Source organism: Erithacus rubecula (assembly GCF_903797595.1).
Source record: "Erithacus rubecula genome assembly, chromosome: 13".
Lineage (NCBI taxonomy): Eukaryota > Metazoa > Chordata > Aves > Passeriformes > Muscicapidae > Erithacus > Erithacus rubecula.
The window spans coordinates 11,085,515-11,157,603 of NC_136665.1; the positions used below are offsets into that span (position 1 = coordinate 11,085,515).

General features: G+C 42.4%; 3 long non-coding RNA genes across 3 annotated transcripts; 2 read left to right on the top strand and 1 right to left on the bottom strand.

Moving 5' to 3' along the window:
* Nucleotides 1-6,021: 6,021 nt before the first annotated feature.
* On the top strand, nt 6,022-8,759 carry LOC306807508. Its single transcript, XR_013775736.1, has 3 exons — nt 6,022-7,133; nt 7,884-7,957; nt 8,204-8,759. It is a non-coding gene; the product is annotated as an uncharacterized lncRNA (long non-coding RNA).
* A 7,389-nt stretch (nt 8,760-16,148) lies between these two features.
* LOC306807504 lies at nt 16,149-50,167 on the top strand. The gene is made up of 2 exons (XR_013775732.1): nt 16,149-17,632; nt 49,796-50,167. It is a non-coding gene; the product is annotated as an uncharacterized lncRNA (long non-coding RNA).
* Nucleotides 50,168-50,742: 575 nt separating this feature from the next.
* LOC306807502 lies at nt 50,743-58,855 on the bottom strand. The gene is made up of 2 exons (XR_013775731.1): nt 57,505-58,855; nt 50,743-57,282 (listed from the first exon to the last, which is right to left on the bottom strand). It is a non-coding gene; the product is annotated as an uncharacterized lncRNA (long non-coding RNA).
* Nucleotides 58,856-72,089: the final 13,234 nt, after the last annotated feature.

A 72,089-nucleotide genomic window follows, 5' to 3' on the forward strand; every position in this document is an offset into this window, starting at 1 on the left:
TCAGTCCCCTTGCTAAAACTACATCATCTTTCCCACACTTTCACTCTCACTAAACACTGAGCTTTTCTGTGCCTAGGACTTAATTTCTACTTGGCCTTTTGTAGTAAGTGTGGCCAAAAATAATTGAAGGTTATTCATTATCTCACAGGGCTTTAGAAGGAATCCTTGCTTGAGGACCAGATCCTATTTTCAGAGACCAGCCCAAGCTGTCTGTGGGGTGTTGGACAGTGGGGAGATGCTTGGCTCCAGAACAGAACCTGGTACCACTGCTGGATGCAGAAGTGCCTGTCTGCAGGGAAGGGAGGGATGACACCCATGCCCTATGGAGGGTGGCTCTGCCCACCTGGGTGATGCAGGATACTGAGGTGTAGGACAGTAATACTGGCTGAGTTCAGATCCCTGGAAGAGCACCTGTCCTGCCCCACAAGAGCACCAGCTTTGGTGCTGCATCTCCATTTCCCTTTGGAAAAATTCACCCCTTCATGCTATTTTCTTGGCTTGGGTCTGAATTATTTTTCTGTTTATACCTGACTTTTGGGGGATGAGAAGGGGGAAAAGGCAGAGCTAATCACCAAACCAGCTCCTACCCCTATCCAAATACTTTTTGCTTTTAAGGAAATGAAGTCATATTTATGTGCAGAGGTAATCCAGAAATGTGAGCTCCTGCCAAGGCATTTATTTACACAAAGCTTAAGAGAGGTGATATTTGTCTGTGCCCAAAGTTTGGGCAGCTACCTTACATTAGAAGAAAGGTGGAAAACCTTTCACTGCTGATACCATCAAGACAAAACTCATCACCAGCAGAACTAATATTCCTTGTCACCCTGCTGTGCCTGGGAGCACACAGGGCAGTCTGTACTCACCCAGAATGTTGCTGCAAGTAATGCTGTGAATTGTTGTCCAGCTGAGATGGAAAAGTATTTTAAAACACCTTTTGAACTGTTTCCCTTCCATTCTGGCTAGTTTTTTCAGTACAACTGTTTGTGTTTAAAAGGGAAAGAAAAAAAAAGAGAGAAATCAAAACAAAGAGAAAGTTCTGTTGCACCGGAAGCATGAGCAGGGCTGTTGACTTTCTGCCTGAGTCCTGTATTTTCTAACTATGAAAAATTGTTCCTTTTAACCATTGCTTGCCTTGATATATATGGGAGCAATTAAATAGGAAAAGTGTTGCAGTGCCAAAACAGACAGTTGACATATTTCAGAGACTTTTGGTAACTTGATGGAAATGCTTTGCTTTCTTTGGGTTATATATATATATATATATATATATATACATATTTAAAAATTTGTAAATAGCAGAAAAATGGGATCTATACAATTATGGTCGTTCTTACAGCTTTTTTAGTATTTTATCACTGCTGTAATCAGGGGCCTTGAAAACTGATGGGTTTTAACAGCATCTTTCTTGATCTTTATTAGCTGTTTTATTTGCCAGGTACTTTATTTGTTCAAGTACTTTACAACTGAACTCAAGAAATTATTGATGTTCTCCTCGTGTTACCACTGGGAGAAACAGTTGTAATGTAGCATCAAAGACCTAGGGGTAAAGATTTATGGGGTGCTACTGGCTAGTGAAAATCACTAACCAAGAGTTTTGTTTCACCAGTCCCATCAATTTTAGTGGAATCCAGCATATCCTTTAGAGAAGCTGCTGGAATTAAGGAATTCTTCAAAATAAGAAGAAATTTGAGGTGAGTCTTACCTACTGCCTTTGTTCTTAGACAGCACTCTATGAGCTCAAGCAGTGAGTAAAGACTCAAGGAAAAAAAACAAAACAAAACAAGATTTAGCTATGAAGTGAGGAAAAACTGTGACTGAAATTTCCTCTGGACACTAAGACTTGAAAGACAAATTACACAGTAACTCTGAAGCCAAATAATAAACTATATTCCCTTGCTGACCTCAGCTTCTCAAATTCATCTCTCAGCATAAACAACTTCAGGAAAAGCCACTTGTCCAATAGGAGTCTATGCTTACTAAATCAGCATCTGCCCTTGTGCCCATTGCTTCCTTTTTGGTAAATTGAGGAACAAAACACTTTGGAAAAGGCACTTTGCTGGAAGATGAAGTTGCCTGGAAAAGGCAATGGAAGTTTGTTCTCCACACTTGAGATGTGCAAACTGCTCTGCAGTTCATAAATGTAGCACATTAATTTCCTGCCCTTCCTGGTGTCAGGCTCTTTCCTAGCTCATCTACATGACCCCATGGCTGCAGACTCTGTAAAGGCAAAAACTATCATTTAGGAAGTGGGGTTTGCCCTCTAAAGGAAGAAAGGGTTGATTTCATAACTTTAGTGTCTCCCACTATTTGGTTTGTTGGGCATATGAAGACAGCTGGAAAACACTGATGTAGCTGTGCAAAAGATGGCATGAGAATGCTAAAAATTGCCAAAATATATGGTTAACTCTTCAGAGAATTTTCTTTATTCTTCCTCTCCATTCTCCCTAAAGGCTAAAAAAAAATATTTTCAATTTTTTTTTTCAAAATGTGCAATATTTAATTAACTGTTATTCTGAAAAAAAAGAAAAAAAAGTCAGCTATGTACTTCATGACAAAAAAGGGGCACTGAAATCAGGGAATGTTCAGCAGACTTTTTCAGCCCAGAAGAAAACTTTAATAAGCAGGAAAAATTGTTTTTCATCAGAATAGGAAGCAAACATTGAAATTCTGAGCTATATGGTTTAAAAATATTCTGAAGATGTTTTCAAATAAGAAAACAAAAAATATCAACATTGCCTACCAAAATAAAGGTGTCCAATATGTCAAAGTAACACTTTTCATTTTGAATTAACATTTCAATATAAAAAACACTTCCTATTGAGATGCTGCCTTTTTACTCCAAAGAGCTCTCAATTGAAAAATCTAATAAAAATTCATAATATTCCTTTAGAAAAAATTTAGTTCAGCCTGACCTTTGGTCTCTGAGGAAACTTGTTTTATTCTGAAACCCTCAGCTAATGTTAGGTAGGATACAGCAAACCACATATTCAGCTTGCTTTAGTGTTTGTGTAAATGGGGTTTTCTTCCTTCCTTACAGCATTCTGATTTCCTTAGTATTTGGAAATCAGCATGTGAAAAAGGAGTTTTATTCAGGTGTTCTGTGAAACTTCTGCTATTTTTATTTCATTTGTCACAAACTAAATCAAGCTTTATTATAAGCAAAATATCTATGGTTTGCTGTTCTTAACACAAGCTGTTATAAAGTTTCTAAAAAGGAAAAAGGGAACAGAATCTCCAGATGATAAATACAAGTAGTGCCTAGTGGAAAAAGTCCGGGGGGGGGGGTGGAGGGAAGAGGAAATAGCTGTGAAAACACTTTTTGAACAAATAGCTGTGCTTTAACTTTGTATTGCAAGGTTGCCTGGATACACTGGAAGAACAGGCATCCTTCTATATATATATTAGATGGTTTAATGTTTACTGCTGAAACTTGGAATGTAACTCCAAGTACTATTTACAAATGTTTGGGATGAAGTAGTTCCAGAAAACCAAACAAAGAGAGGAGGGAGGGAAATTAACCCAAACTTGCTGTTTCTGTTTTCATCATCATGTTGCTATGTATAATCTGAAATTGCAGGTAGTAGTTTATGTAACAGACCTGGAGGAAAGGGGAAGGCTGCAGGAGCTGTTGTGGAGCTGGACCAGTGCAAGGAAAGATCCATGGCAGGAGAACCTGAGGGAGGAGAGTGACAGAGAGCATTCAGGTGATGCAAGGGAGAGAGGGGCTTGTGTAGGAAGGCTCCTGGTCTGGGTTTGTGGTGTTTGTGAAGCACACACTGCCCTCCCTGGGACTGAGCCTCCTGTCTGCTCCTGCCTGGCCACTCCCTCTATCCCCAGCACCAGCAGTGTGATGAGTCCTGTTTGTCACATGTCACCTGCCCTCCCTTTGTGCTCCTTTGGGGATGGACTGTGTGGGCCATGCAAGAGTTATGTGCATATAATGTGTATCTGTATAATCCTCAGGGCTTAGGGCTGTGCAAGTTCCTGAAAGAGTTATGTTTTGCATCAGCAAGTGGGAGATTTGTCAGCCTTTAGTTCCTGGGAGGTTTTATCTCCATTTCTGGTTCCAGAGAGTGCTCATGCTCTGCAGTGTGAAAAGGATACATACCCCATTGATCCAGAAAGTAGATTATACAATTTTTGAAGGCAGAAGGGAATAGTACTGAAATTTAGATCTAGGGCACTGTTCTTCTTTTTTTTTCTTTTAATGGATGCATTGAATCTCTTTAGTTATGTTCTGCTGTGATTGTATCTAACCATAGAGTAGGGAGGCATTTCTGAGAGGAGAAACTCTTTGATCTTGGCATCACTTAATGTTTCATTTAATCTGATTTTATTGAGTGATCTTCCTTGATCTGAAAAGAAACATGTTCTTCCTTCTTGCTCCAAATTTGCATTTGAATTGAGATTCTGTTAAATACACTTTAAAAATCCCCAAAAACTCCAGGGTGATGTGGGAGTGTTACAAAGGTTTGTGCTGTATGTCACAGCCATGTGTGATTTCCCAGTGGACAGAACTGTGAAGAGTAATTCCTCATGCTCTGAAACCACAGATCCCTACCACCTCACCCATGATGAGTCACCATGTGCTTTCTTCCTTTAGTGGTTGATGGCATGTGATAAAATATTCTAATTCTGCCCAGGATGGGGCAATGATGCATCTTCACTGACTATTTCATTGTAGTTTTTTGTAAACCTTTGGGAAATGCTATTTCAGGAGCCCCTAAGAGCCAGACTTTACAGTCTCTTTGCAAGACTCAGTCAACACATTTCATGATCATATTTTGATTCTGCCAGTCATTTCTGTGATGCTGGGACATATCTTTGTACCTCTCTGCCTTGAAGAGTTAGCAAGTGCTGTCAAACACATTCAGTGCAGAGACAGCTCATTTCACCTGTCCCCACTTGGTTGTGATACACATTGGGATCTGAACATTATCCTCATAGTGAGGCATCCTTGGTGCCAGGAGAAATTCAGAGTGAATTTGTGCATGGGCCATGAGTTTTATTTGGATTCAGCCCCCTTGTGTTTTCTGGGGAGGAGTTTGCTTTTGGCCTAGTTATGAGGACTGCTCATGGATTAAGGGGTTGCTCGATACCAGCCTGTGAAATAAAACCCATTAAAGGTCTGACACAGACCCTCAAACTGATCTCTGGATCATGCAGTTTCCATTGCTGCCTCCAACTCCCTGCCTGTTTTGTGTGTAAAATGAAAGGCTTCATTTTTCAAATGCTCAAAAATGTTTTTCGTCCCTCCTTAGTCTAGAGAAATTGGTGAAAGCCAGTGAAAGCCAAGTATGTGAGCTGTTAACCTCTGATGGGAAAGCACATGCTGTAAAAAGTGGCTCTTATCAGTGCTTTTTCTGGGAGAGCAGAACATCTCTTCTTGGGTTTTATGTCTCGCCTACTTCCCCCCAGCCTATCTGAGCCTGCCCACGCTGCAGGCTGAGCCTCGTGGGGAGGTGCTCAGGATGTCTGCTCACAGTGGCAGGGAGTTTGCTGTGCCCTCATTTACCCTGCACAGCTTTCTGCAGATGGCTGTGCCCAAGGACCCTGGAGGGCTCAGAGCTCCCAAGCCAGGCAGCTCAGCACAGAGCATCCCTCAGAGCTGTGGTGTGGTAACCTCTCAGCTGGGCACAGCTCTGTTGGCAGACACCTACAAGGCAGGTGAAATTACCCTGACAGAATCTGCCTTTAATGGTTGCCCTTACAATGGAAAATGTGGGGAGAGAAAGGGATGGTTTTAGCAGATCAATACTGAGTGTGGCTTTGCTGTCATCAGAGGGATGTTAGCAGCTGCCATGGAATAATGTCCTTCTGATGGGTATGTGTTTTACATCTGGTATCTTCACTGATATGCCTCTGGTAATGAACTGTTTCTTTTTATTTTCATTTCTATGTGGATGTTTGTGGCATGTGCTGTCCCAGCACTAAAAAAGACTATCAAATTAAAAAATACATCACAGAAAGCATTGAAGGGTGTTTATTCATTCACAGAGGCATTGGAACACTGTGGTTGGATTTATTGTGCCATAACTCAGTCTTTGGATGAAGGAATTTTGGACACTGGCAGCACAGGTTTAAAAGGCTGCAAGCAAGAAAAGAGTGAGCAGTAGGAGGTAGAGTAAGGCTCCTGTTCAATGCTTGGGGAATTACTTCAGTTATATTTTGCTCTTCAGATGAATTGTTTGCTCTGATCTGAACAGCTTTTTACCCTTCACTGTATCAGCTGAAATGTTTGACTGCCTCAAAGTTTGTATCACCTTATGAGCAAGTTCACCTAAAGAAAACATCAGCCTTAGCCAAGTCAGTGCAAAAGGGAAAAGAGGGGGGAAGAAATGAAGAGAACAGAACAGGAATGTGTTTGGGGGAGCTCAGGAAAGTGTTCTGTGTGTAAGCCAGTGAATCTTAAACAATATTAACTTCTTAGCAACAATGGTTCTGTTTTGTTTAACTAACAAAGGATATTGTAAGCAGATATGTGCATCTCAGGCAGATAAGGTTTGTGTTGGACAGTTCTTTTATTGGTCCAACATTTGGTAATTCACTCAAATTTAGCTATGGAACAAGAATTATGCATATTTGCTTCTGAGGCAGAGGTTAGACATAAGGCTCCCAGTAATTTTCCAGTTCCTTGCTAAATTTAAATCTTAATAGAATGGGGCCCAGCCTGTCATCTTTATGTTTTCATGCCAATCCCAATAGAGTAGGGAAGCAAAAGGGCAGAATTTAACTGTCTCTTCCTCTCAATAGAAGAGTAGCACTTTTGTGTTTGCATTTCTTTTCCGTCCAAGATCTCAAAGCACGTGAATATTCTCTTTATGTCAGTGGAAAGCCAAGGCATGGAGCAATTCAGGCACTATTCAGCCCATGATGTCAAAGCACAAGCTGGTGCATTGCAGTCCACATAATGAATTATAGGAACACATCCTCTGTGGAGTCCTGCATTTAAGTCCTATAACATCCTATAAAGAAGAATAAACTGAAGGAAAAGCTGTTGAGTGATTGTCTCCTTGTTTCACAGAAGGCCAGTGGCAAGGCTGGGAACAGACCATGGGAATCCTGCATTCCATCCCCATGTCAAATTGCTGCATGTGCCTCTCCTCCTTTGAGCAATCATTTCTCTTGCTAAGGTAACTTCTTTCAAAGTAGTTGAATTTTCAGCTGTCAAGTGTAGGCCAAATTTATTTCATCTTGATGGATGAGGACTCAGTTCTACCTCACTAAACTGTGTCACAGCTGCCCCACTTCACTCCAAGCCACTGGGTTTTGTAGGATTAGAGGCCAAACATCTTCTCTTGCTGTTTTCTCTGTCTCATAATTCAGGCAGGAAAGTTGGATAAAACAGGCCAGGTTCTTGTTGCCAATGAAAACTTCTTCTATCAAAAAGAAAGAAAAAAGCCATTTCTCTGTGCTCACCAGCTCAAATAAGGAATGGAATTAATTCCTTAGTAATCAGGGAAATTAAATAAAGCGAGGAGACAGAACATAAGGGTGTAAATTTAGTTATTGAAGCACTGCATTAAATTCCTGGATTAGGCACACAAGGAGAGTATGCCTTTCTTGGGAAAACGCCTTTTAGCTTGTCAGTCTTAGTGCTGAGAATTCTCTAAATGAAGAATTTCTTTGATGTCTGTGTGGATGTAAATGCCATGTATGCAGATTTTCCTGAGTCACACCTGGAACAAGCCCAAAATTTCCAAAGCTGAGCTGAAATGGCCAGCCTTTCTCTTAGTTTCTTCTCCCAACCCTTTAAAATTGCTGTCATCCCATAATCCCAGCACAGATTTCCATGAAATGTTATGTCCCAGCTTGTCTGAGAGGGCTGGGCCGTGCTTGGACCTTTAACATGATGCTGGTTTTATTTTCTGATGACACTGAAGCCAATGGACTGGAGAAAGTTGGAAGATGTTTGACTGACCTACTCCAGTTCCCGAGCTGCTGACAAAGCCCCCAGGTGGGTTCTGGACATTTTTTCTGTTTGTTTGCCTACATATAAATGGTTTATATTAACTTGTCTCAGGGGTTTAATGAGGATTAGTTAATATTTGCAAGGTATTCATGGATATGCAGCATGTGAGGCATTGAGAGCCAGTTCCTTCCTCTTCAGCTTGTGTGACCTGATAAAGGATGATGGGTTTCCTCTCTAATCTACATCTTGTAACACAGAAACCTTCTTCTGTTTGCCTTCCTCTGTCTGCAGCTCTTGGACAGGAACAACAAAGCTTGAACTCTATTCTTCACAATGATTTGCTCTTTCAGAAGGCAGGGGAAAGGGGAAGTCTGTGCAGAAGAAAGTGTGTGATTCTGCATAGGACTTGAGCAGAAAGTTGCCCTACAAAAGAAAACAGAACTTACAAAAATGTGGACTTCTAAGCATAATTATAAGCTCAGGCCTCCATAGCCTCTGCTTAGTGTTAAGTTAGAGACTTCTACCTTGGAGCTGAAGGATTTGTTTGAAAGCTTGGTTGCTTTTCCACACGTATCAAATTATCTGTTATTACCACTGCCTGTAAATCTGTTTGCTTTCTAGTACCTTTATTTTGATAATCTCATTGAAGATACCTGCCAGGGAAAATAGATTTCAATAGGCTTTTTTATTTCCTCATCCACTGTGAGTTCAGCATTGAAGAGTGAATTTGCTCCCCAGTCAACTTCTGGCCTGGTATTGTAAAGGTTCTTGCTGGTCTGTGCAATTCTTTGTATGTAAAATACATTTCTTTTAATTAAATTTCTACTACCTTTTATAAGCCAGGGCCTGATTTAATGCCCTTTTTCTGGGACAACTGTGGTCAGGCCAGTCTCATGAGGCTTCCACCTCCCCTTGGCATGACCTCAGTTTTACATTGCTCTCTGTGCTAATGCTTTTCAGAGCTTCCCAAAATCATTAACCTCGTTAAAAACCTATTGGTGATGACCTAGGGCAAGTTAGGCACCACTGAATGTGGAGGATGGTACTCTAGCCTGGTGAAAGGTCATTTAATTTTGCCTTCTGAAAGTATATGGGAAGGCTGGAATGGGGAGAGAGATTTTTGCTGATGTGAACTCAGAATGGGGGAGGAATTTTGGTGCAGAGGAGCAATGGCAGATGTCACAAGTGTCTGAGGTGTGCAGATGCAAGAGAATCATCACCAGTGGCAGAACTGATGCTGACTTTGTTGGACCAGGGTTTGTTTCAGTCTGCTGTCTCCAGCCACTCAATGCTGTTGACTTTCCAAAAAAAGTAAACAAAATATTAATATGACTGGTCCTGGCAATTATGGCCCTTCTGGGGCCAGGTGAGTGTGGTCCATTTCAAAGCATCACCTATGCAAATGATCCCAAAGAAGCCATACAGTAACATCTTTAGTTCTTCAGCAAAAGTCACCATTCCTCAAATTTATCAGCTGTAATTAAAAGGGGCATTTACCCCTCTTTCATTATGAAGAGTTAAACATCAGAGTTAAGAGAAGAACATTGTTAATAAAGAAAGAGAGAGGGTTTTTCAATAGATTTTGTTATTTTAGTTAAGTTAGATACTCTGACAAGTTATACTGGGGGCTTTTTTTGTCAAAGAGCAGTGGGAGCAAGCAACCACAGTCATTTTACAGTTTGTCAGCTGCAGTGGTTATGGCTCAGTGTAACAGGATCAGACAATCCAAAAGGTCCTTTCAGCCCTGTTTTCCTAAAGCATGTATTGACTAACAAACGTAAAGGGCAAGGGAACTCTGCAGGGTGGAGGCAGGGTTAATTACAGTTCATAACCCAGCATGTGAATTATGATAGGTATGCCAGATCTTGGCTGGTGTAAACTGACAGACTTTGGTGCAGCTGCAGTGGTCTAGTCCAGCTGAGGATTTATCCTTTGGTGCTTAAAAATTTAGCTATTTTATGGACAAAAGAATACAAAAATGTTTTATTTCTATTGCCCTTTACCCCATTCCTGATTTACATCAGCCATCACACTTCCCTGGAGAACTTATTTTAGGTGAGCAGATCTCTCAACTTCACCATTTCTGCACAGTCACCCTGGATTCTCCTTTATTTCAGTTTGACTCATTCTTTTTCCTAGCTGAGCCCCCCAAAGCTTTTGCAAATTCCTCCCTTCCATGGTAGTTTTCCTAGCAGGTTCTTGCCAATCTTTTTATTCTTCTCCATCCATTTGACTGTGCCATTCATATTTATTCACCTTTGGTTTCCCTCTTACACTCTGGCTTTTATGGATGCAGCTGTAGCCTGTAGCAACCTGGGAGTGAATTGAATATAGAAATGTGTTCTGCCTCTGATGGAGGAAACTTCCCTAATCATAAGTTGTTTTCCTAAATCCATATTTTACTTCAAGCTTTGATCTGATTTACTTTCTACAATCCATTTAACATCAAAATTTTGCAGTGATTCTGTTGTGAAAGTGTTTTTCATGTTATTTCTCTTTACCCATTTCTGTTTGCATTCTGACAGATTTTTCCGTTTATGAATTCCTTTTGAACTGCATTTTCCCTGCCTTCCCTGGCATTTGCAGCACCTCCTGATTTAGATGCAATATCTGAATTTAATTAGTATGCTCTCTGCCCTCACTCAGATCACTAAATCTGTCCACCAGGGGCAAAGGAAAAAGATGAGCCTGGAGCAATGTTTGCCATTGCAGAGGATCAGTGAATGGCAATAAGCATGAACAGAGGAATTGTTAATATCAATACACCACTTTCCTGGGGAGAGAGTTGATGGGTTCTAAAGTCAGGCAAAATGATACATGAATGTTTAGTCTCAGGTGGCATCTTTTGCAGATAAATTTGAATTAAACTGCAATAAATTCATGGCCCTGCTTGTTAAAGCTGTCAGCAAAGAGTGTGAGGAGCTCAGCCAAGATGTAACATGAGAATGGATTAGCATCTCACAATCTTCCTGGGATAAGGCAAATTCTAATCTAGCTGCATTCCTGGGATGGAAGTAGGACATCTGAATGACAGAATGCAGTTTGTCATCAACACACAAGTCTTGATTAAAGATAACTCAGAGGTTCTGGAGAAGCACAAATGAATGCACCAAAAACCCCCTGAGTGAGAATGACAGAAGCAATGGAACCTAAAAGATTCTTAGCTGGAATTTGTCATATATTTTGGTCTTTTAGGCTCTGGCTAGAGCAGTGCCAATGCTAGGAGATCAGTGCTTTGATCCAATTCCATGACAATCAATAGATTGCAAGGGCATATTTTATATGTTCAACAAATCATCAGGTGCCATTTGGAGATGGATTGCTTTGTCCCTTCTATCTATCCATATGTGCTTGCATATGTTCCATTATTTGTGTTCTCCCCAGATAGATCAATAGATCTATTGATCCACAGAATAGACTAATTTTTCCTTCCCATCATTGTCATAATCTGAAAGCTGACTGATGACTGTATTACTTTGTTTTGCTTGCAACTTCTTTGACTTCACCCCAGTATTAAAACAAAGGTTAATCCAAACTCACCCATTTTTCACCTGGAAGTTTGTGCATGTATGTTGTGAGTGAAGACACACTGACAGATAACCTCACACCTCCTGATGTGTTACCTCAGCTGCAGCAGAAAGGCTCAGATGTCCATAGAATGTACAAGTCCAAGGCACAGGGAAATACTGACAGTATGCACATTGTGGTCTTGTCTTTTTGATACAGATCAGATAGTGAGTGAAAACATGAAGTCATATGAGAAAAACACCAGTGTTCCAGTTTTTGCAGCCACCAGGCTCCTTCACAGCAGCATCTATACACCAAAGTTTTGTATACCAAAATTACTCTTGGTTTGGGAGCTTCAAATCTCTGTGGGTTCTTTGCATCTGTTCTGGCCAAATGCAGATGGTGAGGCAGCAATCCCATGGTCCTGGGTCAGCAGAGGGGAAGAATGGCTTGCTGTCTTGGGTGGGGGAGAGGAATGGTGGCACCTTGGAAGACCCAGGGGCTGGCTGAGGGAGCAGTTAGAGGCATTATTCAAGGTATAGCAGAAAAGATGCAATCAGGCTCCCTTGTTCAGTGGGCATGACTGAGGACTGCTTTCTGTGCTTCTAGAAGGCAGTAGTTAAGAAAGCCACTGTGGCCTATTGGATGTTCAAATGGGGGAAGCAAAGGATTTTTTATTCTGTGGTTGTGTCAAGGGAAGGATTTGGCAGCAGACAGGCATGCTGGAAAATTGTAAAGTGCTGGAGACAAAGCTATACTGACAACATAGAGTGAGTTGAAGGAAACTTTCCTTTAGGCTCACTGAAAAAAAAATAGAAAATAAGTTTGACAGTTATGTCTCTATTTGTTTCTTTCTAAAATGGACTGATTTTTCCTCCAGAAATTCTGCAAAAGATGTAGGCACAAGTAACAGACATTTCAATTGCAAATTTGGAGGGCAATATGTCTACCTTGTGATTCTTATTCTAGAACCAGTGCCACAAAATTCCCACTTGCAGAAACATTTTATGTTTTTAGCACATCTTCTTTCAAAACTTACCATTGGAGAAAACTTCCCAGGCTGGAAGTTCAGTTTTCAGCACAACAGAGGAGTGGAGTAATAGCTTAAAGCATGATGTGTGTAGACAAGAAGGAACAAGTTGGAGGCTCTCCACCTGCCTGTTGTTAACTGACACTTGAACAAAACCAAACCACAAACAACATCTAGAGACTTGCATCCTGCTACATTACTTTTTTATGTCCTCCCTAGAGTTTGGAGAAGCTGCACCTGACCTTTGTATGCACTGACTCTAGTTGTGCCAAGCAAGCAGTTCAGCAGCAAACTAAGTGGAAATAATTATTTTAATTAGTGTAATTGGATTACACTGAAGTGTTTTTGGGGACTGCTGTTCTGCTTCAGATGTTGTTCAAACTGTCCTGGCTGTACATAATTTCTAAATCAACACATTACATAGGGGTTTAGGCAGAGAAAAGGGAATTGGCCAGAAAAAGGCCTGATTTATTTCAGATTTGATATTTGATAACACAAGGAACGTAGGGTGGATTGCATTAGGTTTTAACTAGGACAGCAGATTTTTTTGTAAGCTGTCATCATGTGCACCTTATTTTCACAGGAAGTCATGAGGTTATAGGTATTTTTTTAACCTTTGTTTCGTGCTTGTCATCAACAGCTGAAATCCCATTACCATCCACTGTGAACAGAAAAAACAAGAAAAAAAACTCTGTGTTCCACAGGCCTTACTTCTAATGGGAGCAGGTCATCACTCAGCTACCCAAAGCACTGAAGGCCCTCAGTCAGTATAAATTAGAGAGAAATAGTGGAGATCAGACTGAGAAATGCCCAAAACTTGGGTATCATTGGCTATATAGTTGCATCTCAAAAGGTATTTGACTGCAGCTGATTACATCTTTCAATTAGTTGAGGAAATGATGAGCAAATCATCTGCATTATTTCCCTCACAGCAGCTTTTTTTGAGGCCTTCCATAACCTTATGTACTTGACAGCATATTTTAGCACTAGCACATGGTATGGCTGTTTCTTCTCCTGAGAGAAGCTGTGATTCTCACTAAGGAAACCCCTTGAATGCAATAAATCATTTACTGGAACAAGGTCCATTACATTTCAACAGATCACGATTTGGTACTTGGAGTTGGTGGCTGAGATCAGACAAGGGAAGGAAATTCAAGTTCCAAATTTCAGCCTTGGTTTCATTACTGGGCCTCTGCCTGTGTGTGTTGTGCAGGCTAAGACTGAATTGGACTTTCATGTAGACTGTTCTTTCATTCCTGTAGATCCTCTAAATGAGATTAAAAGGGATGACAGAGCAAATACCTCCTGCCCTCAGTGAGATCATAGCAGGTTTCTTGAACACCACCTGAAAGTCAGATTATGATGGTCAGAGTAAATGTTTGGTGAAGATAAGTAACTGGATGATAAAAACTAAATGCCTGTGGGTTATCCAAGGAAACTGAAAGGGAAAACAGGCTGGGAGAAATTGTAAAAATAGTTTATTCACATGAACATCCAGTATTATATTAAACATGCTAAGTTTGGGATATACTAGAGCTTCTCTTTTTATTACATCCTTAACAGTCAAGTGAACATGGTTTTAGAAGAGCGGAATGTTTTAAGCAAACATTGCTGACCTAGATTTTCAAAATGGGTGAGCTTGAGGACACTGTCTTCATTTTATGCCTCATTAACTTTGCCTGTTCTTCAGAGTTTCCATGGAAACTACCTTTTTGGTGACAGATAGAAACTTTTGATGGGTCAAGTAAGTAAAAGGTAACAAGAGGTATTAGGGCAGAGAATGTGTTACAGAGTCCTAATGGCAGAAGGCAGTGAATGAACTTTGAACATAAACAAAGGGATGATAGTGGAAGACCATAAATGTCAGTGCATTGACAGTGAGGATGATTCAAAGTTACTATGGGATGTGAAAGTACAAACTTAACAGAGCATGACCTTGTTCTGATAGTTAATGAAGTTAAGCTGGGCTCAGGATAGAATAACAGAGATCAGTCCGACTTTGTCATTATGGATGAATAAGCACGGCTCCAACCCAAAATTTCAAACATGATGGTGCTGAGAGAGTCTTCAAAGAGCACCAAGCCTGATGCAGCTTTGTGCTGAAGGCTCTGTGGTAAGAACACCTGTGGTAAAAACACACTTCTGCCCTACAGATGTATTGCACCCAACCCATTTCTGTACATCCTGCACTGTCCCTGTCATTCTGGGAAGGTGCCATTAATGCAACTACAGGAGTGTAGGACAGATTGAACTATTCTTCTTGGCTGGTATTTTAATTATAGGTTGGTGTTTTCTAGGGACTTCAGAAAATGTAGTCAGCAGCTTAGCTATGGACTTATCTGCACAAGTGTGCTTTGTGACTGCAATTCAGCTATTAGTAATCTCTGGTGCCTGTAAGGAAGAGGCACAATAAAAATAAATGTTTATCCTGGGTATGGGGTGAGGATCAACAGTCAAAAGATTCATTGTCAAGTTGAATGTGTCTTTATCTTGATTAAGAAATACTTTCCTACAGTAAGCCCACCCATCCTTACCATTTCAGATAAAATGTTTCCATTCTGCTTTGAGAAAACTTCAAATTTGCATGCATTACTTCTAGTTTCACATCTGACAAATGTGATATCATAGTTTGTAAGTCAAAAGTGATAAAAAGTGTTTAGATTCTTGTCACAACATAAGCTTTCAGCAGAACCTGACTAAAAAATATGCAGACAATTGGACATTAGAAAATGGAGCGCTGTAGGTGTGATTCTGGCTCTAGTTTTGTGGGATTCTGGATGATTTATCTGATACTTTTCTCAAGCCTGTGTTTTCCATTCTCTAAAGTAAAATGATGATATCTATTTTTTTGTAAGTATCTCTTCTAAGGTCTAGGAGTTGGAAGGTCTGCATATGTACTGGGGAGATATATGTCTGTTATTGTCCAAACAATAGTATCAGCTACAAGTGCTTTTATTGCCTGAGTACAAAATTCCTCATAGACAGAGCTGAATTGGACTCCTGAATTGGAGAGTGGGACAGGGTGATGGAGCTTCTCTTTCTCTTCCTTTTTGCTTGCAGGTTTAAGTTGTGATCATGTAGTTGGTACATTGGAGATACAGAGTGGAAGTGAGTCTGGCACGGCAGCCAGTCTTGAACACAAGCATCTATTCCATTAGGCACAGTTGGTATGAAGACTCAGTGCTTATCAAGTTGAATTAAAAATCTGGATTGCAAATTTGACAAGCTTCAGAACAGAATCCTAGAGTTTAAAATAATGCTAGCCCCTTGCCCTGTCATTGCACTCTGTTGGGAGCCAGCAAAAAAATGAGATGAATTGTGATGAGATGAGGCTTTAATGGGATGATGGTGAGGCTCTGACTGGAACCCTTGGCTGGAATTATGGACCATCTCCAGTTCCAGGCAGCTCTTCCAAAACAAAGACCCCAAACATGGAGACTAATGTGCAGCAAGTCAGCTTGTTCCTTGGGCTTCATTTGTGAGATGATGTTAATTGCTGGGAGCATCTCTGTGAGTTCACCCAGTGCCTTTTCACAGGTGTTGATGGTGAACTGAGCTAGAGCTGAGGAATCCTGCCTGGTTTGCCTGGCTTGTGTGTGTGTTTGTGTATATATATCTATATATCTATATCTATATCTATATCTATATCTATATCTATATCTATATATATATATATATATAGATATATATATATGAGTCCACCTTACATGTGAAGTGACATGTGGAGAGGGTGAACCTGCTTTAGGGAGAGGTTTCTTGCAGCCATGGACAATTTGACTGGCATAACACTTCAAGGGTTTTCCCCTTGCCTGTTCTTGGACTAGTGTGGACAGGTCATTTCAGGAGACTCCTATTTGTCTTTGAAGTTCCAAAAGATCATGAAAGCACTGAGCAAAACAGACATAAAGTAAAATAGCATGCATTTGTTTAACATGGTGAATGAAATATGTAGAACTGCAGTTACCTGGACAGCAAGGCTTCTTTCAGTTCTTATTTTCATAACTATATGGGCATGGTAATTTGTAAAACCTCAGTTGCCGTATGCAGCCTCAAGCATCAAATTCTGCTCTCAATCCCATCTCTAATTAAAATAAAGTTACGTGCTGATATGTTAAAAACGTTGCTGAAGCTGCTCAAGGGGTGCAGCAATGTGCCTGGATGCAAACCAAGATCTGGACACACGAAGGCATGACAAAGGGGATTGCTGGGTCAGGAGTGCTACAGATGGCTCAGTGTAGCAGTAATCTCTCAGTGGCTGGGTTGCCACATGTTTCTCTAATGTTTTGAATCCAAAGAAATCTCTGAACTTTTCTCTTGCATGAGCACAGTCTCAGCTTGACCACAAGCCCCTTGGCCTCCCCTGGCTGCTGGTCCTTCACCTTCAGCATTCTGCCCATTGTGGCATAAGACACATATTTCCAAGGAATATTCCTCCTTCACAGGGGTGGGGAACTGCTTGTTGCTCTGATTTCTTGGTAACTGGGCTTTTATGTACCCAAGGATTGTGAAACAGAGGCTGGAACATGCCTTTTTCTCAGAGCTCCTCTGGTTTCAGTTGTCACAGCTATAAGCAGAAGGGATCCTGCAACACATGCCCTCTCAAATCCTAGGGAATAGTGGGATCTTTCAAGAGCAGGAATTGGTTAGTCCCAACTTTGCCACTTCACCAGCAATGCAAATATCTGTTACCCAATGGCTATTTAGGAAGAAACCTGTCATGATAATGACTGAATATCCAAAACAACATCTTATGACCAGATATTATGAAATCATCAGATTAAACACAGAAAAAATAGCAGAAGTTGCTGGGGAAGATTCCTCCTTTGCTTTCATGTGACTATCTAATCTATCCTGAGTTGCCAAGTTTGAAAGGATGTTAGTGTCTGAGCTCAGGATATCAGTATTATAGCACCTCTCTGTATTTGCTAGCATGAGAACAGTAAGGAAAGCATGTACCAGAAGGAGATTGATGCTGGTAAAGTAATTCATTGTTATGGCTCTTTAGAGACAGAATTCATTCTAATGATCTTGTCTAAATTTTCAGAAGATTAAATCTAGGAAACCTTTAGGATCTAGATATGGGTTTTTATTGTTACTTGTTCTGAGAAACAAATACCTTTTCTTCGTGAGAGCTGCCTGACTTCATCACATCTGACAAGGAAAGAGGGTACCTGACCTTCTTGGTAAGGCACCTAAAGCAGAGATTATCCTTCCTTATCCTCAATATTTGCCCTATAAATCGTCCTGTGGCAGTCAGACACATGCCCTGGCTTTGGAAGCAGAGTGCCCTGGAGGCACACTTCCCTGGGGTGGCCCTGGGAGGCACTGTGTGCCTGTGCCAGCTGACTGACAGGCACCACGGGGTTAAAATCCTTCCTCTGCTTCCCCTTCTTTCCAGAGATTAGTAAGCAACTTGCTGAGCTTTACCACAAATAACCTGCTACCGTCACTAGGTCTGGCTGCAGGTGCTGCTGCCAGGTCAGGAGCAGGGCAGAAGCCTGCCCTTTGCTCCTGTGCCATGGGGAAGAGGGAAGGGTTCTGTGCCCTCAGCCAAGATCCAGGTGCCACGGGTGGGGAGGGAGGCAGTGCCAGATTTCTCCAATCATCCCTTGCCTGGGTGGAGAGTCCAAGCTGCAACTGAGCAGTCGCAGCCACCCCAGACAATATCCTCCTTCCTGAAGCTCTCACAAAGAGTGATTAGTTCCATGATAAGGACAGAGAACGGGTTGCAAGTGAGCAGTAGCTTTGTGGAGGGGTTAACTGTGTGCCTGTGACCTTTGCATGGCCCAGTGCAGCTCATGGTCTCCAGCTGCCACAGACACATGAGCCCCAAGACCCCACTGATATTGGGGTAAGACAGGGGCTCCTGAGATCTGCAAACCTTTGCACTTGGTGTTACAATTCCCTGGAAGTGCACTGTAACTTGCTTTGCTTTCTGAGGCTGTGGTGGGTTTAGAGTAGAATTGTTTTCTTCTGCCACCATCACCAACCACCCTTGGTGTCCAGCATGGATGGGAGGTGGGGAACAGGCAACAGGAAGCAAATGTGTGACCACAGTCTAATGAGTAATCATCAGGGTGATATCATCATATTGATATTGATAATTAAGATTATGAAAATAGGCAAATTTGTTTTCTTAAAAGGTATTTCAATCACTAGAGAGTTTAGCTTGACACATTTAGTTTCTTTTGAGTTAGTGTTTTTCCTTATTGTAGAAATGTCCTGACAAAACATGTGTTCTCATATTTATGTGAATATTATGCAAATGTCCTCTCCTAAACTCCCTTTCGTGTCTGGAAATTGACCCTGTCCTGATGGAGCAGAAAGTCCCATTCTGCAGAGCCAAGGAACACAGTTTTATTATAAGTTTATGTAACTTGAAATACGAAAGGGCCCTAAAATTTGCAGTGTGGAAAACTTCACAACATTATAAACCACCCAGGCTTCAACACAGAGAACAATTTATCCATGTCATATGACTCCACAGAGCCAGGAAACAATGCACATCTCTTCAGCCTTTCATGAACTTATTGGTCAATGTGATGAGTTTCTAAAGAAATAAAATATCCCATCATCACCCAGGAAGAGGTATTTTAGACCAGATGTAAGACACAAACTTAATCAGAATTTACCAACTTCTCTCTGCAAGTAGAGTTGTCTGGTAGGGAAGAGGTTTCCTTACAGAACAGTTCCACCTAAGTTCAGCTGAAGTCTGTACAATCTTAAAACATCCAAGTTGTCCTCTTCAAAATCCAGCTGACAGCCTGCAGTTGAAGTATAAGCTTTCAAGGGCAGAGGGAATTCCTTTATCTCTGTGAAGTAATCACCATGTGCCCTGAAGCATGAGGTAATCTTACTAGGCTACTCAATTTTTATTAAGGTCCAGTGAGTTAATTGTATCAAATTCCACTGTTTTCTTTCTGAGGAATTTATTGAACAATTTCACCAAAGTCTGCTAAAATCTACCTAGCTCAATGGGCAATGGTAATTGTAATCAATTCCTCTCAGTTGTACCTGTTGAATGTATTTTGCAGATTGTCTCAACATGCAAGGTATCATAAAGTCCACTTCTGCAAGGCCAGCTGAGGTTTTCATTATTGGGAAGAAAACAGAAAGTATAGGAACTCTGGAAAAAATGAGAAATGCATTTTATGCTTTCATCTGGGACCAACAGATGAGTTTGAGATCAAGGTCTCACCTTTTCAAGTAACCACAACATACAACTTAAGTGGCAATATTATTTACAGAGAATAAATGCCACCCTCTAAGTATTTGCAAGATAAAAGCAGAGGCCTAAGAAAGGTGAATTCTTCTAGTAGTGCAGAGCAAGTGAAAGGGATCCCAGGACTCTGATGTATTTGTCCAAGTCACCAATTCAGTCAATCCTAATACAGCACTTTGCTATCTCTGTTTTCCACGGCATAGTTCAGCCACTTCCTGCTGAGCAAGCCTTGGAGACCCTCTGTGTGAACACTGTGGGCTCAAAAACAGGCATCCTACAAGGTCACAGTGGCTGTGAGAAGCCACCTCCTGTGTAGCCCCTTGATTCACCCCCTCCGTGGATGCCAGAGGACAGGTTGTGTCCCTCAGGAGAGCAGATCTACCCATCCTTGTCCATCTCCTCAAACTAAACCAGCAGGAAGGGGAATGTGAGGCTCCTTGAGAGGCATTGCCAGGGATCAGGGAGCAGAGCCTGAGCTCTCAGTGTGAGCTGACTGCTGCTCAAACCCCAGCACAGCTTCAGATCAGCTCGATGTGCGTGCGCTGGCAAAGCATCATGGATGCTTAGGCAACTGTTATCAGATCTCTGTTTATAAATACAAGATTTTGAATTTGGCTTGAGTGCTTAAGCTTGCTAGCAGGCAGGCTTCCCCCCCAACAAAAGCACAATAACAACCAGAACGAACAATCACTGTTTCACCTCTCCCACATTAGCTATTAATAATGTTAATTTACTTCCTTTGAGAGATACCATATGGTCCCCTTCCTGATCCCTCTACAGGCCTAAGAAAAAACTAAGGAAATTAGAGAGACTCCATAACACTGATGGCCACATCCAATGTCTTATCAGGCTTCCTGTTGTTGGGAGTATTGTTTTCCTTTAAAGATTAATATTTACAATGGTTACTTAGTTATCTTAGTTCATTTGATGACCATTAAAGATTCCAGCCCTGAATGCGATGAATGAACCTCCTTTTATTTGTCCTAGGTGACTTATTTGTCTTGTGCCTCGTCTGGCTGAAAATCAAGGAAAATAATTATTGGGTTGGGCTTTTACTGCAATTTCATATGAGGGCTCAAAGTGCATGTTTCTGTTTGTTTTAGAGTGGGAGCCCCTACCTGCTGTTTCTGCTGATGTATGCATATTTAAGAATATATATTTTCTGATTAGAAGCAAGGTTAAAATAGCTATTTTCACCTATTTTTCTTAAGCTGCATATCTGGCTTGAGTACTCCTTGGGGGAAAAAAAGAGGATGTTTCACATTTCATCCACAACTGGATGTATAGCAGACATAAAGGGTCACCAAAGAGGTCTTTGATGGGACAGAAAAGGCAGCATGTGGCTGTGCAGAGGCTAAAGGAACAATAACCCAATTCAGAGTCTGTCCATAGTTTTTCCCTGTGCATCAGCTGAAGTTTAAGGGATTTCTCAGCAAGGGCTAAAGACACCAGTCCTTTTTCCCCTGTATTTTTTAATAAAAGCCCCAAAGGCAAAGCAGGGAGCAGTTGCTCAGTGTGGACACCAGAGGGGATCTCAATCCAGCTATCTGCTTCCAGAGCTACAGAGGCATTCCTAGGCATGAGGGATTTTAAGCCACCTTGAGCTGTCTCTGTTCCTGCTAAAGAGGAGCACAAAAATGCCCTTGTGCTCACAGGGGGACTAGACCCAGCCCAGCTCTCTGAAGAACACCACCAGAGGAAAACATGGTCCATACTATGAGTTTGTTGGGTTCTAACTTTGTGCCATGTGTAGCATTTGCTGCAGGGATGACCATGGGCTTGGGCATGCCCTGGTTTTCCCCTCAGCTGGACTAGACGAACACCTTGCCTTCCCTGGAAGGGGAAGCTCTACCAGCTCATCCTCAGCTGCCCTTAAAATGGATTCATTTCCATCTTTGTTGTGGGGCAATCCCCCATGCTGGCTGCCTCTCCATGATCCTCCCCGCCCAGCCCATCGTGTTTTGTGGACCCCCCAGGCCAGGATGCAGGCAGCTCTGTCATGACTGTGATAATCGTTTCTGCCAGCAGGAGCCGGGTCTCAGCATGGCTGGCTCCTAGAGAAAGGATCAATTTCTAACCCATGACACTCCCAAGGCCCTCTTCTTTTTCTCCACCTTCCCCCTACCCAGTCCCTGCTCCCCATCCCAACTGGTGAATATGGGACAGACCATCCCAGCATTTGCAGGGGGAGGCTGTTTTGTGGTTTCCTTGCAGAATGCTGTCTCATCCTGAAACTGCATATTTGATGCACTTTTATATTGGACTCATTTGCAAAATGACAGATGTTTCTGATATGATAAGAAACGTGGCCCAGCGGCGCTGCAGAGCTGCTCGTGTTCCTCACCTGAATCACAAATGAGATAATGCTTCCTTATCTGTTAAAAAACACAAGCAACTGCACATATAAATAACACGTCACCAAGTGCCAGCTGTTTGTGCCAATGACATTTTTCTTAAATGAACAGCTCCCCCCGTCATCTGCTTTCCCCCTTGCAGAAAATCTGGAGCTCTTTTGCAAGCGCAGCAGAAAAGATGTTTTTTTTCTTTTTAAGCTGAAGTTACTTTAAATAATTCCATATGAGCAAAAACCAGCTTTTATGACTCAGACTTGGGCTTTTTTTTTTTTTTTTTTTTTTTTTTTTTTGGTACTTCCTTGTGCTTTTTCTGCATCTCTCTCTGAACAGAAGAAAGAAGGTATCAATGCTACTTTCTGTCTCTTGGCAAATCATTCTTGCAGACCTTACTGGCTTTCCATTATTTCAGGGTTTCTCTTACGAATGGTATGGAAGAAAGTTACTTTGCATTTAAATTTTTTTTTTCTGATTTTTAAAATGTGAAAGAGAATAGTAAATCACTTTTCTTAAGGTTTGTAAAAGGTTTTTTGATACCTTGAATTTAGATTGACGGTAAAACCACCTCTAGAATCCCTGACATAGAAACAAGCAGCCTGCTCACTCAGTAACCTTTACTATAAATACTTGCAGACAACAGAACTTAAAAATCCTACTAGGTGAAGTTGCTCTGGTAATTGATCTGCTCAATGTTTTATTAGGATAAAACTGAGAAACACTTTTCAGTATTTTGCCAGCTCAGGCAGGAATGTATTTCTTTTACAAATGACCTTCTGGGAGAACTTGACTGAACTGAATCTGGGGACATGATTCATTGGCAGCCTGCTGGTGACAGCCTTGTTTCTATTGTTCTAAAACTCTGGTTTCACATTTCTCCTGTTAGATAAGCTGCAAACATTAACTACACAGTGAGCTACAAATAAAGTGTGATGTAAGAATTAAGCCCATTATCTGATTGGCAGTGCAGGGCCACTCTTCCAGGTTAAGGGTTTGAGCAGAAGTTTTGTTGGGGTTTTTTTTTGGTTTTTTTTTAAAGCAAAACTTTGGCTTCTTGCATTACTGAAAGCATTGTCCTCCCAAAAGATAAAATATTCCTTTGGAAGCTGCAGTGTGTATATATAGTGTGAGCTATAAATAGTCTGGAGCTAGTTCTGCACAGTACCAGTGTGCAGAGATATTAAGGACAGATTCTGATTTTTATGGCTACATTTGGGCCACTGAGAAAAGCCAGTCTGAAATGGTGTCTTTTAAATTTTATTCAGTATGTTTAGAGTCACACCAAAATAAGAATCTGGCTGGGGCTTTTGTTTCTGTTTGAAGGAATAAAGGAGTTTTGGTGGCCTTAGTTTAATCTTCATTTGAGTTGGAGATTACATATCAATTTCTGGTATTTTTATTTAGGACTAATACCAAATGAATTGACTCTTAAATGAGAGTGGATTATTGATGATGATTGTGCTATCTGAAAAATAGGTCTATATACTCCCACAGCTCAGCTGCTGAGGGGATGTGCATGAGGACTGAGAAATGGTTGCTATTCAGCTCCTTCTGATGTTAGGATGACTTTCAGCAATTGAATGATTGATGATAATGTTGATATTCATGCAGGCTATTTGACTGCCAGGATAAAGACCACAGTGCCTGATTAGTCTCTTTTCCTTCAGGCATATGGTGGTTACAGGCTGACACTGGAACCAAATTCTCTGGCTGAAGCAGAATCTTCCCTGCTGCAGTGGGGTGGAGGCTGTGGGCAAGGGGACAAGAAGAAAAGTACCAGTTTATAATGGACTATTGACCATGTGTTATCTCTTCTGCTGTAAAATCTTAACAGGACAAAGCATAATAATGTTATTAAAGCATATGAGCCACGGTCAATGCCAGGGTATTGACCTTACTTAGCAAATTTGTGATAAATATTATGGATCTCATGTTTCCACAAGGACTTTTACAGCAGCTTCTGATCATGTTAAAACTCGCTACCCTCTGTTGCATCCTTTCTCAGATTTGGGCAGCAAGGAGAAAGGCTGCTTGTGCTGTTTGCTTGTGCCTTTTAGCATCTGTGCAGTTTTGGGGCATCATTCTGGGCTCCTAAATCTTCCTCTCATTTCATCAGGCACACCTGAGGGAATGAGTCAGGCCACCCAGAGCTGCCTGGAGGAGGAGGCTGCCAGGCCTGGGTGGTACATGATGGGCCCCCATGGAGCACTTTGGGGTTCAGTCCTGTGGCAATTTGCTGTGCAGTGGAATGCAGGATTCAGCGGAGCAGCTTTCATTCATACCAGTGAATTCCTGGTGACTTGTGGAGTGTTTGTTGAGGTCTGTGGTGATCTTATGCATCATAATTGAAGTTGTTCTTTTCAAGGATGATCCATTCTTGTAATATTTAATGCATCAGACTTCCTGGTCAGCTTTACCAGCCAGTGTATTTAACAGACTTCTCAATCACTTCCCTCCTGCTTGCACTTATCCTCCTGCATGCTGTCCTGGCTACTCTCAGAGGCTGTAGAAAGGGGGCAGGAGAGACAAGAACAACCTCTTTAGTGTATTCCTTTCAGCTCATGGCTCACTGCACAGGGACCCTGTAAATGGGCCATGCTGAAGTGCACTGCAGGCAGGGCCCATTGCAGACCCTGGAAACATCTCAGAGCTGCCTTCAGTGCTCCAGTGCATGCCACAAAAAACAAAGGGCTTGCAAGGACCCCAAAATCACTCCATCCCTCTAAAACTGCTGTGCCTCCTTCTGTCCATGTGCACTTGGGACAGCTGGGAACAGTGCATCTTTCCACAGAACCACTGATGTTCCCAGGCCAGTGACTCATAAATATGAAAATTAGCCAAGCCCAAGGACTAAAACCACACCAGTGCAGCTCACTTAAATCCCACTGCTGTGAGCTCCTTCCACACCTGAGGGAAGTCCCCACTGCTCTGAGCCCACCCAACCATGTCTGCCATCCTCTTGAGCTCAGCTCTGGCTGTACCTGTCCCTGTCTGTATGGTCAAACCACTCTGTTACTCCTTCTGCAGAGATGCATTTCTTGATACAACAGGAATATAATCAGATATAATCCCAGCCTTCCTTTTCAATTCTGCACCCTCATGTGGTAAATGTCTCTTGTGTCATTCTACTGACCTTTTATATTGGTCACTCTTCTTGTTAGCAATAACCCTAGTGTTCAAACTTACAGGTGAGCACCTTTTACTCCTTAGTCTCAGCTCTGCTGCTGACTGTGGAAACATCTCCCCCTGTCTTCAAGTGGTTCTAGGTAAAGAAGGGAGTTTGTGACAGACAGCTCTGTTATTTATCTAGGCTGCTCTGAGTATTTTCCCAAAGAATTTGTGAAATACTCTCTGAATGATCAAAGGCATAAGCATATGACTCCAGGTCACTGGAGTGTGAGCTATTTAGAAAGCACTAAAAAAAGCAAATCTGAAAGACTATCTGGCACTAGAAAGCACTTAATTTAGAGAAGTGTCCATGTCATGAGTCAATGTCTTGTCATAAGGCAATATTGCAGCATTCCTCAGGGCTAGCACAGGTCCCAGTTTTGTGTGTGCCACATGGATAGTGCCACACTGAATGGAAATGTGTTCACATACAGTTCAAATACCCTTGGCCTGCAGGTTTTTTTTTTTTTCTTTTTTTTTCTCCCATCTGTTTGACCCCTGCATCACTGGGCTGTCTGGTTGATTCATATAGTCTTGTGCACTATCAGTTTCAGCTTCCCTGATCTTGTTTTGGCATCTGTGCCTTTCAGCATCTTTGAAGAAAGCTATTGTAACTCCATGAGCCTCCACGTTTGTAGAATCATTGCCATTTCACAGATGCAGATAAAATGTTTCTATCTTTGGGACTGAAGATTTGGTGTCTCAGATGAAATTGTTTTATCATCATGTAATAGAGTTAAGCTTCTTATTTTTAGAATTGGTGGAGTAAGGCTTGTTGCTCTCATGGCAATACCTGCTTGCACTTATTTTCCATGTTTCCTGCTAGGCTGGTTTAGGGAATAATATTCTAATGAAGGGCAAGAAGAAATAAACTGTGGAGAATTAGTCCCTTTGCACTCTTTTTATTTTGAAGTGTTCATCTCCTTTCAAGGACTATGTAGATTTTACAGTTTCACAAACCAAGACCTTGTCTAGATCCTTTCCTTTGACAGATAGAGGATCACACAAAACCCCCTATGAATGTTCTGACAGTCATTATCACTCAGAATTACAAATTACTCATTACAAACTTTTAGTGAATTTCCTTGTTGCTTTGTAGGATTATTTTACCAACTATTTTTTCCCCTCAACAGTTTATATGTTTATGGGCACACATTCAGAACTGATAAATGAGTAACATGAGCAAACATGATTATCTTTCCTGTGATAAATTGAGCAGAGTGAGTTCCTTAGCATCATTTTGTGTACAGTCCTTGACACTGGGAGCCTTACCAAGATGTGCCAGCCCAACTCTCCTCATTCAGCTCCCTGGAAAGGCTGTCAGAGTGGCCAGCAGAGTTCACTTTAGACTTTCTCTGCATCCCTTGCTCTGCAGCTGTTATGTGATTAGCAGGCAAAGTTTGTCTTTCTTCAAAAGCACTTTCATCTTTTGAAAACCATCCCAAGAAACACCCCCTTCCCTAGATTATGAATGTTTAGGGTAGGTCTTCTGGTCCCCTAAGGTGTAAAACATATATATTGATGATACCTGCTGGAGTCTTGTCTGTGTTGGCAGTGGTAGGAGAGACCTGTGGACCTCCAATGACATGAAACACTGTAGTTATATGTGTCCTTCAAAGCCAGGATGGAGATGCAGTGGAACTCCACTCCTTTGCCATTTGACATCCACTTTTAAAAAAAAATATTTTCCTTTGGTTTCTTTGGATCAGCAAGACTGGCCAAAATATTAATATTAGCTGAATGGTCTTGTTATCCCAAAGAGAAGAATTTTTCTCAGTGATGGGAGTTTCTCTCTTAAAAGGGCCCCTTGTATTTTCTGGGATGTTTTACAAATGCTGCACCTGTACATGAGGGCTGCATCCAGATATGAAATATGCATTTCAAAGTGTGCTTCCATACACCCCTGAAACAAGAGCCTCTGTGCATTTGATAAATCAAATGGGAGTCTGATCTGATTAGACAAATATCATGAGCTACAATGGTTGTGTTCTAATTAGTTTTTCAGCTATGAACCTTTGATAGCCGCCCTTTTCTTCAAAAGGATGTTTTATCTCCTTTTCTGGTCAAAATATTTTTAGTTGTCAACCTGTTTACTAAGTTCCATCTAGTCCATGCATATTACCAATCCTTCTCTAATGAACACTAACAAGATGAATAAGATTATTCTAATTTTGGTATCTCTTTTACATTTAACAGTACAGGTTTTCCTTGATGTAAAACACTATTCATGAAGACACATTTTCTAAGCATGAGGTTGGATTCATTTTTGCAGATTTCAGATCAGTGCAGTGCTCTATCCTCTCTGGCAAAAATTTTAATTCCCTTCTAGCTGAAGCAAGTCCAAATACGTAAATTTAAAAAGAAGAAAAAAGCAAAATCCAACCACAACCAGACAACTGCCCACAAAGCTTGAAAGTTCTGTCCATCTGAGCCCCCTGGCTGGAATTGGAGATGTCACAGGCAGAGATATTTCAGGTATGCTCAACTGAGTAGCAATAACTACACCAGCATCTCAAGTCCATTACTTTGATATCTCTGTTTCATAATGGCACAAGTGAAGGCAAAAGGCAAACCTGACCTCTGTGGACTCTTGTAAGCACAGAGTGCCAAGAAAAAGCAGAAAGAAAGTGAGAGCCATTTGCAATTCAGTAGGGATCTGCAACCCTTCTGTAAATGCAGTACAGTGACAAACAAATGATGGTCTCATGCACATCATTAGAGGCATTTCCCTGTGCTGATGATGTGCTCTGATGCCCACCAAGTTTCATTCTAGCAAAGCATGACTTTGTTTTCCTCACCTGCTGGCCTGCACTGCCAGCCCATGGGGTCTGCCCTTGTACCTGGGGGAGAGAGAAGCCCTGATGTCAGCTTCAGTGGTTGCCTTTCATGCTTTCAGCCTAATCTCTTTTATTGGCAGCATCCAAAGTTGGATGCTTAAACCTCATATGGAGACTGAATAATTAGAAAAAGGGATTGTATCCAACTGCTTCATGTACTCACATGTGCCCCAATGGTGAAAAGTCACGAATGTCTTTCTTCTCTCTTCCCTCCTTGACTGATATTGAATAATTTTATCCCTCTCAAGTGCAGGAATGGTGTTGTACTTTAATAACTGGTTTACCTTAGTTAATATTCAGTATTACCTGCTTTCCCTTTGACTGGAGATTTATATTTTATGTTTTCCCAAGGCAGGTATGAAGGCTGGCTGCACCCAGGTATTGCTGCTACTGCTAAGCTTCCACTTCACATTCCCCAAATTCCAGCCTGGTGTGTTTAGGCAGATATCTCTTGCTGTTTAAATTGAAAAACAATAACATTGAAATACACTGAGGTTGAAGAGAAAGTCAAACAACTGCTTTAGGCTTAGGCTAAGAGAGCACCAGGTAAGAGAGATTTTGTGGGCAGGAAAGCTCCTTTAATGCAGGAGAACCACCTCAACAGAGACATACAGGCTGAATAAGGATATGATGTGAAAAAAGAAAATCCAGGTAGTTGAAAAATGGCCAATTATTTGAATTCCAGGGAAATTCCAAAGCTTGCTGTAGCACATCCAAACTGCAAATGTTCTGACAGTTTTAGTATTTTTAGTGGTGTTTTCAAGACGTCTTCAAACCACTGTTGATTTCCCCCCTCCCACCGCACTTTTATCAGCAGGTGAAGATGACAAAGCAGAGTGGGAAATCAGAATATTACAGTGTTCACTACCCACACAGTCTCAATAAAGAGACCATAAAGAGAGAGAACCTGACGTGCAGAAAGCCAGCTGTGAGAGCTCATCCTCCTGCGTGTGTGCAGCAGAGAGGCTGCAGAGCGTGGGGATGAAATCGTGTCACTGCCTAAGGAGTGGTTTGGGCACAGTGATTGTTATATCTGAATGATCGTGACATGCAAGCAGGGAAAACAATGATGTTTGCAGACTCTGCAGAGAAACAAAATCCTTGTTTCTTCCAAGCACGGCTGAACTTTGCAACCAAGAGCTTAATGCCATACCAGGTCAGTTGGGATATAATTGTCTCTAACCAGAGCAGTCAAAAGTTGGAGTTTGCTATCAACTGGCTGAATGACACCCAGAAATTCCTTCCAAACTTACAAACAAGCAAAGAGACAAGTTTGAACCTGAACTCCAGGGTAATCACACTTCTCAGGAGCATAAACAAACATGGCACCAGCTAGAAAATTATTCTTGAGGCATCACTTTAGAGTGATCCAGAGGAGAAGTTGCCAAAGTTGGGGTCGCGACCCCGAGCAGCGCTGATGGAAGGGAGGTCATGAGCCCAGAAACGAGGGTGGGAGCCCACAGGCTTGGGAACTGCTGATGCAGACAGATGGATGGCCACGTCAAAGGGGTCCCCTTGGAATACCCTTTTTCCCCTCTGCCTCAGAAGCAGTTGCAAGTGAAGTTTAAAGCTGACGAGACTGGCTGTTTATAGCAGGCTGCTGTATTTTTACAAGTATCCCTGGAAATGAGCCCAAGGTGATTAGGGAGATGGGAGCAAGGAAAGCTCTTGAGGGAAGGATGTGGGACAAGGAGAAGGGGATGAGAGGTAGGTCTTTGGGGAACAGGATCTGCCAAGCAAAAGTACAATTCATCAATTTTAATGGGAAGAGAAGAGAGACTTTTTAAGGTTGTAGTGAAGTTTTAAAGTTTAATTTGGAAGGTCAAATTCTTCTCCCATAAGAAGTTTGAGGGATGAAGCCTTCCTTGTGAGAAGCCCCTGATGCTGCCCTGGATACCTTGGTGTGGAGGTTAACACAAGGTGGGACTAATTGTGGCCAGAGTAAGATCTGTACAGCTACAGAATAAGATAATTATCTCTAAGTGAGTCTCCAAATGGCTTCCTTTACTGTCCTTGTGTTTCAAACTCTACCAAAGCTAGGCCCTGCATTTATGTGTGTTGAGAGTAAGACACTGTTGTTGGAAACTTGGGTGGTTTACTTTATAGTGCTCATATAATGGAAGAAAGTGGAACAGACCAGCAAATTAATGTCGCTTACATTGCTAATTTTGTATCATGTCATCATTAAGAAAAGCACTTTAAGTTTTAGTAATGTCATCTTTTGTAATGCCAAACTGGCTTCAATACAAGAGGAGCATCAGCACTGTGAAATGGATACCTTGAACAATCCCAGGGCATGGAGGAGACAAGCAATTTTTGGCAATTAGGAGGGAGCATAGCAATAGCTCAGGTTCAAGTCAGGGTGGGAAATGGGCCTGGAGGGGATAAAGCAACAGAGCCCATCATTGCAAAGCAAACATTGTGTCTGTGTGGTGCAATACTGAGCTGTGGCTACGTGCTGGGTACAGTGCAGAGGCAAAGTCAACACCATGTGTGCTATTTATTTAATAGTGTTATGTTGAGAGGTGTTCACTGACAGGAAGGTTTTTGTAAGCCTGCAGCTTCAGGGTTTCCTGAGTGCTCTCTTTTAGGCTGGGATGCCAGGGATGAGTCCTGCTCAGGGCAGAACAAGGCTCTGTGAGCCCCAGGCCAAGGCAGAGCCAAGTTGCCTTTCTACCCCAATTGCTACTACAGAGACTGAAATAAATGCTGGAGAGAGAGGAGAGGTGAGTGAGACACTGAGAACGAGGAGAAGTAGGGTTTCTTGAGCTCCAAACCCACTGGCAGAGGAGACCTAGGGACTTCTGCACAGAGAAACTTTCTGCCTCTGCTTGTTCCTAGCAAGTTAAAGACTTCATAGACCTTTTTATGATTGAATGAATTCATGTCAAGCATGTGCAACTTCAAATAGCAGCTAATTGGTCAAGCAAGTGATGCCTAATCTTACATTCTCTGTTGAGGGCCTTGGGACCTTTTTTCTTAAAGGCACATGATTTAACAGGATGGTCCAGACTGAATTTGTAGGTGAGATTCAGTTAAGGCTTTCTCATGCAGATCTCCTCAGTGCCAACTATAAAGATTGTTCACAGATGTGCTTCAGGTGTGGCCAGATTAGTGTGGAACCAGTCCATGTATCCAGTTCCATCATAGACCAGTCTCCACAAGTTTCTTTTCAGGATTTAAACCAAACCTTTGATTTGTTTGAGAAATTCAAAGTTTTATTTTCATAATTACCTTTGCTTTTGGAGCTGCCCTTAGGGCTATCTGGAATCTACTGAAACATGCTGAACTCTAAATCAAAGGTTTCTGTATTTCATGTCAAATGCACAGAAATCAAGTATGGGGTTTCTTCTTCAATCATGTGGAAGTTCATTTTAATTTCCAAAGCACACTGTACTTTCTTTTAAGAAACTGATGAGTTCTGTTTAATGCTGAGGTCAGAATATATAATTTCAGCCTGTTTTTTCTCATCAAAGCATGTGACTTCAGTTTCCAAAACATTTGTCCCCAAATATCTTTTTCCAGTCTGGAAAATAACCCATGGGAAAATAATAAAAATCTCATCATGATGCTTGAAATTGTCATGGTTTTCACATGTGACTGATGACCATGCAAAGTAAAGAAAGGATCTAATGTTACAGGATATTTATGGTCAGTTTGTGTTGTGATTTAAGTGTCTGGTGTCTTTGCTGTGATAACCTAGTCCTGTGGCTGACCCTGCCCATCTCTTCAGGTACACCCAGTCTCCAGTGTGCTTCAGTCAGGAGGTTTGTTTGAGGTTGTTTTTTCCCTGATACTGCCTGAAAACACTTTAAGGTATATGGCATCCTCCTTGTGAGGAAGTTTTTCAGGGGACTGTCAGGAATTTTTGATTCTCACTTGCAGTCTGACTATTCCTATTCTTAATTCTTTCTCTTACTGCTGGTTATAGAGCTCATCTCTGTGATGGCACCCTTAAAATAAACTGTTATCAGGTTCATAAATCAATTGTTGATAAATAATGTAACCTGTCCTCCTACCAGAGCTCCTAAATACCAAAGATAATTATTCCTGAATTTAAAAAAATACAAAACAACAAAACAAAATTTAACTGGTTTCAGCCCATTAGAAATCTAAGCCTTCAGAATAAATCCTTTACCCAAAATATAATTCTCCCAATTGAAAGCCAGGCATGATAAAAATGCTAGACTAAAAAAAACCCAAACGAACAAAAACAAACAAAACCATGAAAACAAATAAACAAATAAATGGGCTTTTCTTGCTGGAGGCTGTTACAGGGCAGAGCTCTAGAAATAGATCAATTCACTTAATGAAGAGCCTTTGGATTACAAGTTTTTGGTTTGCAGACAGTGGACTCTCTTTATATTTCTATATTAACAGAGTTTCTCCTAAGGAGCTGTGACCTTTAATCTCATTATGTATGGATCTATGTATGTGAATGTGACATGTGAATTTGTTACCAAGATACTATTTGAAGCAAACATCCTAAGGCCTTCCAAGTTGGCAAGTTGATGCTGATTTCTGACTCATCCCAGCCTAAAATATTATTTTGTATTTCTGCAACATTTTGGACTGTAGAGGGAACATCAGCCATCTTACCTGGCTGATGCTATCAGGTGCTTTCCATTATTTTCCAAATGTATGTCCTAGAGACAGCCAGACACACACATCAGCCTGGATACAAATGGCACTGCAGATGAACAGGAGTCAGTTTATCAGAAAGGTGGATCAGCTCAGTTAACCATAGCAACTTATCTATAGCACCATAAGGACTTGACAGGTTCTTTCAAGCTTGATGGAATTTGCATCACCTCATGTGCTGCTTTCCTCATCTTCTTTCTCCTTTCTCCTTCCCTGGATATTGCCATTTCTTATTTTTGTGCAGACACACAGTGCCACTGGGAGGTTTTTCTGCTGTGCTGGTTCAGCAGCAGGGCTGGGCAGAGTCGTGGTGATCTGGGTGTGGCAGCAGAGAGACCATTTCTGAAATGGGCTGGGGGGCTTCAGCCTGTGCCACAGGGGCTGGGCTCCTGTTAGCCCCTTGGTTCTAATTTATATAGTAGTCACTACTAATTAACAACCTCTTATCTAGTTCTGAGAGTTATTCTGGAATGTGGCCTTTAGTTATAGGGGATTGATAAATGCCAGGGGATTCACTTCCAGTCCTGCACTCATTCCAAGAATCCTTTAACAGTGCACAATATCTCTTGGTGCTGCATAATGTCTATTTCTGAATTCTAGCTGCAGCTGAGGCTTTCTTTTTTTGTCCTGCTGGAGTTGCTGAGATTGTTTCATTTGTCAGGGGAGTATGTTCAAAGAAGAAATACTAAAATATGTTGAATAAAAATATATTTAAAGTATTTCTACTCTATCTGAAATATTATTTTTCAAGATCTTGCAGAGTGTCTGTAGTTTAGCCAGCTGCAATATTAATGGCACTTCATGAAAAAGTGCCAGAGCCCTATAACTTTCATATAATTAATGAATTGTAGATACCACTCTCAGCACAAATAATTAGCAGGATTTATACTGCATTCTCTTCACGAAGAATGAGTCACTCTCCCACACTCAAAGCATGCAGAAATTCTCAGGGAAAATGCAGCTGAGTACATTTCATTTTTATCATTTCTTTTAGCTATTTTTTGGGCTTGATGACAATGTCATGGTAAATGAAATCTAGGGCATTTAATACCTTCATGCCAGGAAGCTGTCCTTGTAAAGGGAGGGCATAGCAGTTATAAATTTGTACTAGTAATGAAAATTATTTCCATGGACATTACTTTTTTGTAGAGCAGAAGTTTACTAAGTAGTACCTCATATTTATTTTCCAAAAATCCAGAAGTGAAACTCTTTACAAGCAGAGGGGCTGACCTTCAGGAACTCACATGATTTCCAGCAAGATGCCACATATAGAATTGAGATAATGAAAGCAATGAAAAAAACTTGCCATTACAAGTCTCCTGAAGCTGGCAGGTGTTATCTCTGTGGAGCCATGCTCCCATATGTGTGGCACAAGGCTCCCTTCCCTTGTGTTCCAAGAATTTATATCACTAAATAGTTCAGAGAAGTCACAGTCCTGTATTTTATGAGTGGTAGATGATACTGGGGGGACTTTGGAAACTCACAATGATTGTATCCAGTTGAACAAAATGTATAACTCCTCGTGTAGCTAACTTTTAATAGCACAGTAAATAAGTAAACCTGGGGTAAATAATAGTGGAACAGAGGTAACAAATTTACCAGGATCAAAAAAGTAGACTATAGGTAAGGAAGGGTGTTCATGGGCTGAGGCCCTTGCTCAGCTGCATTGAAATAGGTCAATTTTTCCAGCCTGAGGTGCTCCTGTTGCCTCATCTTGTCTTGTCCTTGGTGTCTTTGAGACAGGTTCTGTGCCCTGAGCTGCGTGTGCCCTTTCTCTCTGGGTACCTAGCAAAGCATTACAGAGGAGTTTGTGCAGCTCAGTTAGATTTCTCTCTTTTGCTGTCTTGCTGGTATGGTTAAAGGAGAGCTTGGAAACTATGAATAGAATCATTATTTCAAATACGGTCCAAAAGTTTGTATTTTCACAACTTGTCTTTTCAGAGAAGAGAACTGAGCTCAGTCAGAAGAAAAGCAATTGTGGGATTTTTGGAAGGGACTAGATGGCACAGGGAAAGCACTGTGTTGCAAGTGGGTAGATCCAGCCCGTGGGTGCCATATGTTTTGAAATCCTTGTGGTCTGGATAGTGACCAGCTAGATTTTTCAGCCTGAGGCTTCCAGCTCCACCCCACTGAGGAAGGATTTCCTGCTGCTATGGAGCCCAAAAAGTGCTTGAGCACCCTGGAGTCCCTCTGCCACTTACCAACATAAACACAATTAAAGCACCTTTGCAGCAGGGTCCTTGAAAAAGGAACTGGAGATCACTGCTGCCTATACCCTGCTTTTCTGCAGGCTGCTGTCTTGATACATTTCTGTATCATGAAATTTCACCAAAATCCATGTTTGAAGTGCAGATTTTCTCCAGACAAATTGTGGGCTGATGAGCTCTGCAGAGGCAGGCGCCTGGCCTGTGCAGAAGTGTCAGCATGGGATCTGAAGTACAGGGGTCTGGAAGGCAGAAACTTTGTGTTATGTGGCCTTTCTGTTTTTATAATTAGGATATTAATATGGTTGAGCTCTTTCTTTCATAATACGCTCCTCTGATGACTCCCAAACATTCTCCTTCAGAGATAGTCTGCAGCCAGTTACCCAGATAATGAAGAATGGCAGGGAGTGGAAGGGGGAAGATGCCCACAGATAATGTGAAATATGTGCCAGTGGGACAGTAACTAGTCAGTGCCATCTTTAAACATGCAGAATGTGCATCTCCTTAGGGCCACAGATAACCTGGGGCTCCTGGAAGCCATAAGCAGGTGAGAGTCTCTGTCCTGGCTGTGACACAGCCAAAGCTGTATGGAAAAGAGAATGGGCCAATCCAAGGCTCAGGTAATCCATCTATGGATAATCAAACACCGTGTCTGATGTGATTTGACTGCTCTCCTTGTTAAAGTTTCCACTGCCAGCCTAACAGGATGAAATTACTGCCACTTATGTTGATATCTTTCCTTATTCTAATTAGTAACTGGACTAGGAGCACACTTTAAGATCAGCTGAGCTATATAATATAATACATATATAATGTAGTATATAACATAGCTTTTTACATCAAGTACAGGGAGTGGAAAGACTGCAGAGTGCATGGCAATGCAGCTCAGTCATCTTCTGAAGATTACTTGACTTCAGTGAAAAAGGCTTATATTCCTCTGGGTAGAGACATTCTTCTCCTGTGACATAATCTCACATTTTATCTTTTATCTCCTTTCTTGTTTCTGGAGAAAATATAGTGAGAAGGATAAAATACCCTCTGGTGACCCCTACACCTCCAGACTCCTTATTGCCTCATGTCTTGTGACAGGCAACTTTCTAATGAGTGTTGCTGGAGGAGGTTTCACAGTTCTTGTTAAAATGATTTGTTGGCTTTAGGACTTCCATTTGCAAGATGGAATCCCTTACCATTGAGAAGATGCAGACCCTCCTGATACCTTCAGGACCCTCCCCTTGGTGCTTCATCCAGCACTGTTGATGCCAGTGGAACTTTTACCCTGGATTTCAAACCTAATTGGGCCTGAGGACTGTGGTTCTTTCACCCTTTGTGCAGCTAGGATGATTATGACCTTCCCTAGGGTCTGCAGACACTGTGATGGAGGGTGGGCTCTGCCACACATGGTGGGAGCTTTGCCCTGAAGTGCTGGCAGTCTGCAGTTCAGGTGTGGTGCAGTGGGTGGGAGTAAAGCAAAAGCTGGGAATAGGCACAGTGAAGGTCAATGAGACCAAGCTTGCTCTGATTTGGCAGGTGAATATCCTGATGGCTGCACTGATTAAATACTGAGTCACCAGCTGCAGGCTGGAAGGGGGAAGGGAGACATTAGAAGGATGTGGCTGTGGGGGGACCTGAAGAGAAAACATTAGGAGGACAATCATGCCCAGAGGACTAGAATAGCTTGTCCACCAGCTTAATTGTTTTAGGCATTTTAAACACACTGGGTAAATCACAAGAATGCCCAAAAGAACAATGTTGCATCAGTTATCTTCCTGATCATTTGACAGCATTGATTTTTATTTATTCTAGACAAAATAGGGTTATTTGTGATGTTTCATCTTTAGTCTGAATGTCTTTAATTTGGACATCCATTTAATTTGGAAGTTTTCCATGTGATGCCAGGAAGATTTCCATGTGAATCCAGACTAGTGGATTGTAGTCATGACTTGTAACCAAACATCTTTCTTGCTCTATGTTACTGACCACAGCTTGGGTTATGAAATGTGAAATAATGTTAAAATCCAGTGTATTTTTCTGTGTGGATTTTGTTTATTTTTATTTTTAACAGTTTGATTGGACAATGAAAAATGTCAGTGATGCCATTTGCAAATATTTAGGTACAATTTGCCTTTCAGCCATTGCTTGGGAGTGATTAATTGCTTATAAAAACTGATAGCTGTGGATTTTTAGTTCCTTTTTCTTAATAATCCTGAGAAAATACAGCTTTACATAAAAGGCTATATGAAAAGGTAAAAGCATGGCCAGGTTGAGATGACAACATCTTTTTCATGTGTTTCTAACTTTTTCAGAGAGCAGCAGCAACAAGCTGAGCAAAGGTTAGAAGCAGAATGCTGCTTCTGTTTCCTTTGAATTCCTTTCATCAGTCCAGTGACTACACGAGCCCTGATGACACATTTCTGGGTCACATGTGCAGAAAGATGGACTTTATGGAGATAAATGGCATGGAAACTATTCTAGCTCGAGACCAGTTACGTCTACAGGTTTCACACATGCTGTAAATGTGTATATTCCTCACATGGACTTTATTAATAGCACCAGACTGAGACAGGGAGAGCCAGTTACATTGTTCCACATGTAAGTAAAGAACAGAAATACAGTCCTTCTTGTTCCTTATTGTATTAAAACTGCACATGGTTTATTAGAATCATAGAATGGCTTGGATTGGAAGGGACCTTAAAGATCACCCAGTTCCCTGCCCCTGCCATGGTCAGAGACAGATTCCAGTATCCCAGGGTGCTCCAAACCCCATCCAGCCCGGCCTTGAACACTTCAGGAATGGGGTATCCACAGCCTCTCTGGGTAACCACAACCAGCCTCAGAGTAAAGAATTTATTCCTAATATCTAACCTAAATCTCTCCTCTTTCAGTTTATTACCCTATGAGGTATCTTAGACCAGCACAGGCCCATTAGGAAATGCAGGGCAGCACAAGTCAGAGCACACATAACCCAAGCCCAGGGTGGCAGGAGAGGAGCAAGGGCACAAGGGTGCAGCATCCACATCTGGAGAAAGAACAGGAGGCCCAAATGAGTATTGAAAGAGCCAGACTCATGCATGACCAAACTGAATGCTTGTTTTGTTTTTGGTCCAGTGGAAACTTTGCAATGGAAGAGTTAGATAGTTTTCTTCCTTGGCTCTGCCATCAAAGGGGTCCTGGTGCCATTCCCAGCCAACTTTCTCACATTCAGTGGGATCTAGATTTCTCTCTGCAGGATATTGCTCTGGTTAGGAGATCAGAGCAAAAATGCTGGAACTGAGGTTCTCTTTATTTGGATTTTTTCAGGTTCATCAGTCAGTTCCACTGCAATTCTTTCAGCTAGTAGCAAGTTGTTGCCCTGGTACATGGATTAAATAGAGTTGGAGACACAAACTGGAGTGCTTGAAGTTTGCATATCCAGTTTTCTGGGTTCCCAATAACAGGAAAAACTGAAAATGTATCTCGAGAAACTTGATCCAAGTATTCATGTCCTTCAGACCCTGAATAAAACCATCTGGATGGAAAGAGCTTTCATCAATGACCCTCCTGTGTTAATCACAACCAATTAATTTAATATTCAGCAACATGGACAAGTATGGAAAGGTTAATCCAGTTTGCAATCTGTGATGAGTATGAGCTAAACTCCAAATTCCAAAATAATCATAGCCTGGGCTATGCTTAAATTCCTACTTATAGCTATAAAAAGGGATACTCTGGCATGCTTCAGAGATGTGGTGAGTCCAGATGAAAACACAGACATCAGGTGCTGACTATTGAGTAATTTAGGGTAAATTAAAACTGAGAGCCATTTTGCAATAGAGGAGGGTAAACTTTGCTAACGAAATTATTGCACAAATTATGTAATAATTCATGCATTTTCATTTGAAAAACAAGTAGAAATTCATAAAAGGTGGAGGCAAGGGGCTTCAAGCAATCCTAAGAAGAAGAGTGGTCTCCCATTCAACATCTTTTATATGAATGAGACTTCAGATAATGTGTTCCTAAATGCCAGAAAGAAAAATAATACCAGCAAACTGGTACAGCTAATAACTAGGAATCTGGATCAGGATTTCTCTCCCCAACTCTGTGCCTAACATATATTTTTACCCTGGTAACTTTCTGACTTTCAAGCCTCAGTTTAACCATGTATTTAAACCAATAAACCAAAATGTATCCTGTGAGGATGTTGTAAAAGAGGGTTTGGAGGGGAGAGATGCTGAGTGTTGTGGTATTTGAGCTGTATTTTTACAGGTTCACTCTCAGAAGAAAATATGTATCCTGTGTAAAATTCAAAACATTCCTCCATGATCTTAAGTTCAAATGATGGACATAAATGAGCAAAATTGTATTTAAGTGCTAAGCAGGATACAGCAATAGGACTATTGCATTTCCATTTGCACTGCAAGCAAAGAATTCATCATAAAAGTGCTATGTCTGCATGGTTTTCAATCACATTTATGGGGATGATTTACCTCCTGTAATCCAAGTTAGCCACATTAGTGGCAAAGTATATTTACTAAGCTATAGGGAAGAAATAAGTCTTAAATTCTACTGGTTTCTTTTCATCTCAATCAAACACTCTACATTAAATTCCTGAAATTTCTATGCTGCTACTTGTAATGGGTCAGAAATGTCAGGGTATCCTTGAAGTGGAGCACTCTTCTCCAAGGCACTCTGCATAGCTTAATTAGCACATTTATTTCTTTCCCTGTGCCTTCTCTAAGGGCTTTCATTATGTCAGATGCTTCCAGTTATTAGAAATCAGAGCCAGAAGTCAACTGATGAGCTACTGATCACTCAAGCTAAATGTAATTTAATGCAACAGTTATCTAAGCAGTCTGCAAAGCCCCTCTGGGGTCTGTTTGTGTGGGATGCTGCAGGATTTACATCCCTAGAGACTGTGAAGTGCAGAACAAGGCATGTGCACATCAGAGGACGTGATCCTTTAATGGCTCAAAGTCATCACTATGGTATTTTCATTATTCTTCTTTGCAAGAAATCAAGCAAACAAGCTTTAAAAGTGTCCAAAATTAGATGTTTGTTTTGTTGGTGTGTAATTGGGATTTTTTCTCAACAGGCAATGAGGGACTTCCCAATATCTTCATATAGTTTTGTTGTCTGGAAGCCCCAGCCTTGGCTGTGTAATTGCCATAACTGGGCAGTGAGGGAAACAGTTCTCATTTTAAGTACAGGAACCAGACCATGTCTCAGAGTCTCTGGCTGAATGTTTTCCATCCAAGGTAACTGACTAAGCAGAACTAGTTCTGACTCTGGCTAATGATATGTCATTAATGTACAGGTCCTCTAAAATGTTTGCGTATGAATGGTGGGACTTTGACCCTGAGATATCAGAAATCATTCCAATTAGACTAAACACACATAATTCACATAGCTCAGTATATGGTGAGGTCTCTTACCAAGCCCTTTCTGATCATAGCCATTCTATGAATGACAGCATGTGCATGTCATACTGGGATTTTCCCCTTGGCCTCTGTTCAGTACCAATCTGATAATGGGATGAAAAGTGGACTTGAGAAATGCAGTTCAAAGGACTTGCACTGTTGAACCTGCATACCAAGCCTGGCTGTATGGGTCATAGTAATGACTTGTGACAATATCACAAACTGAAGACAGCCCATGCAGGACCACAAACCAGAAGATATATAGCCCACAGGTGGAACAGTGAGGAGGAGGAGCCAGGCAGGAGCCATTTAGGGAGTGGAAGGCAGCCAAAGGATGCTATAGGAAACAAGTCATGGCAATACTGTTCTGACAACAGTTTCTTCTTTCGCTTCCCTGTGGAGTTCTTGCTAAGTTAAAGTTCTCTGTTTGGTTATCTCTGCTCTTGAAAAGACTGAGGTTACATTTTTAAAGACCTGCTGCCAAAATTTCTGAAATACAAAAGGAGCAAAGAATCACATAAGTATAAAAAAACTATCCAGATTACTGGGTTTTATTATATTAGGAAGTATGAGAGTGCTGATGCAATGTAATGTACAATAAAATTGGTCATGGTTTATTGCCATATTTCATGCAGACAGTGAAATACAGGAACTTTCCAAAGAGCAGTCTTATGTCTTATGTGGTGTCTGTTGGTATATTTTACCCTGCGTGTTAACAGTGCAAGAAAACATTTCTGCTGACATCTTGTTAAAAAAAAACCAGAACAAACCCTACCTTCTTCAAAAAAACTTTTCATTCCCCATCTGGGATGCTGTAGACTACCCCTTTTTGTTAAGGCAGATTTGACAGCCACATGTATCACTTCAGATTCAAGGACACGACCATCTCTCTGTCTGTATTGTCTGCTCACAGTAGTTTTCCTTTTATCAGATCCCACTGTACATGCTGCAGGACCCTCAAAGGTACTGTGGTTTTAAATACTCAACTTTTTATTGAGCAAATCAGTGCAGGTGAATGAACAGTGTGAGTAGAGTGGCAGCCATTGAGGCTGGGACGTACTGCAGCATCTCAGGAAGGAGCAGCCAGATCTGGGATGCAGCACAGTAGGTGGTAGAATCTCATTGTTCCTATAATACTTCTTGAGACTTCAGATATTGTGATTTTTAAGGGTGTTTCTACTTTAGCAGCAGGCTGATCAAGAAAAAACAAAAATAGGTGATGCACTTTTTTCTTTTAGTGGCAAAATGCTGTGTATCTCTGAGTACATCTTTCTAATTAATCTGGTTGTTCACATTTCACACATGCTCCTCTTGAACTGCCTATAGCAATATGCAACACTCCTCAGCTGGTCTGAGTTTGGGGATTTCAAAGCCTTCCTGGCTCTAATGAAGGAGAAGAAGGGCATTGTATGGACTTTCCATAAGGTTGAACTCCATGCAGAAAATGCAGGGAACAACTTGTTCCATCACCTTCGTTTAATATGTTGACAAACCAAGGCTTAGACATGGCAAGTGTTTTGACCTAGTTTACCCAGAGAGCAATAAGGAAGTAAGCTAGAAAATACCAAGGAAATTACCCAGGGAATTCTCCAACAAGGCAATAAAGCACAAATGAGTCTTTTTGCTATAAACTGTCTGCAGTGCCCTCCACCTCCGTTGGCTTTGCACAGAGCTGACTTTGTCACTTAGTGGTTTTTGGAACAAACAGTTTTTGAAATGTCCCTTTTGGTGAGTGTAAGCAAAGGAAAGGTAATTGGTCACGTGCTGTGAGTGCTTCAGATGGGCTCTGGATGCTGTCTGAGGCAGCACATGACCTGACACGCTGAGCGGGTGAAGGGTGGGTGCGGCTCTGCCAGGGGTGCCTGGGCTTGTTGGGAGCATTGTTGCCATTCCTGCCCACTTCTCTCTCTGTGGTCTTTCTGAAACAACACAGGGTATGAGCAATGGTTGTGTGATGTAATTCATTTAGAGGGGAAAGCTCCCTCATAAAGTTTGTGAGGTTATTCTCTTTGAGACAAGAGTGAGTGGGGAGATGGGCTGGCGAGCTGAAAATTCAGTGGGACACTGTCATCCATCCTGCAATCAAAGTTTAAACAAATCTTCCACTGGAAGGTCCTGAGTCTGATCTAAGAGCAAAAGCACAGACACTGCAGCAGCCTGCAGTGCCCTGGGCTGGCTGTGCACATGCTACAGGGTTGGCATGGCAACACCAGCATCCAGTGGGTGTAAGAGCATCCCCGAATCACAGATGTACCTGCCATCCTGCTGCACCTCCCAAGTGCTGAAGGGGAGTGTCATGGGAGCCAGCAAAAGGCTTTCTCTCCCAAAAATAACTACTGAGAATAGGGAGTACTTATCTGACAGGGCCTGCTATTGAAAAACGGATCTTGGTTCATATAAGCAGGAAAAAGACATTGAGGCTTATTTGTATTTCTGCCCCTGAGCACAAAGGGGTTGGAAAGCAGGCGGATCCCACCGATTGTGTGCTCCTCCTGTTTGGAGATGTAATCGGCGTCCACATACTGTGCCACAGCCTTTCCTCATCTCTAGGGGCTGGGTTGGGGCTGGGAATGGTGTGTAGGGATAGACCACCTCCAGTGTAGAGGTGAAGACTCCAGCATCAGGGTGGGGGAGGGCTGGTCCCTGATGCAGAGTCTCTCCCCATCCTCTGACATGGGGCACACACTTCTGGGAGCAGCATTTGCAAGGCATGGAAGAAAACAAGGGTCACCCTGTTCACTGAATCCCAACTTACCAACTGGAGAAAAAGCCTCTGTGTAAACAGCACAAATGAAACGGATATTTCACTCTGCTACTGATAAGTTTATCAGCAAATCCAATATGCATTTTGGACCCCGAGGAAAATACAAAGAAAATATGTTAAAGAAAGAGATGTGGAGGGTCCTCAGCTTACCTCCAGCTTACCACACCCTGGGGATCAGGGTGCTCTAGTCCATGCTCTGGCACATGTCAATCATTGCTCAGCCAACGTGACTCCAAGGTTGAGGTTTTGTCATTTATAACCACAAGGTCCAGTCTTTCCTGGATTTCAGCTGTTTTAAGTGCTATTGAGATAAATGAACCAGGACTGTGGAGAGGCTCTAGGGAAGATGGAAGCATAGCAGGGGCAGGCAAGGAACACAGCTGATGTAGGGGAGTACCACGGAAGGCCCTGCTCGACCTTGGGTGAGAGGTACAGCCATGGCCTCTCCAGCTGGTATTGTCTGTGAATAGACCATTGTCCTCTGCAAGGAAGCAAAGAGAAAACTGTCTCTTCTGCTTCCTTGACTGTGGCTCTGAGCCAGGATTGCCTCACCAAGGGCTCGGCACCAGCTCGGAGGTCTCACAGCTCCAAAATGCCTCGCCCACGTTGCCTGAAATGCCTGCTCTGGTGTCCTGTTACACATGGATCATTTTGGCTGACTGGATTTTGTTCCCTGCAACTGAGTGGCTGGAAGGAAGGAGATGTGTTTCACAGATCTTATAATAGAACTCTTGCTTTGACCTCCATGACCGGGAGATTAACGCCATTCCAGAATGATACGGTGCGTGGTTTTTAAGGGTCCAAAGGCAATTCCTGTTTACAGAGCTGGTCTGGAAGAGCCTCATAATATTCAGGCTGGGGCAGTGGCTGTGCAATTCCTTCCCTATCACTACTCTTTCAGGTGGACTTATGCCCTGCTGAGGGAGAACTTGAAACATCCTGTGGATGGCTGAGCCAGGCTGTTGAAGTTGTGCAAAATCCCACTGTCTGTCTCTGAGACAAGAGAATGAGGAAATTCTTGTACCTATCTCTTCTCTTCAAAGAAAAACTCTTCAGAGGTTCTTCAGGGAGATTCTTTCTGAGTTTGGATTTTCAAAATTTCTTTTAGGAACTATTTTGATGAAATCCAGATAAAGGTTGCCAGTACTTATGGAAAATTTGTCACTGACAGTAAAAGTCCATTTGCAATAGCCTTGGACTTCCTTCAGTTATTCAACTCTGCAGATACAGTCTTAAATGTTTTGATCTATTGTGGTCCAATCTGCTAATCCTAATTGTGGGCCCATGCCCAGCATCTTTACCTCTAATGGGCACTGAGAGCTGGGCCTGTGGTCCTGCTCCCACCATGCCCACTTTTCCAATAAGTACAACAGGCTAAAAGTGCTCTAAGCAGGAAAAGTCTCCATCTGCTAATAGCTTCAACATTTCCAGAAACCAGAGCATACAAGATCTCCTTTCTGGGTAAATGTATTCTCTTGTCCATGAGGAGCTTGATGCAAGTGAATCATCTGAGGCATTGTGAGCCTGTGGGGGTCAGAAGTGGCAGGAGCCTGGAGTCCACTGTCTAATGCATTACCTGGCACAGCCTTAAAGAGAAAATTGGTTATGTCTTTAGTCAAAGGAGTTATTCACTGACTCATTGTCATGGCCCAAAATGTAAGGTCCCTTTTGGGGAAAGTGGCCTTTAATAAGCTCTCATGTTTACTTACAAGATGTAGACTTACACCATGACCCTCTAGGTCCTTTAGGTGGGACATTTTTAGCTTGTTATTAACTATGACCTTATGGAAGGAGACTGGGACATACACGGCAGGGAACAGCTAAGACTAGAGCCAGAGGCAGAGATTTTAGTTTTGGAAACTTAAATTCAGATTTTAGATGCCAGCAAAATGAGAAGATATATGAATGTGGAAATCCACCATTTAGGATTTAAACAATGCAGAGCTCTTGTGAAGGAAAGGGCGAGGCACACTGAGCACATGCAAAGCTGTATTTACTCCAGATGCATCACGCTGTGAGGTGATGACATGCCTTCCTTCCCCTCTCTACTTCTCATTTTCTCTCTGTATCAAGGATCCCTGACCTTGGAAATTATTTACTTCTCTTCTGCAAACCGTGACTCTCGTTTCGTCTCCTCTCTTTTCTGAGCAAAGCTTTTGATGTGTTTCAGCCTCTCTGACCAATGCACACAGGCAGGGATGGTGCAAATCCCTGCTGCCTCGACTGGCCCTGGCCATATCCCAGCACAGCTGGGTGTGCTGGGCTGGGATTTTCCGAGGGCTCCTGCGGCAGAGCAGGTTACAGACCGATTGAGACTTGTTTGGTGGCTCAGCCATGTTTGCCACAAGGGGGGGTGAAGAACAGAAACTGTCTGTGGAAATTTACTGACTCTCAAGACCGCATGACTTCTTGCTAAATCTGAAAATTCCCAGTATAATTTTTCTAAACCACCTGTGCAGCCTTTCATTGTTTACCTGAATATTGTAGGGTCAGAGGTATTTTCTTGTCAGTGACATCAGTCCATCATTTGCCATAGGGGTGAAAGTTAAGCAAATAATTAATTAATTAATTAATTAAGGCACTAGTTTCTAATACGACTTCCAAAGAGTTGTTGAATTTCAAATTTCAAATAGGGTCTTTTTTTCAACAAATCAGGCTTTAGTGTGCCATCTCTTGTGAAATATGTGCCCATTACAAGTATGAGTGGGAGCAAGTAAGGTTGTGAGGAACCTTTCCACAGCTTCTGTTTTCAAACAGTGGTTTGCAAAGAAGCTGTTCTCTTTTCTGTTTTATTTGAAAGGTCAATATGTGTGAAGCTCTTTAAATCATCTGAGGTGGATGGGGGTTATGACTAAGAGATAAGGAGGGATTTGTCTGTCTGACCAACTTCCCCTCTGCTTATAGAGAAGGTCGGTATGTTCAGAAGTGGCAAAATACCAGTGAGTGCAAAATGCAGGGTGTAAACTGCAGTTCAAACAGTTCACTCAGTTCAAGGGGCTGAGCAAAGAAATGAAATGCAAGATGCTGCAAGGCCCAGCTCTGTGTCCTGCACAAGAAAGGCCTCCAGTGATGTCTATAAGGAAGTTCTCAGTCTCCAGCCCATGAAAGATCAATGTAATGTCTACTACAAAGTTGATATGAATTTTATTGCTAAGACAAATTAAGTTCTTTGTCATTTTTATACTGGATCACAACACACCCATCAGAATTAAGGCTATTTGTTAAAAAAAAAAAAAAAAAAAAAAGAGTGAGGGAGAGGGGAATAAGACAGGCGAAACCAGAAAAAAATGCACTGAGTCTCTGTTGTGCCTCTGGGCAGGGCACAAAGTCAATCTGCAGTAATGTAATTTCTAAGCAAGTCATAGCTAGGAGTAAAAACTGCAATGGTGATCAGAGATGACCAGTGCAGTCAACTCAAGCACAGCTAAAGGCAACGTCTTCAGAGCCTGCAAAGCTCATCCAGGGCACAGTGCAAGGCCCTGATAAGTGCCTGCAGTGCAGTACAGCCTGGGTTTACTTTAATATTTTATAGATAAGGCTCTGCAACGACAATGGAGTGGTTCCGGTGCAGCTGAAGTTGTGTCAATAGAGATCTGTCTACTTAGGGTTTTAGCGCTGGGGATGAAGCTGTATATGTATATGTATATGTATATGTATATGTATATGTATATGTATATGTATATGTATATGTATATGCATATGTAGCATGGTAAGAAGCTGTATATGTTCCAAATAGTGTTCCCTATAGTAAGTCCAGTTTCTAAGCTGGGACTCTATGTGTTGAAGTCTTCATTCAAATACAAAAAACCTCTAGCAGTTCAGAGCAGGAATAAGACATTTGCAGATGGATAACAGTGATGATCTGTTCTTTGCATCCAAATTTTTGATTTGGTACATTTAGTGTAAGACAAATTGTCTTGAGATTTGACATACTGTAAATTCTTTGCATGTCTAGGAGAGGGTAAAGGAGATAACAGATAATCCCAAAGACCCCAAGAAAATTTGTATAACACTTGAGATCAGATAATGAAACCCACAGAGGGGAAGCAGATGCATTACAGGCAGCAGGACTGCAGATTGCACATCACATAAAATGAATGCAGTTCATCACACTAAATTGTTCATGCCCAGACCATATATGTTCAGTTTTTGACAAAGTAATCTATTTACAAAGCTCCATAATGCAGCAGATTCAGCCACGAACGAGTTATAAACAAAGAAGCTATTCAGCTGTCAAAGCAATTTTCAGCTATATGAAAGCAGAATGGGATGGAAGGAGTTCTGCTGAGCCTTCTGCTGTCCCAGGAGCTGGTGCTGTGCATTGTGAGCCTCGTGTGCCGAGGGGAGCGCGCAGGGCCAGGCGCCCACGCTCACCCGTGCCCGCACACGTGGCACCATCACCTGTCACCCACTGCCTTCCCAGCTCCTGGCAGAAACTGCAAACCATTTATTTCATCAAATCCTTTATTTCAACCCTGCTTCTGGTGGGGATGGCGCTGAGTTCTGTCCGTTCTGAGGATGCGTTTGGTTCCCATAGAAACCGGTGTACTTTGGAGGGGGAAAGGCAGAAGGAGTCTGAGGGAAGCAGGAAAATGAGGCAGCACAGAAGTGTGTGATGTGAATAGATGGTTCAGGTTGTGGGGATCTTCACCAAGTGGCTAAAGGCTGAAGGCAGTGAGCTGCCTGATTTATTTGTGGGTATATCATTCAAGAATAATTCAAATCCTTTCTAATGTACGTCAGTTAATACAGCATCCTATTTCTTCATGTGCACTATCCCCCAGCAGATAGGCTGTGTCAGTACTGCAGGGGCCAGGTTTCCAGAGTGCTTTCTGCTGACACTTTGATGTTTGCTGTGTCTCTGGTGTCATTAGCAGGTGTTTCCTATCTTCATCCCCAAACTTGGGAAGGAGGCAGGGCCTGGGAACCTACTGATTTCAACTAAGGTTCAATGAAATACCTGTCAAGTCTCCCATAAAATAAAATTTAAAAAAAACCCAAAAACAAAAACTGTGCATGATCTGAACCTCCCAAGGGGTAGGCAGGGCAGGGAGAGGCATGCTGGAGCTATTCTGTAATTTTTTTATTTTTTTTTTTTTTGTGCCTTAAACCAGCCAACTTGCCATTGAATCATTTAATAACTAATTAAAAGTCCTGGATAAAGCACGCTGTCTACAGCTTTCTGGCAAACATCCCAATGACTTTAGTAGAGCCAAGATTTTACCCTTTCCTTGACTGCAGAGCTTGTTTGTTGTCACTTCTTTTTCTCTAGCTGCTTTATGTGGGTTTTTTTTTCCTTTTGTCAAATATTCTCACTCCAGCTCCAGAACACAGACTCAACACGATGGATCTCAAGAGTGAGTTCATGACCAGGTAGCTGTGTTTTGCCCATTTCCTTTTCTGCTGTGACCTAGGAGATGACAAGGGGTAGAGGAGAGAGCAGTAGAATTTTCAGCAGCTAAAGGCTGCCTCAAATATTGTGTGCAGGCATCAACTTGACTTGCAAGTCTTTGTTGACAGAGCTATGTGGTGCTTACAGAGGTCCCTCAGCTGGTATCTGACCAGCTGGAAAAAGGATGGACCACTCCACTACCACTCCACTAGCCTGGAGCATCAGCTTTTTCACCACCCAGGTAAAAAATGCTCCTTCAGGGCTGAATGCCAGGAGGAGAAACAGAACCCTATACACATGTATCCTATGTGTGCAAATGCTGTGGTAACAGGACAATGTTCCCATGCTGTCTGTGCGTGTTCTTTGGTACATACTCCTCTGTCTTCCACTTTTGTGTTTACCACTTGTATCCTCTGTAATTTTGCTTTCAAGGTCTTTCTTAGAAGAGACCATTTTTGCCTGGAGCTGAATAACCCCAAGATGCAGCTCTGCTGCCTGCTTGCTTGAAGGCAGGGATGTGCCAGAAAACCCTGCTGGGACAGGGGCTTTTCAGCAGAGCACACTCAGGTTTCTGCTGAGTTCTTCACTAGAAGTTGCCCTTGGTCACACATGGCCCATGTAGAAGGGACCTGGGCCAACAATAATTGCCAGAACTTACTGCATTCTTCAAAGTTTAGAGCACCAAATAATGAAATGACAGCAAATACCCTAAGCCCTCACCAACAGATACGGTGGGAAAACCTGCAGCAGTTGCCTGTGGTGTTGCCATGATGCAAACCCATGCTATTTAATTTATTTTTGTTTACTTGAAGCCATGGCACCTAACAGTATTGATAGCTGAGAGTCTTATTTGCTGGTTTATTGACAAGTTAGAAGAATAAAAAGACACTTTGCAAAGATGGACACTATTTTGTTGAACAGCTCTAATCTTAGCAGTTTTCCATTTTACAAGTCATGTTAAACACTCTTCTTGAGACTTTTGTATCCAGACAGAAAGAAACAGATTGTAAAAAAATGTGCTTTGTGGGTGATGTAGAACTCTTCTGGGGAATCCATCGGGGAGGATGTTTGCAATATATTTATGAGGTCCCTTGCAGATCTTTAGATGCTCTCAGATGTTCATTCTCTTGACCTTTTTATTGCTAACATTTATTCTTCTTTTAATGGTAAGCTCTCAGAACAATGCAGAGGGTTCAATTCAAACTCCAAGCAAATCTTACATCACTCTTGGCTTTCAACAGGGCTCTACATAGAACTCAGCAAGATTTCATTGAGGCTTTTCTATAGTGTTGGTTATAGCTCTCTAGGGGAGTACAGGGAAAATTACTTTAGGCTTTAATGTTCTGTATTCATTAGTCTGTGATTTGTTTGTTCCAGAGGTTGGTTATTATCTTTGATGCTGTGTCATTTTGTGAAGCAGCACTGAGTGCCAGAGTGACAGAGCATCTCTGGTGCTGCTGCTGATTCACGGCATGAACTGCTGCAGAGTGATGAAGTACCTTGACCATGTCAAGATGGCTCTGTTCTAGATAGTAGCTAATATCTAAATACTGGATGTTATGTGACAAGCTTGAAGGCCAGAAGATAATGTTCAGGCGTGATGTCTTTGTGATGTATTCAAAAACATAATCTGCTGGAAGCCAGTGTAACTTTATGTGTGAGTGTGGAGAATATGCATGACTGTAAAATCAGGGACAGGCTGTTATTCAAGTACAAAGTTAAATAAGAAAGGTTAAAACAACTTTTTTTTTTAAAAGCCTCTGAAGTCCATGTGTACTGTTTATCATCATGTTGTACCAAAACAAAATGTGTATTTTGTGATGCACCATGATGTACTTTGACTTGGAATTTTCCAGAATCATCAGTGTGGTCTTGGTTTTCATCCTTTCTCATCTTGCTGTTTTCCGACTTCCCTTCCCAGGCTTTGAAATTTTTATCCTGAATTTCTCCTTTTGATTTTAATTGAAGTAAAAAACAAGTTTTTTGTCCTCAGAGTCAACTGCCACACTAGAGAATTTAAAATTCTCAGGTGAGAGCCAGCAGGAGATTATGATATTCAGTCTAATTTCCTCAGAAATGTTGTAGCTGAAGTACTTATAATAATAATTTGTTCCTGGAACTACTGAATGGCACAACTCAGAAACAGCAAGTTCTGGAAATATTTCCTAGAAGAAACATAAGAGGAAAAAGAAGAACAAGGGGACACCAGCAATGTTATCACATAACTGAGCATGCAACTTTCAGCAAAAGAATTTCCTTGTCAAGGGCAGTGTTTTTTCTTTTGACAAATTGCTTGTGTAGACACTGAAGTTTTTCAGTCCCTCCAGTCCCTCCAGTGTTCCAAACTCTGAGGTTTTGGTTTTATTGATGTGGTTCTTTTTTTGACATCACTTAGGGGTGATGAGTCGATGCTCGTTTGGTGCAATTGGTCAGCTCGGTCATGCTTGATGAGTTAAGCCTTGTAAAATGCATTCCACTCAGACAAATATTGTTTGGTTGCAAGGAGGGACTGCCACATTACTCAGGGAAATTTACTTCTAATCAAAAGGTTTTGACATGGTGGGAATCAAATCTCAAATGGCGCATGGGTCTCCTGATATGACGGACATAAGCAAATTTTGGTCATGTGCTATTCCCAAAAGTAACTAAAATTGGATGCAAAAGGAAGTTCCATCTGATAATAATCTAAAACATTTCCCATATTTTCTCACTATTTCTTTACCACTTGTCAATTGTCCGTTCTTTTCTTTTATTCCGTCTACATTTGCTTAAATTTGTATTGTGAAAATTTCTAGCTTGATCCCAGAATTCGTCTTTGAATTTATAGTAGATGTTTTTGAAAATTGATGAATCTACATGTGCAAATGTAGATATATAAAGAGGTTTCTTTTTTATGGAGGTTGACTTCTTTTACAAAGCAAGAGAGCAGAGCTTGTTAGAGACACTGCAAGCACATGTGTGACCAGTCTGTTGGTGCAGTTGCACCAAGCAACCTGATCATATAACTCGTGCTGTGAAACATTACTTGAGGTCTGGCCTTAATTCTTACTGGGTAATTGTTTCTTGTATCATAATGGTGAGATATTTTCCCTTTGATAAGAGAATGTAGGGTATATTCATTGACTGGTTTTGTTCTGGTTTTCCACAAGTTCTTTATCACTAAGTAGGTTCATCTTCAAAAACCCGGTACCCTCTCCCATGATGTTACCTCTGGAATATCTGGATTAAAAGCAGGTCACAGTACAGCTTGTTCTGTTTGAACACCGTAAATCAACTGTTGGGATAAGTTCCCCTGAATGCACAAAACCCATGAGTTACAGGTTGTGTTTCATCAAGAAGTGTTTTTGCTAAAGAATAGCTGGAGACAATCCAAAAATTAATCTTGGTCATAATATAACTCTGGTACAAAATGCATCATTTCTTCTTGGCAACTGAAGTGTTTGGCATCAGGAATATTTACGTTTGCATTGTTTTCAAACTTGTGTGTGTGGTGGAAGGTAGAGTGAAATATTTCCTAGATGGCCAGACTATTCCTAAGAAAAGATACATGAGAGAGTAGAAATTCAGAAACATTCTGTTTCAAAGGTTGCTATTAGATTGGTACAACTACAGTGGAGTTTTACTGGATGTCCAGAGTACATCTTTCATTGGCTTTAGATAGGTTGCACCTCAATTTTATTTATTTTAATTCACAACATTCAAATTTTCTATTGTATCAGTAGCTGCATGAGCTACCTTTCCTTCTGTTCCTGCTTTGACACATTCCTATCCATCCATGTTCCTAAGAGATTATTTTTTTCCTCTGTGCACAAGAAGTGCCAGAAGCTCCTGTTGGTTAACTCATTTCACTGTGATTGCATGTCTATCTTAGCTCAAATCACTAAGTAAATATAAATAATATGTGTCATACTTTTTCAAAACTGTATATGACTCTTACTTCCACTTTTCCTGGTACTTGAGTATGGAAAAATTGCAAAGCTCTGAGAGAACATTGCTGTGTGTGAAATAAATTGCATGGACCTTGATTCCAGGAAGAACATACATGCATGATGACAAACAGTTTCTTATCTAATAAATACTGAAGACAGTGTTTCTCAAATGACAGTGCTTCTCTGAAATCAAGCTTTTGATTTCTGGGCTGTTGGTTTGTTGTTTTTTCTTTCTTGGGGTTTTTTTTAGTATTTCAACACCCTGCTGATAGTGTTGTGAAATCTTTGCTGGGTCTTAGCCAATTAACTGAATAAACTTTTACTTGCTTAATGGTTTTATAACACTTCTATTTGAGATAAACTTGCCATTTGTTCATTTAACTTCTCTCCTGCATTTTGTGTGCAAATACTATCTAATCTCATGGAGATTCCAAGTCTCTGAGACTTAGGTTCTTGCAGAGCTGTCAAATACAGCAATCAGAACACATTTGGACACATAACAAAGGTATCAATGTTTTTCACTGACATTTTTAGTATTATTTAAGACACTGTTATGATTAACTGCATTGAGCTCTCATATTGTGTGATGAAATTTTCCACTTTCATATTTACATTTATTAGTACATGTTCCATTTAAAGTCATCTTTCATTGCTCAGTGTGTGACATACTTCAGAGAGCTGAGATTATCCAAATCTTCATCCATAACCTGTCTGCAAAATACTCCTTTTTTCTAATGGCTAACCAGCCCCTAAAATTTAATTGGAAGGTTAAAATCAGAAGTATGATCATGTCACTGAAGATATCAAATGATTGAGCAGAATTTCTTTAATTACAAAAGGATTGAAAAGGAAAGGAAATATTCCCTACACACTGCAGATTTTCTTGCTCTGTGACTTATGGTATTGCATTTCATGTTTTCAAGCATTCAAGTAATGGACACAAAATTGGAAGCAGAAGGAAAGGTATAGACATCATTACCTGGAGGCAATGAAAGAATGGGAGATTTTTTATCCAGTATTGGAGAAATAAATTTATATCCACAGGGCATAGGCATTGAGAGGAAAATAACTTATATGAAACCAAGGGCTGTAACAGCCTAATTTTGTTCTCTGGACCCAGGTAAATTTCATCCTAACACCATAAATAAATACATAATGTGAAGTGCAGTGGTATTTCCTGATTGATGATCTTGTTAGACTCCAAATAAACATATATCGTGCTCGAACTGTAATAACACAAGCTTAGTACACAGAGAGGGAATTGCATTCAGCTATTAAATATGAAGAAAATGTACCAAAAGAGAATGATTTAGAGGAGAATGAAATTTTCCTTTAGACTCAGGGATGATTTGGCTGAGCTCTCCCCTAGAAGATGGTTCTTCTCAGGACTGTACAGACACTTTTACATAATTCGTTTCTCAAGGTAATTTAAAAAAAATAAAAATAAAAGTCTTAGTGATATAAAAACATATTTCAGGCATTTTGCTATCTGCTATCATTATGCTATAATCCAAAGAGCAACTCTTTTCTTTGTACTCTGTGTCACCTAAAAACATTTCTTCAGTCACAAAAACTCTCTGGAAAGGAGACCCCGTATTTGTCAAATATTGTGGGAATAGGAAAAAGAATAATAACAGCAACAAATTGCTTAATCACTACAGTTATCATTGCTACTATTACTTGTTATTATGAATACCATTTGCTGTAACACCTGTGATGTGGCTGCCAATTTCCTGACACTTCAGCACTTTCACTTTGCTCTACAGAGTTCATAATCCAAGGACTGGTGTCAGGGCAGAAAATATCAATCAGCAGTTTATGGATAACACATCCATAAATCAGTAAAGCTGCCTTACAGCAACAGAATCACACTCTTGGGAGGGTTTATATGGGAGGCACAAAGCAGATGAGCCTGGATGGCTGGACAGGGTGTGGGGTTTGGACCATGGTGTGATGCCTGGAGCACAGATGGAGTGTGGTGCCATGAGATGAGAGCTTGGAGCAGGTGTCTGGAAGCCTCTCATGGCTGATAGTAAACACATGGAATGGGCACCAGAGTTTAGAAAGCTAAAATTTACTCCATGCAGAATGGGAGATTGCTGGCATTCCAGTTGAGGAATTCAGGACCTCAGTGAGGGAGGTTCTTCATGAGTCTTTGTCAGTGAGCCTGATACAGATTTCAGCATCACCCAGCTGAGAATTTGACCAGTAATTTCCAAATCCCCAATGCTACACATCTTGGAGTCCCAAACTGCTCTTTCAGACTCATGAGTAATTGTGAGTCTCAGCCTCTCTTTGAGGATGATCCAGCTGCCTGGTCAAGGAACTGCAACGAAACTGTGCATTCATCTGACGTAGTAATACAACCTGGAAAACAAATTTCTTCTGCTCTTGAGTGTCCCTACAGCAATTTTTGGTGCCACATCCTGATATTTGTCCCCATAGAAAAGTCAAGTATGTAAAATTGCTCCTTACTCAGCCTTAAATCCCTTTTAAGACTCCAGAATAGATTCAGGAGGGTTGTGCTGAAAGGGTAATTTTTTCCTTTGAAGGCTGAATCACTGTAACATTTGTGTTGAGCTACAGCACAGCTCAAACACTGAGGGACGAGGGTGAAAATAAGAAATAAGTACCAATACCTCTTTAAGAATCTACAAGAGAGAAGTAATAAAAAAGAAATACAATAGCTAAGATAATAAAAACATTATCTTACAGATTTTGTAGAATCTTTGCCTTAGGGATGCCACCTGGATGTGTTCCACTGACACAGCTGTTCAGACGTTTTTTCCCTTTGCTTCATTAAAAATAGAGGCATCTGAACAGCTGTTTGGGTTAATTTTTTAATGCCTTCAGTAAGTAAAAATAAAGGCAAATTATATGAATGAACAAGGTGAAACTGCATCCACAGATGCTTTAAAAACTTTTCAGAATACTTCCTGGACCTCATCCACAGTCAAAAGAAAGTCTGTTGTCCATGGAAGGAGCTGAGTTAGAAGGACAAGTGGAGCATTTCCATTAGTTTGCTGACCAGGTGTAGCATTATCTGTCCATCATCTCTTCCTGTACAAAGGATCCTTTTGATCAGGGCAAATTGGCAGACCTGTCATATTGAAATCAGTCCACAGTCACCCCATTGACTTCACTGATGTCATTAAAAATGGCATTAATTAAAACAAGCAAACAAATGAAAAAAAAAAATCCTAATTTTGCTTAAATCCGTTCATCCATTCTGGAGCTGTCAGTTCCATTGCCTGCCAGGGATGTACTCCCTAAGAAGGTAGGTGAAGGGAGAACGGGAACACAGTATGTAAGGGTGTCTGGATAGACATCATTTTCCAATGAAAAATGTCATTTTTTGTTATTTTCAAAATCACTGTGCTGGGGGAGAGGGGGAGGCAGAGGAGTCTGTGCTGATTTGTGCTGCCCCTCCTGACACACAGCACACCGAGAGCATTCCAGGTTGAAGAAGAGTCAGGTTTAAAAGGGTGATGGAATGAAACAAGTGGGAGTTGTGATGTTTTTTGTTACCCAGTGTTTCACACACCTCTAGCGGCAAACCCTCTTCGTTGCCAAGACAACCCTGAAGAAATAGGAAATCCAGAACAATACCCTGTGTACGAGGAGCCTCGTATTCTCTGGTGCACGCGTTCGTGGTGAATGTCAAGGGAAACACTGCCCTGCCCTCCACAGCGACCCAGGTAAGCCCAGGTGAAGTTATAGGTGATGTCTGTGAGATTATATTGACTTACATTTCGAGATTGTCTTTTGTCCTGGCAGCTACCAAAGCTCGAGGGCTGGCTCTGGGAGCTGGGCACTGTATTCCTGCAGTGCAGCGTTATCCAAGGCTGGCCAGGCAGCACCAGGAGGATTCCTGAGGCTGTCATGCAAGTAAGTCAGGGTTGGGGCTCTGGCTGCTCTCCCCAGCCAGTGCTGCATGTGAAGGTGTCTGCAGCAAGCAGGGAATGCCAGCCTGTGATGATCTGCCTTTACAGAGGTTTCTGAAGATTTCTCAGGCAGCCGAATGCAAGGCTGTGCAGCCATAAAGGTCTTTTTGCTCCATAACTGGGATATACCGAGCTGTGCTCTGTCTCTAGGTCAAAGGAAATATAAATGTGACTTAAGCCTCTTTGCTTAAGATCTTGGCTCAATGCAGGACAGTGGAAGATCTGGAGCCTTGGGTTTGTTAATGCTTATTTATTTAAACCCAATTAATAAACCTTGGACAAAAGTCCAGGAGGTCACAATAAATATCTGCAGGGACGCTTATGGCACCCTCTTGCAGGCAGCAGCCTTAGGAACTTTTTTGTTTCTCAGAGAAATGTTATGTGCAGTTTGCAAATTATAAGTTTTGCTTTTCCAAATTGTCTCTAGATAATCTGGAAGATTCCCATTATATTCCCAGTGACAGGTAATAAGTGATTACTGTTTTCTGAAGAATAATAGGAATACTCTTTTTGCTATGCTCGAAGTTGTCATTGACTTCCTTGTTAGGAATGACTGTGCCCCTAAGAAGTAATGTCAGCTCCCCATTTTGTTAAAGCTCTTTGTTAAATATGGGAACAGCACTTGGAGCAGGGGACACTGGATTCCACATAGCAATGCATCCATTTTGCTGTGCACTCAGTGTGAGGAAAAACCCATTTTAGCCTGCATTGAATCATAGCAGCATCCCAAAAGTAAGCAGGAGAAATGCCGACATCTTTTGCATCCTTTCATTCTTTGGCTCTCTGCTCCCTCCTTTGGTTCTGTCCTTTTGTATCAGCTGCCTGTCAGATATTCCTAGCAGGAAACTTGGCAGAGTTACAGGTGTGATGAACATGGTGGGAAGGGAACCCTGGGGGATTGCAGCTTCCTCTCTTCTGCTGCACTTTTTGAGCCACATTACATTCCTCCTTTTTCAGTTGTGTGCTGAGACACAACTCAGGACTTTGGGCTCTGAACGACACCCAGCAAGCAGTGGTAGTTTGGTATAACAAGAGCACCAAGGCAGCAGAACAAACCAGCTGGTGCTGACAACTCTGTGTCTATACTATTGACACTTGGGGGTTTTAGCCTGAGTTTAGTTAGTATGAATTTAGTCCTGTAGGCTGAGCTCTGAAGCTTGTGTGGTACTAAGTGAAGCACAGTCAGCCAGGGATTCACTTCAGAAACACTTACCTGTTCCAGAATAAGACACAGATGTAGATTAGCAGTGGTGGAGCAGAGGATCAAACTAATCATTGCTGAAAAACAAGTGTTGCATGTTTGAGCATCATAGTGAGACATTCTGCAGCAGAGCTGGTTCTGCTTTCATGGCTCCATCAGCATGTCCAGAGCTTCAGCTTCCATATCCATGACAGGCTCTCCCTGGCTATGGAAGAACCCCCAGAAGCAACAGTTCTGCACTGTGCCTTTTTTGTCTTCCTGAAGAACAAACTCTACAGTGCACTGAGAACCATCACACCTTCATCCTATTAAGAGACACATCCTGTAAGAGCTTCGGGTGAGGCATCCCTGAGCTCAGGCCACTCCGCTCCTCTTTCAGCACCTTAGAAACAAACTGAAAACTCCTGGCTGCTCAGGAACAAAGGAGTATGTGAAAGAACTGCAATTTCATAAACGATGGAGTGGGAGTTGGAGCTATTATAGAACATCCCGTTCCAAAAGGAAACAAATGACAGCCTGACGCTGCCGGGTAGTAGTGACGTGTGCGGCCGCAGAGTGAGTCAGTCTGTGTGAGATTCAGATATGGACCTAGAGGGAAAACATTTGTGGCAGCAGGATGGATCACATGCTCATAGATGGAATTACCTCAGCTCATTTTTCATGCATGTGTTAATGTATTTGCTGCGCTTCTTCAGCAAAAGGCAAATAGTACAGAGGGAGAAGTCGCATGTAGGAGCTGCTCTATCTGTCTCTTCTTGCAGCCTCCTGCTTCCCACCCACACTCCTGCACAGCCCGTGATAATGTATCACGAGCTGTGTTTTGGTATATCACTGTTTCGTTCACTAAGATGGAATGTGCTGCTGTTATTTTTGTTATTATTTGTGTTATTTAGAATCAAAAAGCATTGGTCTGAAGGCATAGGTGAATCGGACAATTGAGTGAATTATTGTGAAATTACTTACTTTATCAGTGAAGTGATATCTTGCTTTACAAGCTTAGAGCCCCGTTGAGTGCTTGTATTAATTTAAAAATGAAAACTGAAGCCTATGGATCCTTTTAAGGCCTGTAGAGCTGATTCTCTGCTTCATGGGGAATGTGTAATGATGTATAAATTGTGAAATGAATTGGCTGTTTACTGGAAAATTATGGTGATCACCTGGTTGTGATCCAAGATAAGAAATCTTGGCCATGGTTTAAGGGCAAGGAAGCTTTAGTAGCAATTCTACCTTGAGATGTTCCCATCTCAGTTTTTTCCACACTGTTTTACTCCAGCTCAGCCCTCTCCCAGCTGTATCTAAACAGCTCTTCATGTGACTCTGCAGCAAGACACATCAGGAACTGCTGGTGGTTAAGGCTGTGAACAAAAACCCCTGTAAAATAGAAAGGATTTTATTTCTTTTTCTTTTTTTGTGTATGTATTTTGGTTTGGTTTTTGTTTTTTGCAGGCACTAGATCAGTGCTTGATCAGCATTGCCCTTGGGAACAACTGCTCTGGCCCTGCTGAAAGGCCTGAGTGTTGTGTGGTGGGGGGGACACTGGCAGGGGCTGATGGTGGGAACTCTGTGACAGCACTGCCACCAAAATCTGCAAATCAGGAAACCATAGCTGGTAAAACATTGCTGCATTCAGCAGCAAAACACAACAGCTGCTGTGTCTCCAGAAGGAAAAAAAAAAAGGGGATGTTATTTGGCCACAGAGTGTGTAGCCAGCATTGGAGGACAAACTGGGAAAAGGATTTGGGTTCAGGGTATAGAAGTCTCATGGACAAAAAATGCCTCAGAAAGCAATGTCAGGTATCAGGTGTTTCCCATCTCTTATGCTGAAATCTCATAAATGTACATGACATCCCATGGAGGTTCAGCCAAACCTAAAGCAGAATTGCAGCTCTGAGTTGTAGCCTAATCCTCAAACAGCACCAAAGTAGTGAGTTGAGAGCAAAAGCAGAACTGTCCTTGCACTGGAACTGAGAATTTTGGTTTTTTCCTCTCTATGTACAATTGCCTTACTGATGTTTTAAAGCAATGTTAGACTGGGGGAGCTCACCTGCCACCCCTCCCCACTAGACATGGAGGGTCTGTACAGGTATAGCCACAGGTGAGCAAACCACCCAGGGATGGCTCTGGCCTCCAGCAGTACTAGAAGAAGAAAATTACTACAAAAATACTTCATTAGATATTTTGTTTATAGTCAAGCCTTGGCAAAGCAGACTGGCTGCTCCTGCCACAGAGGGAAGGGACTGGTCTGAAGTAAGTGGGTGCCTATCTCCCCAAAATGGTGAGCTCAGAGCTGGAGCCGTCACCCTGAGCCACCATTATCTGCTGCCTCCTTACATGTCCCCCCCTCTGCCCTGGCATGGGCACTCTCCTCTCTTATCAGTGAGGTGCCAGCATTTCATTTGCACAGCTGAGTGCTCTCGAACTGACTGTGCATCCATCAAGGTCATGGAGTCATTCAATCCCTTGCTGAAGTAGCCTCTGGTCAGGAGCACAGGACTGCAACGCTGCTGGTGCGGCTTACAACACCAGAGGGATAACTTTCCTGCCGTACTACAAAACAGCTTTCCTGGAAGAGGTAATGGTTTGCCAGTATTGCAGAATGGTAATTTTAAACCCATAAAGAGCTCTCATTGTAGTCTCAAAGCAGACCTGAAAACCGGCCGCGCCTTCTTTGTCCTGGCTCAGATGAAGTGCCAACACCGCCAAAGAAAAAGGTGTTTGCGGCATGTGCCGTGTCCCGGGGTGGCTGGCACAGGTAGTGACAGCCGGCAGGGCTTTAGCACCACGCCGGGGATCCTAGGAGAGGGTTTGCCTGCTGGCAGGCACGAAAAACGGGGCTTGTACAGCTGCTCCTCCGACGGAGGGCATCAACACAGAGCGCTCCATGCAGCCGTGCTGAGCGATGCTCACACCGATAGTCCCGGGACACAGTCCCGATATTCACACCGACAGCCCCGGGACATAGCCCCGATGCTCACACCGAGAATCCCGGGACACAACCCCGATATTCACACCGACAGTCCCGGGACACAGCCCCGATGCTCACACCGAGAATCCCGGGACACAGCCCCGATATTCACACCGACAGCCCCGGGACACAGCCCGGATATTCACACCGACAGTCCCGGGACACAGCCCCGATGCTCACACCGAGAATCCCGGGACACAGCCCCGATATTCACACCGACAGTCCCGGGACACAGCCCGGATATTCACACCGACAGTCCCGGGACACAGCCCCGATATTTACACCGAGAATCCCGGGACACAGGCCCGATGCTCACACCGAGAATCCCGGGACACAGCCCGGATATTCACACCGAGAATCCCGGGACACAGCCCCGATATTCACACCGACAGCCCCGGCCCTTTCCCCGGCACACAGCCCCTCCCGCAGTGCCAAGGGCAGCCCGAGAGGGCTGAGGGGCTGATGTCACTGCCCAGCCCGCGGGGTGACTCATGCGGGGAACAGAGAGCTCTTCATGGGCCCTGGAAAACACGAGCCCGTGGGAGGGCTTTGCTCCAGGAGGGAATGAGACAAAGGTGCGGGAATAACCCAGCGAGCTCGGGGAGGGGACCACATCTCAGCCCCCAGCACTCCGGGTTGGAAGGAGGTCATCTCCTGTTTCGGATTTCTTCCCTTGGGTTGTTTAGAACAATTCTGCCCATGCTTTAAGAAAGGATCAGGGCGGCGGAGGATACATTTGTTTGAGAGGAATTCCCTGCACCTTGAGCTGCCTGAATTAGTCAGGAGCAGGGAGGATGGAGCAGAGGAGGATGGTGCGTGTCCTGAAAGGTGCGTGGGCACGGAGCTCAGCTCCCCCAGCAGCACTAGCAGTCGTGGCTGAGGCACATCCCTCAATAAGGTGCCTCTGTAGGGGTGTCTTGCTGTCCCTAATTGACACTGCTGGAGGTGCACAGCACCACAGCAGAATTCTTAGTGAGGCCCAGGTGAAGCAAATTCCACGAATGAGAACAGGGATAACCAAACCTGCTACCGTCAGACGAGGGAAGGATTTGCAGTGCCTGCCAGAGGTGTTATGATGGAGGGGAAAGGGAGTCAGGTGCTGCTGCTCACAGGGCATGGGCTCACTGCACCACTTCTCTGTTTGTAAAGTCAAATTCCTAAAAGTGACAGCACTTGTGGTCATGGTGACATGGACAGTGGTTTCTGAGCACTTCCAAAAGTCTTTTGAGATTGCCTAAAGTAAAGGATCAAGTACTGATGATGATAGAATGTGTTGTATCTAATTATATGAGCCCTGAAACTGGCCATTTCCCCTTTCTTCTGTCATTCTGATATAACTGGGTGCTCATTTCACAAAAGAAATGCTGTTTCTGTGAACAACCCCATGCAACCCATTTTTGCATATTTTCATTGAAGGTTCAGAACCAGCAAACTGAAATAATCCTACAAGTTTACATAGAGTATAAACAGGTCACTGCATCTGATTCTTCTAAATTATTCTTCTATATCTGCAAGGAACCAAGTTAAACCCTCAGATTTAAATACCATTGTACTGTTGGACTTGGGAAATTCAGATTCTACTGTACATCAGCTTTTGAGCCTGAAAATAGGATTTGTCATTGTGACTGCACATGCTGGAAATCAGGATGAATAACAAATATGCAAAATTAAGTTCTTAGTTATGAGCCACATGGAATCAAAGATAGACAAGCCATTAATGGAGAGGCAAGCAGAAGCACTGAGTGTGGTTTCCTATAGACATGAGGTCACACTTGAATGTGGATATGGTTGTCAGGATTTTGTAAAGGTGCTCACAAACTGCAAGGTATCATGGATTTTCTCATGACCAGAGATTTCCACCGTGTTTACTATTTGCTATTCACTACTATCAATTTTCACTAATAGAGTCAGGAAAACAATGTCAGGTGACTGGTACAATTGATCAACATATCTAATGAATAGCCTGGACTGAATAGTGGGGCAAAGGGACAGTGAATGCATTCAAGTGGGAAAGTGATGGCCCATGATTTTTCTGGGAAACAACTACATTTCGAAAAATATGAACTTTAGTTTTTGAACTAAGATAGGGTCATGTGCTAAATTTGCAATTAATATTATTTTAAAGAATAGATCAAACAGCTCAAGCAGATTTCCTCTAACTGACAAGTTCCATTAAACAAGAAAGCTCATTCTTGGTAGGAGATTTTAATATAACACTGAGAACAGAGAACAAAACAATGAATGGAAACATATCAGCAGTCAATTTCCTGAGTATTCAAGCCTGCATTATACTTTGTTCTTTGCTACAGCCGTGGCTCTGTAATTATCAAGCGTATTCATGGGACTTTTTCCTATTGACACTCAGCGTGAGTGTGGCTGGAAAGAGATTAAGCTTTTGTGGCAGCCATTTGAATTTGTCTAACTGAAAACAACCTGCGAGGCTGTGGGGAGCTGTGTGTCTCGGGGGATTTGTGATGGTCTGCAGAAGCTGTGGGTCACAGTCCAAACCTGTGTGCTGGGTGTGTGCAGGGCCTGCAGCACTGGAGCCCTGTGGCTGCAGTCACAGAGCTGTGACTGATGATGGAGCACATGCTTCAAGCTGCTCCTCTGTTACATGGCTAAGATGTGCTTGTTGGACCATGAATGGCATCACTGGGTAAGCCACTGCCTGTTGGCTTTTCCTCAGAAAAGGAACTTAGTTCCTGCAGGACTTCATCTAGTCTTTCTTGTAGACACTGTCGCTGCAGCTCAAGTGATACTCCAAATTAACTCTAGGCTAGGTTATACCCTCTCCATGCTACCAGTGTAGCCTCATTTTGTTATTAACCATTATGTTTGTGCCTGGGAATCCACTTCATGTGGATTTCTGGGGATCAGCCTCTCAACAGCTCTCTCTGCAGGCTTGCCTCTCTGCAGGTGATATGGAGAAATGTGAGTGAGGAGCAGTGCCTGGAGCCTGCTGATGATGGCTGTGAGGAAGGAATAGGAGTAGTATGTGACAAGTGGACTTCAGAGGGGGGAACTGTGAGCTGGTAGCATATCTAATCCGAGGAAATCCAGAACGTTCATGTTAACTCTTCTGGAGCCTTGATTTCATTTGTAGTAACCTGGAGTTTCCATTCCACAGCTGGTCAAAGCTGTGCCCATCCACTATCCAGGCAGGAAATATCTCTCTGAGGGAGCACCACATCTCTTTGCTGTTTGGTACAAGTGTGGGCAGCAATTCAGCACCTCAGCTTGTGGCCTTGCTTCAGTCCTCAGATTTGGGCAGGCACCATGTCTTTTTACACAGTTCCCTGTTTCTGTGTGAGCAACCATTTCAGCCAAACAGAATCCTGTTTACTTAGGCTGCTTTGCAGTCCCATACAGCAGGAGCAGCAGTGCTGGTGTTGTGGCTCAGCTCCAAATCAGGTAATTGCTGTGCATTCTGCCCTACTTGCACACCCCCCATAGTTTCAATTAGAACAATTGTTTTCATTTTTCTTTCCTGCTCTGTCAAGTATTAACACAGTTGCTGTTAAGCTGCTCGTGTGGTCCCTCACCTAGGTGTTGTGTTTCCATGGCAAACACAGACATCCTCGTGTGCATACCTGGACTGAATCCCCATTGGCACAGACTAATGTAATTCCATTGTAGAGCTGTGTTGATTTGTACCACATAAAGACACAGCTTTCCTATGCAGAGAGCCACATCCTTCTCTCTAATTAAAGGCTCTGTATGAATGCCTATGATCTATTTCTTTTTCTACTTGCTCTTCAGCTTTGCAAATAACATGAGTTTTGGGTAGTCATTCACACTTCTGGTCACAGTAGTGGTCTCTAGAGAATACAACATGCCTCTTTTTAATGTGCCTCTCTCCCAGCTGTTCAAGAGTGGATCTATGGGGATATCTGAGCTCTTTTACTCTTGGCTGGAGTGTTGTAGATAGAGTTCATGATGTGTGATATTTTATGTTATGAATTGCTGGAAAATGTGTTCTTTGGAAACAAATCTCTCTCAATTTATCAGGAGAATGAAGAATGTGGAAGGATGCCTAAAAGCTACACAGCAACAGGAGATTACATGCTTGCAGCTTAAGCCACCTGGCATATTGAGCATTCATGTTCACAGCTGAGGGTTCCAGCACTTATTATGCTGTTTATGTGATCAGGAGAGCTTTCCTTTCATCTGATAAAGAATTAGGCTTGAAATGGCACGTGTTTGGGCTGGTGGGCTCTGTGTCACACACAGGGCGAGGTTTGCTGCTTGATTTTCTAGCCTGTCACGTGGCCCATCAGATGGTTATCAGCATCATATGCATGTGCTGAATGGATTGATGTTTGTGTGCATGAAGGCTTGAGCAGATCATGGCTTGGATTGCTCTGCTGCTCAAGGCTGTGGTGGCTGGTGTCATGGAGACCTTTCTAGTGACTTCACAGGGAATATAAGTAAGCTGTTATATTTTATGTAAAAGAAGCAGGCATTGCCTTTCCCAGCACTCCTTTTGGACAGTTTTCTGAAATGCACAGAATGCATTAATGGCTTAGTTCTCAGCAGACAAAGAAGCTGGGAGCAGATCCTTTGCAAACATTGAGTTGACTCACACAGGAGGCAGTTGAGTTGCCTACCTGTACAAAGCAAAGCAACAGAGTCCCCAGGCACTGCAAAGGAAAATCACTTTATTGTAAAAAAAAAAAAGGCCTTTTTAAGCAGTTAGCCAGTTATCAGATTCATTGTTTTAAGGCACAACAAGCCCAAGTGAACCCACCCCCAGGCACCACAATGTGGGCATGCAGCAGTCAGGCAGCACGTCTCACATCTCTCAGGGCTCTCTACCCCTATTCCAGCTCAATCACCCTCCCTTAGTTCCCTTCTGCTTAGCCTAAGTAGCAGGCCTGAGCCATGATTTTACAAGGGTCAGACCATTTTGTCTCAACTCCAAATTCTTATGATTTCAGGTAAACCATCCTGACTTTTTCTGTCTTCTCACATTGCTGGAATTTTTCCTAAAATTTTCTTTTTATCCATATGAGGAAATATTTTTGTTTCTTCAGCTTCCCAAGGCTTCTGAATTTCTAAAATGACAGTGGCACTGTAGGTCTAAAATGAAAATCAGCATGCCCTGGAGTTGACCACCAGTCGTTCTTCCTTGTGCAGTAGCTGTTTGCAGAGTCAGGACAATTCTTTATATACAGGTTCTTTCACCCCCTTCACGCAAAACAAAAGGGTTTGGTTGTTTTCCCAAAGCAAACAGTCTGTGTCAGCTGTCTTGCACTAACAGAAAAAACAACCAACCAAAACAGCACGAGCTTTTATATCCACATCCATGAGTGGCAGGTCACAGGTTCCCTGCAGAAGTGACGGGGAAGGTAAACAGCTCAGAGCACGCCGTGTTTGCCATGCCATTCCAGTGCACAGCAAAAGCTGTCCCCAGCCCTTCTCCCCCTTATGCAGCAAATCACATACTGCTATGTAAACAGCAGTTAATAAAAAGAAGCCAAATGATCATTCTTTACTAGATTCTAATTACAGCCCGCCCAAGATGTTTCCCTTGCACGAAAGGCCTGTAGGAGTTTAGGCACTAAGAGCTAAATCAGGGAAGGTTTTAACTCTTGGGTTCAATATGAAAACAAATAAAAGTGAAAGGAATACACCTCTCATATCATGCTCTTCCAGAAAGTGAAAGTTCTAAAAAGACAAAAGCCCAAAACACCGGAAGGTTTTATTTGTGCTGGTCTGTATTAAGGCAGTTATTATCCTATCAATTGTTTGTGTAGCCACTGTTTACACAAAGTGAAAGATGGCACATAGGAACACGTACCAGCAGTCTGTGTTTTCTGATGAGGCCCTGCAGTGCTAGAGCAGGAGCAGGGAGCTGGCTGCTGTCTGGGTGTCCCCTTGGAGGCTCACAGTGAGGTCAGAAGGGATTGGCCACCTGAAAATTAGAAAAGCCTTAGGGATGAGCTGCATTTAGATGGCTGCCCCTGTGGGATAAGGTTGGCATTGCCATTTCTCCCCAGAGGAGGGCTATGGTTTGGTGCCTCATGCCTGGAGGCAGGTGGCCAGGAGCAGAGGTCTTTGGGCTGCAGTTTTGGTTAGGGCAGTTCACCAAGAGCAGCTCATCGATCCTTGACACTCTGTGATGTTTGCAAAGGGTGGAATTGCAGTATCCCGCCCAGCTTTTCACAGGCTATAGAGTAGAATGAGCAGATGGAAATCAGGTTTATACTTCCCTTGCGTTCCTGAAATGACTCCTCAGAGAATTATTTACCAGGTAGTGTGAGCCTGGGTAACGCACTCTGGACCATAGCAAATCACAATATTGCTGACAGAGCCTGGCCTCAGCTGGGCACAGAGGGGAAAAGGATAGGTTTGAAATCAGTTTGCTGTCTAACCAGTTGCCAAGGTGGAGGTTTAATAGAATGGATGATACTGTCCCTTCTTAACTCAAATCCTGCCGGCCATATTTCACACCATCTGGAGTTTGTGCAGAGCCCCGTTCGGGAAGGCAGCCAATAAAGAATTACAATAATCTAATCTTGCCACAAAAAAAGTGTGAATAACCATTTCAGAATCTGACTGGAAAACTACAGCAAACTGTCCGTGCTCCTTAGATGGTGGCCAAGAGGGCACTTGATGACACGCTGGAAAGTGTGGCTCAGGAGATAAACAGGACTTGGCTCGTTCAGACACCGAGCTGCAAACAGGCGGATTGTCACCAGCTGAAACAAAGGACAGAGGAGAATGTAACTGCTGGGCTTGGGAGAGGTGACACCCCCATCCACACTGACTCCCATGGACATTAAGGCACTCAGCACTTTTTGGGAGGGTTGGGCTATGTTTTACAGCAGTTGCTCCAGAGTCACTATCTTTCAAGCCTTTGCAGCAGTCTCTGCTGGAAACCTTTGGTTTCACGCTTTTAATTGTTTCTCAGATGGAATGAGAGTTGGTCCGCTCTTTGTTTTCCAATGTTGTGGAGTTCCTATTGGCATTTTTTTCATCCCACCCTGAAAAAGAATTTTCACATAGCTTTCCCCACATTGTTTGCAATCAATGATTTCCTTGTAATGGACACTAAAAATTTTAAATGGCAGCTTTTGGGACTCACTGGTGCTTGGGAGACAAGAAATGTGCTTTAGTGATGTTCATGGCTTGACATAAACTTGCTTCTTAGCAACATCTAAAAAGAATCCTGGGATTCACCAATATGAGGATGCTCTTTGTCATCTCTGTATTCTCCTTGCACCACACTTTATCTTTTCCTAGTCTGGTGCATTGTAGATGCTTCCAATTTCCATCCATTCTCTTCTTTCAGTCTGGCTGCTAAAGGAAGTGAGGATAACTAGAGAACCTCTGATTAACTGGCTGAATAAACCTGTACTTCACACTGCATACAGCAAAATTATTGTTTTTCAAGGGATATTACCAAAGTGTTCACTATTTGAGGAGCGAAACAGAATGGCTCCCCTTGGCAAACAGGTGCCTTTATGCTGCTCCACAGCACCAAAGATCAATGTTCTGTGGTCCTTTACACACATTCACAGGTAAAAAAGTGGGATTAACTTGCCCAAAAATCCCACTAGAAAAGCTGCCCAAGCCTGGCTTCATCTTTATCCAAGTATTCAATTTTCTTTAGAATTCTCCAGCAGCCCATAGCAGGTGTTGCTGCTGGGTAAGTGCTGTGAAGGGGGCCCACAGCAGGGTTTGCTGTTCCTCTCTGTTTAGGTGAAGGGGTTTTCCTGTTACTGGCACTGAGGTGTGTTACTGGCACTGCTTTTCCAAGGCAGGCTGCTTGGTACATGAGAAGTGGTGCAAGTTGTGGAATCATGCAAGAGCCTTGTTGTCACTCCCTATGTGGACAAAAGAGGCTGTTGGTGAGGGCAAATCCTTCAGTGTCCACCTGCTTAACCAGCAGCCTGGTTTCTGCTTTGTGCTGGCAGTTGGTGTTTTGTTTCGTAGAAACTACTTTGGGATAAGGTACAAGGATCTCGATAGGATTCAATAATTGACTTGAGTGATTTCAGCACTATTTTGCATATCTCCCATTTTTATTTCTAATCTCTTGTCCTTTTGGAGCCATCTTTTAGGCAGCAAGTTCATTAGGAATGTGACCCTTAGAAAACTTGTATTTGTTTCAAACCAGAACTAACTTCACTTCTGGTACTTCAGGTCAGTGGAGTTACATCCTTAAATCACAAAGAATTAGGACAGAGATAGTCCCTGTAGCACATTCTCTCTGCAGCACCTTGCACAAAGACAAGAGTTATAAAAGAAGTCAGGTGAATTTCTTTAAGTGGTTATCACCAAGTCATATACTGATGGGCTGATGGTTTAAATTCATTGTAAAATGTGAACTTCAGAGCAAACAGCCCCAGCATCACTGTCTGGGACTTTTAAAAAATGCCATTGCTTGACAAGCAAAATCCCAGTGCCAAACTTTCAGTCCCTTGATTGAGAGTTTGCAGAGCAACCATCATTTAAATCACCATCTCTAGGTTGCTCAGTGCTTCAGAAAAGGGCAGTTTGCTTTCATTGCCCAGGGAAAGAAGATGATCCCTGATGTGTCATTCCAAACCATGTGCCTTTATGGACCCAGCTGTAGGCAAGGGCTGGGGTGAAGCATGTCGTGGGAAGGCAGATAACACAAACATGAAAGCAGCACAAAACATGAGAGCCTATAAATAGCAGGAAATAAAGAACAATACTGTGATAAAATCCATAAGACAATAAAGACCAATGTGGGAGAGACCATTTCCCCCCCACCCTTCTCCAGAGTTTCTCCTATTTCCCAAAGCTGCAGAGATCATCTGACTGCTGTGTGGTACACGCCAGTCAGCTAAGCACCAACTCAAGTGCTTGGAGCTTTGCACAAAGTATTTCAAAACCCTGTTCCTTTTTCTTTCTTGATGTCCTGCCATGACTATTGTGGTATTTAAAGCCATTCCCAACTCACCAGCTCGTCAGAGCAAGGAGAAAAGAGGCAAGAGGAAGGGGGGGGGAAAGCCCTATGGAGATTTATAGTCATTAACAGCCTTTATAGGGTTTCAGACATTTTTGTGGTAATTCTTTGGAAAGGACACATCCATGATGAGCTGGGGTTTATTTTGCCACTGGCATAAGAAATTAGACTGATTCCAAGAAAATATTTGCTGTTTACCAAGAAGAGGGCAAATGGAACAAGAAAATGGCAATGCATGTGTACTAGGAACCTTGTTTAAATTTTGGGTCATTCCCAGCTCCTGATCTGGCCCCTTTGAACTGTATCCTGCAGAAAGGAAGTCTCTGAAAAAGCAAGGAAGAAGCAAGGCAGCTCCTCTGCAGAGTGAATCTATGGCTGTGCAGTGGGCACTGCAAAGCTCCCTCCTTTCACTGGTAGCAGCAGCTGAGGTTGGATAATTACCCTGGGAGATAGCCATCACTCATAAAGCTGCACCTCACAGGAACATGTCCTGTCAGGAGGCAACCACTCTGTGGGCCCAAAATGTCATGAGGACAGCTCACAAGCACACATATTCTTGGTTTGGAGTGTAAACTTCTTTGGGGTACAGGTTTTCCTGAGTTTTCCTGCATGGTCCTGTCCTGTGGTGCCCTAATTTCTGAACCAAATCTTCCAGTGGGGTAACACTAACTTGTGTGAATGGCATTAGGCTGATTTACAGCAGGGGAGGATTGAGGCCTTATTGTAAGGAACAAGAGGATTATATTGGCCTCAGAGTTCATGTCAGAGCTGGGACTGGAACTCAGGAATTACTAAGCAGTTCTCTCAATTGCTTCTGTTAGCTTTAAAGAGGGAGCTGTGTTGAGGAAAACCTCCAAGAATATCCGATTTAATGGCAAATCCACTCTTTTTCCACGACTGGTTCTAAGATGCCTGCCCACTAATGAACGTGGCTTTTTGTGCTCACACAATGGAGTTGCTCCCTCATGGCCCAGCCAATCCTCTTACAGGATCCCCCCAGGGAGATGAGAGGACAAGTTTGGAGGTGACGCAGAGAGAGGTGCCTTATGCAAGAGGTGACTGCTCTGATTCAGAGGGTTCAGAGGTGACAGCAAGGCCTGAGGAGCTCTAATGAAAAACTTGACTGGCTACCACTAGTGCTACATCACACTCCATCATGTGGCATGGTGAACAAATGGGGGGTTTATATCCCTCCACAGCTGGGGGCTGGGTTTCTGCCTACATGGAAGCATGTCCCATGTTATGCTCTACAGCTTTAGGTCCCTTCATGCTCTGTTGTGCAGTTTTCAGCTCTGTTTTATGGAGGCAGAAAGCCTCAGATGATCTTCCCTCAACCCCATGGGCTGCTCCTTCTTTCTGAGGCCATGTTCTGATCTTAACTAATGTTCAGGATTTCCTCCTGTAGGGTAGCGGGTCAAATATTCATGTTCCACCTTTTTTTCTTTCTTTCTTTTTGGTCAGATAAGAATATTTTGTACAGGGAGATTAAGCAATTCAGCCAGTTTCTATCTTCTGACTCCTACTCAGTGCTTTAACCCATGCCCACCGTCTTTCCTGGACTACTGCAGTGTTTATAGGGCATTTGACTTCATTTAGTTTATGAAATTTTGCTTATTCTGCCTTTCTTGATCATTAGCCCACAAGGCAGCTTGCATGCTTTTCTGTGTCCAACATTTCTTTCTGCCTTTTTTTTTCCCCATTTCCAGAAGGACTTGTTCCTTAGAACAGATGAACCACATACTGGGAAAATGAACAGGCCAGATTGTCTAGTGCTCCGCACCCACCACTGAAGACAGATTTTCCGGAGAACTCAGTTTCCAAGGAGGCATCTAAATAAGTGACAGATACTCAGAAGTGGAAATGAGCCCACTTCTTTTGGTGCTCAACTAGTGCTAGAGCTGCTCTGAAGAAACTTGCTCTGATATGGCTGTTCTCCTTCACTTGTGCCACAAGACTTCCACATCTCCTCATTTATACTCTAGTTATGGTTTTCTGCCGTGCTCACCTTGTGCCATACCCCATCCCACAGCTCTCAGCTGACCTTCTCCTTCTTGTTGCCAAGTCCTTCTGCACCATTAAAAGGTCAGCATGTATATACACTCACATTTCTGTCAAGGGGCTATCAGGGCTAATGCCCCCAAATGCAGAACACATGTGAAACATAAATTAATTGTTAAGGCTAATGCTGATTGAAGTTTGGTAACTCAGCCTGCAGGATATACCATATGTTTGAAGTGCATTGTCCAAGTTTAGATTTTAAACTCCCAAGGGCAGGGACCACTCCTTTCTCTGTGTTTACACAGCATCAATGAGACCAACAGTGCTTGGGTCTGATATACATTAACCTCAGCCAATGCATTGTTAAGTTTAATAATGACTAGTTAACATTAAAGCACAATGGATAAAATATATAGACAAACACTTTTCTTGGCAGACATTTTTGTCATATTTTTGATGCCAGATTCCTACCCAAGTAAATAGTCTCTGATTATCTGAATCATTGGCATTTTCTTGAAAATTTACCCCTTATATTGCACCATCCTGGTTTTCCCTTTTTCAGCAACTGATGCTAAGCCATGGATCACTATTTAGGGTGACTAAGCCAGAGCCCACCTAAGGGAAAAGTCTGGAATAGGAAGGCACCTAAATTACATGCCAGACAGTGAACTCAGGGAATCACAGAGCCAAAGTGTA